Consider the following 72,089-nt stretch of genomic DNA (forward strand, 5'->3'; position numbering starts at 1 on the left):
TTAATCGTAAGTTGAGCGAGAGGTGCTCAGTAGTTTTTGAGTTAGACAAAAAAAGTATTAGGGGGGCCTTTCTTTTTTTGTTGAGTGTATATCATATCTGCAGAATTGTCATGATCCATGTGTTATCGATGGCTTCTTCTACCGCCTCTTCTACATGTATACTACATGTAGTATATATACTACATGTAGTATATAATACTACATGTATACCTATAGGTTGCTCTATGATAATTGTATATCGTGTGCAATCCATGGACATATTCAAAAAGCATGCATGAGTGCATATCCCTGTGAACGCCCAGATTGCATGAACGCTGTGTGACCCACTGTCCTCATTGTGTAGCTATACAGTGTAAATATTTGAGTACATTGTCAAAATCAAGCAAGGTCATATCCCAATTATTATTTACAAGGGATCTCAAAACCGTATGCGGCAGGTAGTTTCAAAATGTCTAAAAAATAGGCAGTGAACATTTACAGATAGCAACAGGAAATCACATACTATATACTGCGATATTGTATCCACAGCCCGATAGTCCAAAGATTCTTCAGTCAGAAGGGTCATTAGTCCGAAGGTTCGTTTGTCCAAATGTTCAATAGTCCGAGGTTCAATAGTCCGACGGTTCGAAAGTCCGAAGGTCCCATAAATCCGAAAACAGAAGAAGGTTAAATAATCCGAAGGTTCGAATAGACAAAAGGGTTCGATAGTCCGAATCGACAATAAGGTCCGATAGTCCGAATAGACGATAAGGTTCGATAGTCCGAATGGATAAATTGTGTGCTCTTATGTATAATTCTGAAAAAAAATACTGCTTTTGGATATTAAATCGTGTTTTGTAAAGAACACAAATATTCATAATTACGAACCAGGTCGTCGAATAAGCTTCATCTTAATAAAGTTAGAACATCCCTACACCTCTCCTTTAGAATAAAATTCGATCTTATTGCCCAATGACGTCATTTAGAATATGTAAATTGTATCATAAAAAAATTACTTCTCACTTCGTTAATGTCAATGATGATTAAAGGGCAAAATTATTACTTTAATTGGCAAATAAAATTATTAAACACACATTAAAAGTCAAGGATGGTAAATTTACTTCATGTAACTTTTTTTGTGTAACTGTATTAGCTCAGGAATTTAATGTAATAACATATATTATTTAGTATTAACATCTGCTTTGATTAATCATGAATCGTATAACTACATGTATTTTTTATGAAGGGGGCAGACTCAGTACAAGCTTCGGCTTCTTGTCTGACCTCCCCATACTAAATATTATTTCAAGTTCCGTTTAAAATGTTTACCTTATGAACAGTATTCAACTTACCTTATAGTATGGAAATAAACCTGAGACCTGAAACCTGACAATAAGGTTCGATAGTCCGAATTGACAATAGGACCTTATTGTCGAAATTTGGAATAATGAACCTTCGGACTAGTGAACCAAATTTTCGTTTGGACTATTGAACTTTCGGGCTAATGAACCTTCGGACTAATGGACCTTCGGACTAATGAACCTTCGGACTAATAAACCTTCGGACTAATGAACCTTCGGACTATCGAACCTTCGGACTATCGAACCTTCGGACTATCGGGCGGACCCCGTTTTGAACATCCTTAGTGCAGTACGTGACAATCCATAGAACCACAATTTGTAATTTAAAACGCAGCCCATAAGCTCGCTACAGCTAAAGCTCGGTTTTTGAAACGCCCAGACTAGACTAGCGGTGTGTTTATCAGAGGCCTCACCAATAACCCAACACAGATTTTTACTTACTGAGACGAGTTGTTCGCTTACCGTTAAGACCAGGAAAATAGCGAAGCGATCTTTTTTACACTGCGTTAATAAAAAATCCCCGGGCGGACGGTGCAGTACTTTTGATGCGTTTGCTGGCGCGTCGGTATTAAATAATAATAATTAATACATGTATTACCGAGGGGGCATAAACAGCAGCCAACAAGGAAATGAAACGTTTGCGGTGCGTCACGGGACTTTGCACCGTACGTAATGGCCTTGGTATTTATTCGTACCCAGTGAGAATCGACTATGATTGCCGGTATCAACCAAGTCGTAGTGTGCTGCCCTCATTTATCGTGCGTTCTCGCTTTCAGCTCTCAGGCTCTGGAACGCTTCACCGACTCATGTTCGTGATTCCAACTCACTTGATCACTTCAAAATGACTCTTAAATTATATCTTTTAAAAATTGCCTTTAGCTTTTAACTAATTCGAAGGGAGACAAAAAGGAGTGACAGCTTGGACTATTAAATTTAGACCAGGTTAATTATATACATATATTTTTTGCATTTTGACTAATTAATCTGAAATTAATCTTCTTGAAAGCCATAGTTTATTTTATTTCATAGATTGATATAAAGTTGTAACGGATTCAGATCATACATATAGAAATATACGAAGACATCTTGAAGCTGTAACTGTCGTGTTCAAGCGCTGAATCTGCATAATAAAAAGGACACGGGAACCGACGCAGTATCCGTTTTTGCAAATGGTCTACTTTGTTGTCAACCTCGTTTCCATTAGTATGCCAAAGCCTTTACACTTGTCTTGTCGCTCTATCACAGGGCGCAGGTCACCTAATATCTTTGAGTTCTCATTGGATACATTTTGTAAGGGGCGTAAACCAGGGAGGGTGAGAGATTGGGGTACGTATCCCCACCCACTTTTTGACCAAGGACGGCTCCGAAGGGGGGGAAAAACGGCGGCCATCGCCCTCCCCCCCCCCCCAAAAAAAAGAACCATTTTTTTTCTAAGTGACGTCGCAATAAAGGCAGGCACTGCGTATACCACCATCTTTTCCTCAAGAAAGTTTGGGTAAAGTGGTCAGAAATTGCCTCAGATCGCACCACAGAGCATCTAGAATCCAAATTTTTAGGGGCCCTTAAGTGGGCCCCGAACCCCAAGCCGTAAGTTTTGGAACCCATTTTTGGGGGGACCAATTTTTTTTGTCACCCTGGATCCAATTCTGGATCCGCCCTTGTTTTTTACCATGGGGCCGGATGGGCTATTGAATGATCTCTCACTTTTTCGTGGTGAGAAACAAAACGAATGAGGATTTCGAGGTATTTTTCGAACTTCCCAACAACCAAAGTGTATTCAATAACACTGAAAAATGCAGGCTGGGGAAGAGTACAAAAGCTTAAAATGCGCCGTTTTGATGTAACCGCGAGTACACATAACGATTTACATCTGTTTCAAGAACAGCGCCCCAAGTGTAATGTTGTGTTCAGTCCCCCCCCCCCCCTCCCCCCTCCCCCCTCCCTCCCCCCTTCGCTTTTTGTATTTCCACGGCCGGGCACTTTTGGATTTTGGTCATCCCCAGCCGTATCATCCCACTCTCAGTGAAAGGTTTACGCCACTACAAGTCAGTGTCCCGGGGTCAGCATTTCCATCATTTCCAAGATGGCGTATATTGTTCCATTTCCTCTACTCTTTTGTGTCCAATTTTGTGTCAAAAGGAGCCGTAACCCATTCTACATAGCTACAATTTTGTTGAAAACAAACTAATAGACAATACAAATCAATACATTGCAAATATATGAATTTAAAAAAAAGAGGCGAGCGGTTAAAAAACAAAAAGAAGAAGGCGGGGCGAGAAAGTGGTTTATATTTTTGGCCTTAGCGATTATCACCACCTTGGATGAGTCGATGGGGATGGACGACTATTTTTACTAAATGTTTTTGATTTTCACTTAAATGATAATTAATACTTAAAGCTTGGGGAGTGAGGCCTAGTGGTTAGGGTTCGTGACTCATGATAAGAGGGTTAAGGGTTCGAATCCAGTTGATGGTCATATGTTGTGTCCTTGGGCAAGCCACTTCACCCCCACTTGCCACTCTCCACCCAGAAGTATATATGGGTGCTGGCATTAGCTGGGGAGTAACCTGCGAAGGACTAGCATCCCATCCAGGGGAAACAGAAATATTCTCAGTCTAAGTTCATGCTACTGAAACCGGAAATAAATGCCGGCCTGATGGGCCACACTGGCTCGTTGGGGACGTCTCTATAGTCCGACGTCCCATTGGTCCAACGTTCCATTGGTCCGACGTCCCATTGGTCCGACGTTCCATTGGTCCGACGTCCCATTGGTCCGACGTTCCATTGGTCCGACGTCCCATTGGTCCGACGTCCCATTGGTCCGACGGCCAATTGCTCTATACGTTCCATTGGTCTAAACGTCCCATTCGTCCGACGCCCCATTGGTCCGAAGTCCCATTGGTCCGAAGTCCCATTGGTCCAAAGTCCCTTTGGTCCGAAATCACATTGGTCCGACGCCCCATAGGATTAGGGTTAGGGTAAGGATTAGGGTTAGAGGGTTAGGGTCAGTCAAACTGACACAGTATTATGTTTCGTCGGACCAATGGAACTTCGGACCAATGGGCCGTTGGACCAATGGGACTTCGGACAAATGGGCCGTCGGACCAATGGGACTTCGGACCAATGGTACTTCAGACTATCGAGACGTAACTGACATTTCAGCAGGTCAGTTGAAATGCACCCTACATAAGATATTTTGCAATTGATGCTCCAAACGAAGACAAAAGCATATAAAGCAAATTATTGAACGTACCTTTAATAAAAACACGTGAACTTAAACAAAAGGGGTGAACTTTCAGGCTCTATCGGGACGGACTACCTGAATTGCTGCGCTCTGGGGTTTTTGAACTTGCTTTTCGGGGTTTGGTTTATTCACTGCGATTAACTAATATAAGGGTTTGTTTTGTGTTTAACTATGTTTAGATTTGGTGGGTGAGCCTTGTAATATGAAATATATTTTTGGGGGGTTTGGGTTCCGCTTTGATTTTTACTCATCCTGCACTACAATGTGTTTATACATTCCCTGATGATTACATAAAATCATAGTAGGTGGCCAAGGGAAGTTCAGGGAATAGCGGGCAGAGTTGTTTTATTCATTTACAGTGTAATGTCGACAATGTAGAACCCATCCGTATGTAATAAATATTATTTATTATTTGTGTATGATAGTGCACTTTGCTCTGAAACGTGACCAAACTATTCTTGCTCTTTGTTATTACTTGGCTTAGCCTTCAAGGAATGGTGCTGCATGGAACCGTGCTTAAGCAAGGGCAACCTCATTGCTTATTTATGTATTTTTCTTAGTTCTAAGTGTTTTATAGTTAACTTTGGAAATATTGTTATCATTCATCCAACAAACAGCTCCAATCCCTACGAGTGAAGTACATGTAAATGTTAAAACGCTATGTTGATAACCTTATTAAAGACACAGCTTGATAGTTCCGAAGCACTCAGAGATATGACGACCGCGCGTGAAAAAAAATCCTTTGGATTGATTTAACCCACCAATTCAAACCCAATCCCTTCTTCCTTGAATGCCGTCGATGGAAGGCCAACAAAGCCCGATGTTTGCTTTGGGCCATACTTTAGACGGGTATTTTGAGGTGTGCTAGGCGTTCATCCCATGCGATTCCAATCATGATTAATTTGTCGGAATGATAACGTTCACTTCGGCGTAAAATGGATAAAGGCACTGAATTGGTCATTCTTGAATTCGTTGTAATATTTTTTTTTTTTTTAACTAAAGTACGGTGACAAAGTTGTGTTTATGCAGGGTGAATATTATCTGCAGCCACCTTGACTCTTTTAGTATGTTACAGCGTACACACTATACGTGAAAAAACGTGAGGGGGGGGGTGAGACCGGTTTAAAGCCAAGTAGACTGTTTATTGAACGATGTAAACCGGTTGGATGAAAGTGAACCAGTTAATTATAGTGCCAGCTTATGCACCCTGCTCTGATTTTAATCCCGTGTATGAGGTTGAAAGTTATCCCTGTGAGATTTCCCGTGAGATTTTCCCGTGGTTCTAAATAAAGAACAAAATAAGGAAGGAAATAAATGGAAATCCCTAGTGCATCCATACATGTGCGTCCTGTGTCCTAATTACATGTAATAATGAATAAAGGGGTCATGTGATCTATATGTACATGAGCATTTGCCTACATGTCTTTCGAGTTACAATAATCACATGGATAATAAGGTAAACAAATGGGTATTGGGTGTAAATAGCTTCAACACTTAATCGCTATGGAAGTAATTATAGCCTTAATTAAGACTAATAGCACTTTAACATTACTAAGTGGGTAAAACTGACCCTATAACACTGTAAACATGTACATGTATTTATCACTATACACATGTACTTAAAATGATTATCAAAACAGTTACAAATCACCCCAGAAAGGTTCCATAAAACATGAAAAATGTACTTACTATTCAAAATCACGGACAGGAATTATCTTGGATGATTATGGGATAACTAGGAATGGGATTTTAGGCAACCTGGTTCGTTATAAATGGGAAAACAGGTCAAGTTTGGATCAAACGTTGGAACGGAAGTTACGGACAAAAATGTGATTGGGGAAAATAAGGATATTATTGAGGGCGCCCTACATGCTATCAGCAGTAAGCCAAATGAATATGCAAACCACAAGAGGGCGCTAGTCAGCACAATCAATACAGCTACTACTTTCTGACACAATACGTACAATACAAGTACATGTACCCACACCCACACTGTTTGTTTACAATTTCGGTAAAAAAATGTGTCGAAAGAATTGCTTAAAATTGAGGAAGAGGTGTTTAGTCTGGAGACACTTGATTCCTTGAAGTTTGCGAAGAAGTTCGATCAGTAAGTACAAAATTCCTTCACTGATGAGTTCAATATTAAGAGCTTTACTGAATTATGAAAGTCTAGATAACTATGTTATCATGTTTCTGATTGATGAATTACTGATCATTTGAAGATAGCTGATCAAGGAAAGTTGAATTGTTCTAGACCCAGAATTAGGTGTGAGGTTTCTTCTATGCTACAATTACGAATACAGAGGACAATAATTTTAGTTGAGATTTTGGATTTTCTGAAGCCTGTGCACTAGCTTAAGGTTTTAGTTTGAAGTTAAATTGTCTTTGATTTTGCCTCACTACTGCCTTAGTTAAGAACAAAGGAATCTTGAGACAACACATGGACCAGCTAGTGCTGGGGTCCTATTGGGTCATCATTGCACAACCAGAGTTAATCCTCAATTGCTTATCTCTGCATCCTGTGTTGCATTGAGCAGTAGGGCTGTGTGATTTTGCAGTGGAATAGGTTTATGTATGGACATGTATGTCAGTGGTAAAGATATCGATTATCATAGAGTCGGTATCGATAGGGTATTTCATTGATATTTAGATGTCGATAATGAAAGTGTGTCAGGATCAATCGATATTTTAAAAGGAAGTTATCTTTTGCATTTTGTGTTTCTGTCATAACTAGAATTTGTGTTTTACCTAGGTTTTTATCCTTGTCTTTCAATTATTGTTGGATTGTTCTTCAAGCAATGACCACGCCAACATGTGTATAAAGAAAGATGTCCTGGTGTATTTCTGTATTCTTGCCTGACAACTCTTCATTATTTCTTTCAGGGTCACCAACTTGATAACTTATTATAACTCCCGTAAATACCATTCCTGGTAATTACGCGGGTGTAACACTTGTATAAACACATTATCATTTAACTCTATTATGTAACATATTTATTGGATCACACATCTATACTACAATCACGAAAATAAATGGATTAAGTAACTAAGCGCTGCCATTTTCCCGACCGATATCCCGTCCCGCCCGCGCCAGTTTGCCGCGGGGGATGCGGAACGGGGCCCGGCTATTTCCACCCTATTTCCCATGATTCCCTTGCGTGCGGGCCGCGCCATTTTGTCCTGACGTCTCAGCAAACATATGGTTGCAGACCAGTAAATAAACTTCCATAGACCCCAATGGTAAATGCTCCCACTTCAGAAATTCGGGGAAAATACTCACAACTCTCCAAGGTGTTCGAGACACATATCAAATTAAAGCTTATTTCATCATCTTTCATTTTCTGTTCAATTTTTGGGGGGTCAACTAATGACTTTTAGGAGAAATTCCATCCGAAGATGATCACCCCGGGAAAATAGTCCTGAAGCCCATCGCCATTTTGAAAAACGATGCCTACATTCCATTGCAAAATAGAGCGCTTGAAGGGCCCAAATTTCAACCTAATTGAACGGAAATAAAAGCTCACAGTCCTGTGCACGGCTTCCACCCATATTTTTACAAACCCTCAAGTTCATGGCCCACAGCATGCTCAAATACTGAAGATTTTGAGGGCATGCAAATCGTGATTTGGCCGGCGTAGGCAATTTCGGACCGATTTACTGGTCTGCAACCATATGCACATGGTCGATTCAAACTGCGCGATGGAGGTGAGTGACGTGCCACGTATACGTTGCGTACCGTAATCCCACAGCCCGCACCGACGATGCTTCAGCTAAAGCATGCTTGCTTTTTGCCGCACACTTCCTCAGCACAGCATGGTGATGGTCGTTTGATGGGCGTTTGATGCAACAATTTTCTCTTTCAACGGTAAGTCCATTTTATAATTATGACATACGGTTCTCTCCTTTTATTATAGTCATTCTTTCTAACGCCACTGACAATGACATAAATCATGAGAAACATTTTAAATGTTGCCGTTTCCACATTGTTGTTTGTGAAAATGGCTCAATCGCGTAGGCCTCCTACATTGATTTTTTTCAAATCTCAAATAAACTCACCATTCGGGCCTCGGACATCGACAGTGTCTTAGTTTTACTCAATTAAGTAAACTTTTCCAAATCACACGCATTTCATAAGGTTCTGTCTTCTGTGAATCTGTCTTCTGTGAATCTGGCATCTATATTTCTGCCCAAACTTTGCCAAAATGAATTACAAACAAACTAATGCCATTTCAAATACGGTTCTTATTTCTGTGTACATGGTTAAGAATAATGAAACTTAATCAAAGAAATGATTGCTAAAATACAATATTGAAACATGCCAAAAACAAGAAGAATCATATTATGTAGGATATCACCGCTAATCTAACTTTCTTACATAAAAGAAAATTCCAGACAAACATGTCCCAAAGATGACATAATAAGAAAATAATGTTCTTCTAGCTCACTCCTATGCATAGACCATGCACTGAGTATAACATTTTAAGCAAAAGCATCCTCCTGTAACAGGGGATTAACGCCTCATAAACTTCAGAAACTGTACGCTGTTACGCCCCAACTATCGCATCGGTCCCAACTATAGTTGGACTGTCCCAACTATAGTGCGGCAGTTGGGTCGGCCCAACTATAGTTAGGACTGGAGTTGCGCTGGACGCTCGATAGAGGGTGTTAACGTTCCGCGGCGCTGGCACCATGTATTCGTCGTGCATGCATGCCGCAGGGCTGGCCGGCCAAGTGATACTGCCTAGTCATGCTAGTTGGATGAGTTGTCCAGCTAGCTGGGTTTTATAGTCCAGCAACATTTTTTATGCAAAATTCAAAGATTGGCGTTGCCCAGCTATAGATGGGACCCACCCATAGCTAATGTCAATGGTCCCAAGTAAAGTTGGACATGTATCAGAGCTGTAGGGGATGTTTTATAGTTCAATAACATGTAGTTGTACATCAATGTAAACTATAGTTGGGACCAAAAAATAAAAAAATCGGAGTGGCCCAACTATAGATTGGCCCCATCAATAGCTAATTTCAATGGTCCTTTGTAAAGTCAGACGTGCTGTAGTGAATGGTTTATTGTTGTACATCAATCTAAACTATAGTTGGGACACTGCAAAGTAAAAAGATTGGAGTGGCCCAACTATTGATTGAATAACCAACTTCAATGACTGTCCCCTAAAATAAAAAAATAACCCTAAAGGGGCCGGGGGGGGCGGAATCCCCCCCCCCCCTCAACATTTTCCGCGATAGCCTCTAAAAAAAATTTTCGCGACCCGAGGTGTTATGACTTTTTAGCCTCAAGCTTTGCGCATCTATTGATACCAAAAACATAAAAATCGGACCATGGGTTGCCGCGTAGCGAAAAACTTTCCGGCCCTACGCGCCGTAAAAACTGAATTTTTCCCATATACGTCGTGTATATAGAGCAGAATTGCCATTCGTACATGAATAATTAATAAGCTATAATTCCAAAACCCTTTGACCTATAGTCATGGAATTTCTTGGGTATGTTAAGAGTTGCTTTATGCTTGTACTGAGATGGTAAAAATAACCCGGCCCTTTTAGGGTTAAGACTACAACAAAGTTAGAACCTCAAGCCAATGTTTGGTTGTGTGACATGTTTGGTTGGTACTACAGTAGAACATTCTGCATAAATGGGGTATTGCGACACCTGAATGTCTCTCATTTTAATATTTGTAGCTATTGTTAGCCGATTTCATTTTACAAGTTTTGTTCGCCTTAGTCGTTATTTTTTTTGTTACTCCTTTACACAGGACTCCCTGACAACCACATCACGCGACCAGCTCCAACAAGCTCCAACCGCCATGCTCCAACCAGTACCCAAAGCAAGAATCTCAACTCAAGACGAAGACGTGCCGCGCCTATTCTTTCCAGTTACAACTGCAATATTCCTGCTCCTGCTCCTCACCCGGTCAAAACACATTTCTCTTCTAGCCATAATTTCATTTATAGAAGTCATGAAATAGTGCAAAAATAATAACTCTTTCCTGACGTTATATTTCCATCCTTTTTTATTGATATATTTGTGCCCTTGCCTTAGTTGTACCCAAGAATAATTATAGCATAAGTACCAGATAAATACTGGCGAAGCAGACTGTGTCAATCTGTGAAAACTAAAATCACTGCAGTAGACCTTTATTTGATAAACATAACATGTTTTTGATTAACGAATTACATAACCACCCTTAAAATTCACAATAAAATATTCATACTCGCATACCCCTTCATCATTTCTCATCAGTATTTATCAACACTCATTAAAAAACTGTTCTCCTGTAACTTACAATGCCCCTGTCATTATTTATGTTTACAGCTTTTCACAAAAGTAACTGTGACTGCACAATAAACCTTTGGCCGTCTTGCTTGAAAGTCTTTCATGAAATATTTGTGCCTATGCAACACAACTCTGGACCGACGTCCCTTCAATCAATCAATCTAGTTTTATTTCATAACTTCATAATGAAAACATATAAAGTACGTGACTTAATAGATAAACAAAACATAAAAGTAAATGACGAAGATAAGTAACAAAGATAACTGAAAAGCAGAGAAGTGATAAGGAAGTTGTAAGAAGTTCAAGGACTTATGAAACACTCCCTTTTAAACACTTTTAACATGTGGTGATAAACACATTTAATATGTGGTGCTTCACATATGAAGTGTTCCTTTATGTCCTTTCTTTTAGCTTTACTCTCTTCTACAAATAAAAGTGTTAAAATACTTTGTGGTACAACCCCTTCACCATAATTAATACCAACCCCTATACTGACATTAACTTCTACTTATACTACATAAGAAACACCCCCTCCACGGTCCACCATCACGAAAATAAATTGTTGCCCACTTCACCGGAAATATATGTGACCATGGTTACGGGTTTCACAGAAATTGGCCACCCAAGTATCCAACCCCACCCTCACTGGCTGCCCCCTCCTCCCCTCTGTAGTAAGAACGATGGATACGAGTTTCATCTAAATTACCTCATTGTACAGTTGGTGTATCCGTGCTTTTTTTTATTTGGCACCTCAAAAAAGTCTAAATTGACTGGATAATAATTCTAGCATAACGTTATTTATGAGCTTTCTAATGAGACATCGCACGGAAACATCGGTTGGCCTGGCAATGAGTACTCAATTTCATTCAACTGTTGAATTAAGAGGGGGACGTTCCTAATCAACGCGCCATTTAAAACCACATGAAAACCGTATAGTGTATGAATAATTGTTGATTAAAGGTTCTGTATGATTTGGTGTACAAGTAAAAACAGATCTTGTGAAGCATAATCCGAAAAGCGAAGTTAAATAGCAATCTTTGTGATTCTTGGATCTTTGCTTTGATTTACATTTGATTTACTAAAGAACTAGAACAATTTTCCGGAATTTTGTCCCGAAGTTAGCCTCATTGACCCATCTAGCATTGAGCGCCATTTTAAATGGGCTGCCGCAAGCGCATAGGCCGTGGTTGGCAACATATTTTTCCCAACAAAAGCCCCCATAACGCCCTTAATACATAGGGAAAAGGCATGTTTAGGAAAAAAATTGTAGCGTTGTTGATTGACACATTTTGTATTTTGAACAATCGAATAATATTTTGTTAATCTTTATTAACTATTCTTAACACGAAAACAAAGGAATGCCTGCACTAGGTATTAATTTGTACCATAAACGCGTGTGTATCAGATTGTGCCAGATTGTAAAACCTCAAGCTGCGCCCAATATGGCGTCTACAGTCGTGACTTGAACAAGTACCTCTGTGGAGCTCGCGTCATTCCAATATCCTTCCCTTTGATTTTACCATCGACTAAGAACTCTTTACCCATTAAGCCCTGGCCCCATATGATGAGTTTGTCGATATTCGGGGTATGAACGCCGACGATTTCAGCGATACCCCGGTGTACAACCAGGCCAAATGGAACGTCCTCCCAAATGTAACGGGACGTGAAGTCGGGACTCACACCGCCACCATCATTGTTGATGACGGGGTGACGCAAGCCTTCGAACGCTTTGTTGCTCTGCATCATCCGTAGGAGTGAGCTCTTGTCTTTGATGTCTTCGGGGTAGAACTCTAACATGCTGAAAATCAACGTTAGGTTACTATTATATCTGTTATTGAGTCTTTTTCAATGTCTTATTCCACAACTTCCAGTACATTTCACATATTCGGGACTTGCCACAACCAGGCGAGATTCAGATGCACCTAGGCATTATTGTGGGATACACAGCGTATACCAACTAACCTTGATATAAATCTATAGAATCATATAATCAATAATATGGAAAAGATAAAGGACACGGTAATATAATACTTACATATCAGAGATATGTTTGACATTGGACAAGTCGATATCAGCATTCTTGGCGGAGATGGCCGTGGCAATGGCTACAATCTCACCACTGACCCTCGAGAGCAGGTCCGCGGACGCTTGGTCCATGCCCTGGTAGAAGAGGGGGGCCTCTCTCACAGGCTTACCGTCCCAGTCATGCCATCTAAACAATTAGTGGACATTACTTTGAAAAAAACATTCTAAGAAAGAATTTACAAGTTGAAATTATCAAAATAGAAAAGCGTCCCTTACACCAGTGTCTTCAACCTATGGTTTTGCCCTAACGTCCGAAGGTTCGATAGTCCGAAGGTTCTTTAGTCCGAAGGGTCATCAGTCCGAAGTTTCGATAGTCCGAAGGTTCGATAGTCCGAAGGGCCCATTAGTCCGAAAATAGGATAAGGTTAATTAATCCGAAGGCTCAATAGTTCAAATAGACGATTGGGTGCGATAGTCCGAATCGACAATAAGATTCGATAGTCCAAATATGATAAGGTTCGATAGTCCGAATATACGGTAGGGTTCGATAGTCCGAATATACGGTAGGGTTCGATAGTCCGAATTGACAATAAAGTTCGATTGTCCAAATTGAAAATAAGGTAAGATAGTCCGAATTGAATAAGGTTTGATAGTCCGAATGGCAATACGGTTCGTCAATCTGACACTTGCATGGGACTATCGGACCTTACAGTTGATTCGGACTATCGGACCTGATTGTCGATTCGTGCTATCGGACCTTATTGTCAATTCCGAATAATGAACCTTTGGATTATTGAACCTTATTTCCGTTTCGGACTATTGAACCTTCGGACTGATTAACCTTATTCTAACTTCGGATTATCGAACCTTAGGATATTAAATGAAACTTCGGATAATTGAACCTTCGGATTAACGAACCTTCGGACTATTGCATCAAATGTTCGGATTAACGAACCTTATTTCATTTTCGGACTAACGAACCCCCTCTTAAGGAAAATGTGTGCATTCGGACTATCGAACCTTCGGAATAAAAAACCTTCGGACTATCGGGCGGCCCCCCCCCCCCCCGTTTTGACACGTTCATAGCAACAGTACAACTGTGACCTTCATCACAATGATATTTTGAGTGGACGTATATAGTAACATAAGCTATGACTGTTAGATTCACCAACAAATATGTTTGCATTTGTTGCAATCTTCTAGTTTATCTACATTGAAGAAAAAAAGACATTCGGGATCTTATACATACATGTCACCAATCAACTCACCTCCCATACATGATAGCAGAATGAATAATAGCATTGGTGTGGGTTAAGGTCATTCCTAGAAGGTCACCGTAGGCTGTGCATACTGGGCGGGGGCCAAGAGATTGCTGGATGGCTTTCAATGGGTCAACCTGTATATACATAACAATAACAAAAATACATTGTGATCACTGGCTGACAAGTCGCAATAAACGCATCAAATATGATCTGACTGATGTGCAGACTACTCAGTACAAATTCCAACAGCGCGCTGTCTTACATGTAGCTCACCTTTGGTTCCATACTGCCTTTCCTGATGGCACCAACGAAATTATCCTTGAAGCCAACGATGCCAACTCTCTTCCCATACTCCTTGATACGACAGTTCCATGGAAGAGTGTTGAAGTTGAACAATGTTATCCCCTTGGCTTTGTCCCCTGCACGAACAAAAATCATCAGTTGGTATCTTCAAAACAATATCATTATAGATTAGTTACCGGTGGTGTGGTATTTAAATTTTGAGAAAATCGCAATTTTCTACATACCCAAAATATTATAAGCTTGGAACTCCCAGCCAGCTGCACCAGGCATTCCTATGGCAACCATGCCTGGCTCCATATGAGGCTTCAATGCTTCCCAGTACTGCGCATGTGCAAACGCAGGAACAACAAACACGATGATGTCACTTCCTGGAACAGCTACTTTGGGGTCGTTGGTAATCAAGCCAGGTTTTGAAACAAACTGCTTTTCTTTTCCATCCTTGTCCGTGTAGTCGATCACGAGGTCTGAGCTTTCAAGAGCTTTACTCCAGCGTTCAGCCTCGTCTTGGAATAAGCTCATAACACGAACCTCATTTTCAGGGTTGCTGGCAGCGATACCTGGAAATTAATTTCCCGTCATCAATCATCATTGTTGAAACAGTACGGTATATGTCTATGCTGCTTAACGACCTATTCGTAATTTTGAACATGTATTTGGGGCGAGATGATTGAAATACAAATTTTTGAAAAGACGCAGAAACATTGTCTTCGTCAAATTACCTTACTAATATAAAGCCCACCGCACACGAGAGCTATCTGATGAGCAAAAAGTCATTCGAGGCCGTTTGCTCAGCACGTAGCTCACAAAATATCCCCGTGTGCGGTCAATTTTTGCTGCATGTTCTGCCTCGTGGGGCTGTGAGGCAAATATCTCCCCCGTTGGGTTTTTTTTTTTTTTTTTTTTGCCTTGCGAAGCGAAAAACTCACCCGTGTGCGGGCACACTGCGCTACGTGCTGAGGTAAACAAAATTAACTTGCCACTCTGTTCACGTGATTTCAAGAAGGCGGCCCCTACGAAATATTTTAGAGGACAAGCAGGTTGATTTATTGGCCAGATTATCCGTGTTTGTGCGATGTTCGGTCACCCGATTTCAAACATCAACCAGCTTGTCCTTTGAAATATAGTCGCTGACACACTCGCTGACACTTTCGTTGGGGGCCGCCATCTTGAAATCACGTACATGTACCTAATCGTATATGCATACAATGAACTGGCTAAGGGAAAGACAACAATTTTAGAGGACAAGATGGCGGGCTTTACAGTCCAAAATGTGTAAACTATGACAACATAACAATTAAGGTAGTAGATTTGAAATATGTCTATTTATAATGTTCGCTTTTCGCCATATACGATTAGGTACATGTACGTGATTGCAATATTTATTTGAATTCATTTTAAAATTTAAATAGCATATTTGAAAATTGGTTGTTCGCCGTGTTTGTCTCGTATCTGAAATTACTCTTTAAAAACTGAAAAGAAACTAGTTTCTAACTGTGGTTTATAAATCCTATCTTTTGGGAAATACAACCCCTTCTTCATGGCAAGTTCCAACTGAGCCTTTGAATGAGGGTTATTCAATGAATACAATGTAGGGGAAGGTTGCATAAAAGACCCATAAAAGATAAATAGAACAGACATCGATATAGTATAATTACATGCAGGCATTTTGATTTCGTTAGTAAAATGCGTATAATTTTGTATTTTCCGTACACTTTATATTGAATTACCCTACTTCCAAGGCTCATTCGGCACCTGTTCCTGGAGAAGGTGGTTGTATTTATCTCCCAAAAGCTAGGATTAATAAACCACAGTTCTTCTCAGTCCAAAAAAAATGGTGTCATTTCATGTTTTAAATTGATTTCATCCATAAAATCCCATGTATGTAATCCATTCAATTTAAAAGGAATAGTGGTAAATCACAACAATTCCAGCAGTGGTCCAGTCACGAGTGTAGGAAAACAAAATGAGGGCAGCGAGGACAGATGTACCACGGCTAAATATTTGTCTTATTGGGGTTTAAACGAAGCGGATCAAAACTTTTGAATCAAAACGGCTAATTGTTCATGTTTCTACAATCAGAATCGATCCCCATCGCGAAAGAGAGAGAGAGAAGGGGGAGGAGGCGGGGGTGTTACTTACCTGCGAGCACGTGGGCACCATTTCCTCCACCAAGAATCAGCACTTTCAGAGGCATATCTAAAACAAAGAACGCAGGTATCAGCTAGGATGAGTTGTGAGCTAAACTTACACAATGCAGGATTGAAACGTTTCATTTGCTATTGGGAGATTAAATTTGGCATGTATGACAATGTCTAAGATTAAACAAGTGCAATTTATTTAATCATTAATATTCTACCTCAACATTTGAATGAATAGAATAGAACAGAAAACATTTTCCTAATCCATCAAGGAAATCCATTTGCTCACCGGTTCGGAACAATAAATAATGAGTAGTTTACAATCAAAGTTATACAATTTTACAAAACACTACAAATTACAATATTATGAATTATAAAGTTTGCGAAATCTCTTCTTGGAAGAAGTGTGGTTCTGAAAAGAACCGGTTGGTTGAGTGTAGAACTCGACGTTTCGGACAGTGTGCTCTGTCCGTCCTCAGGAGGTTGAGTGATGAGATGTGGAAGATGCTGGAGCTTTTTGGAGAAGAGATTTTTTTCCACATGGTGTTACCCGCAAAACTCACTTTATAATTTATTTCATCCGACATGCAAAGCTTCAAGTCATATATAACAATATTACGATTAAGGTTATACAATACTGAATATAATCAATATCATACATATATACATGTATTCGTGTATGATATTGATATGCCGAGTCTATATACTACCCTTGGATATGGTTCACTGTATGTGTATCACTGTTTATCTCCGATTAATTAACTTGAAATTGCATGACTTAGTTCGTAGACGTACTGTGCACTAGGTGTAACAGAAATATATTACCCATAGTGTAGAGTATATGATGCACACAGTATAGGGTGAGTCAGAATGATCTGGACCCAAGTTCACTAATTCTTTTGTGGCAAATGGAGTATATTGAGAAAAAATTGACTGTTTCATATAAATGGTCATTACCTTGTTTTCCTCAGGAATTTTGAATTTTTCAAATGAGTGGCTGTGGTGAGGATTTACGCCATTTTCATTCAAATGGCTCATTTTCCAGTTTGCACACGGAATTGGGTTTGCTTTTTTTTTTTTTTTTGACAATAACTTCAATGAGTCAGTCACCATGACTACGTTTACATTTGTTATTACACACACACATCAGCATACGATTTCAAGAAATTTGTTGAACCATGGAACCGTGGTCACTTTTTAGCGTGTGTTCATTGCTAGCGCTTTTCTTCGAAATGGTACAATGGACATACTCGAAACATTCACCAAATATGCCCAAAATACCAGCCTATAACATATCTGATTTTCACTTGTTTTGATAATTGATACATATTTTTAATATCTTCCTCGATTTGGGTCCAAACCATTGTGACTCACCCTGTACATGTATACAGGTTTGAGCTACTTGCAGGAAGCATATGATCTACATGCACATGTAGGTACTATACTAGGCCAGAATTATAGCATGCACGTTGCTCCACCAGACCTGAATCAAATTATAATGATATATAAGCCCAAACAGAACACTTGAGCCATCGAGTTTGTGTATATAATTTTTCTCCATGTGGATGAAATTCAATACTGTTTGGTATAAATATCTAAAACTAGAAACTGCATACACAAATAAAATATTTTTTTGAATTGCATACCATCTGCAAAAGTTGTGAGCAGTCAGACTTGAACCTTGAATTTGTATTGTTAATTTTTGCCATTTTGTCGAAATGTTGTCTCTGAAGACATTCGAAGTTTTCATAAAGATTAAGATGAACCAATACTTTAAATTTGTGAATTGGAACAACATGGCTGATTGATAGGGGGGAATTTAAGGGTTACATTTCCATTAATTACAGCTTTTAACCAGCTACTCTTTGTTTACATGATCCTAGGAAGTCTTTAAAACAATAGATTTGTTCAGAACATAAAAAATGCATTGTAAAACAGGTCTTTAAGGTTAATATTAAAAGAAAACTGGGAACAGATATAGGTGGAAAATGTCTCTAGCAATTAACTTATGCAGATGAATGTAATATTTTGGGCTTTTTAAGATGGCGTTTTGTTCCAGTATATCATGCAACTGTGATGTTGTGTAGAATACAGTCACTTGCATAAAATATGTTGTAACCAATTACCCCCCCCCCCCAAAAAAAAGTATATAAAATAACTGTCATTGACTGAAATACTCACATATGACACACATTTATCGTTTGGTTGTAGTATTTACCAAGTCAGAAGTACTGTGGCTGTGTAAAAGCATCACTATTCAGAGCACATTCATGAGAATTGAGCGAACATTCTGCAAAATACCAATTCAAGTGTGAACCCGCATTGCATTTTGAGATGGTATACAACTAAAAAACTATTCCTTTTGTACAGTATGCATTTGATGCCTTTTAAAGACGGTGTCTCGTGGAGCTTTTTGGTCTGTAAAGCAGTCGGAGGATTTAGCCTTGAGTAAGGACACACATGCAGACCCTACACCATAAACCACTGTTTTATCAATCAACAGTCAGATCAAATAATTGACCACACAGTCCCCAGTGGTCAGCCTGGCTACTGCCAGCCACTGGTCGTAAACTTAATGGTTCCCATATGGATGGGCTGGGAGCTGAGGTTTCTTATATATAACTTATCCATATAACAATACACGTAGTCTGGCACAGCAGAGGTATTTGTGGACGTTCTGAAATGTGATCCTATTTCTTTGTGGATCTACTTGTCGGAAAGTTTTTTGGAACACTATAAAGACGGAGAATTAGTTTTTCCTTCCTAGGGTTTACCACACTCATCCACAAACTGTCCCCGATTATGTTTTAAACAATCATGCTCAACAAGGCAAGGGCAAATTCACCGAATTTTTTGGACTGTTCAGACTGGGGGAGGGGGGCATTTTATCTGCGAATCAAAGAGTCTGGTTTATTTGGTGTGATGAATGCTATTCATATACAAGATAATTAAAAGCGTATATAGGGCCTATGTACATTTCTATTATTTTCTTGTTATAACTGTCCCGATTGATATTGAGCAACGTGCAAATGTTAATTGTCATGTAATTGTGGTACTTGATTTAATCATTGATCTTATCGGTAAGATTGAAATACGAAATCTACACCGCAGTTGGGATTTACCCACATTGAGTGATTTTGTCCATGGGGTATGATTTGACCACACTGAAATTAATTCAAGCCATATTTCTATCGACTACATTATATGTGCATTATTTTAGGCATGACCATGTTAACCGGTTGTGGATGTAAGACACCATGTGCCCACAGGCATAACCCAGGTGAAAATTCCAGTTGAAACCAGTTGAACTGGTTTCAACTGGTTTCAACTGATCCCAGTTGAACTGGGAATTGGTGACTGGTTTTAACTGGTTTTAACTGGTATTAACTGGTTCAACTGGTATGAACTGGTTTAACTGGTATGAACTGGGCAACTGGTTTAACTGGTTTCTAACTGGGCAACTGGTTGAACTGGTTTCTAACTGGTTTCAAACTGGTATGAACTGGGCAACTGGTGTAACTGGTTTCTAACTGGGCCACTGGTTGAACTGGTTTCTAACTGGTTTCAACTGGTGCCAAACCAGTTTAACTGGTATGACCTGGGCAACTGGTGTAACTGGTTTCTAACTGGGCCACTAGTTGAACTGGTTTCTAACTGGTTTCAACTGGTGCCAAACCAGTTTAACTGGTATGAACTGGGCAACTGGTGTAACTGGTTTTTCAACTGGTTAACTGGTATGAACTGGTTTAACTGGTATGAAGTTTCCAACTGGTTCAACTGGTTTCCAACTGGTTTAACTGGTGAACATGGTTTCCAACTGGTTTCCAACTGGTTCACAAATGACATGAGCTGTTGCCAACTGGTTTGGAACTGTGAAGTCGTTTTAAATTGGTCTGTAGTTGGCATCAAACTGTCGTTAGCGGGTTGAAATGGTCTTGAACAGTCGGGCTGAGGTCTGTGGGTTGCTTCAAAGGCGAATACATGTAGTTTGTTGAATATATCCAGAAACATATTTTGTAATTGATAATAAAGAGTGATTATCCGGAAACAAGTATTACAAACGAGACAAAGGGGAGCAAAATGTTTTGGCAAATACTATACGTTGTATCTATTCGACACTATTTACAAAATGTGTATAATCATAATCAATGAAATATTATAATTGGCTTTTCAAATAAATAGATGCAGAAGTCTTGAACCATGAAAAACTATCAAGATGGTGGTGGAAGTTATTTTACACTTGATTTTTACAAGATTTTTTTTTATGGCTAGATGATTTTCCACAATCCAACTTACATGTAATTGAGGATAAAAGAGGGAAGGTTTTGGTTTGAGTTTAATGCCTCTCGCTTCATAATTAGGCCACAATCCACGCTAAAACAGTAAAGCTAGCCTATTCGTTTAAATTATGAAACTCGTCTCAATCTCGGTGAGTAAATTTACAGGAAACTTCAATGGCTTGATAAATCCAGGGCAATTAACATTCAGTCTCAGATCATCATCATATTGACAAAAATGGAGAAATGTACAGACCTGGGGAAACAGGTCCTGGAAGCACAGAACTTTCATGTACTGGTCAAGTTTTATCGAATCAAAGATGAAAAACATCAAAGCTGTAACATTGAAGCCTTGCAGAAATAACGTCACTGTTTTGATATCCAGTTCGCGTGCTTCAAATCGTCGCTTTGCTCACGAAGTGACAAAAACCTCGAAAATCGATAATTATTCGATTTTGAGTTTTACTGGCCATTTTATTATAGTTGTCTCAAGGAACAATTTCACCAAGTTTCAAGGCAAAATCTTGTTAACTTTCTGAATTATTGTAAACAAACAATTGACAAAAAGCCTGAAATCGGACATTTTCATTTTTACGAAGTGTAAAAAAGTGTAAAATGTTCTCACGAAGTGACAAAAAGTCACCTCGTGAGCAGGGCCGGAGGAATTATACATTGGTTTACACGCGGCGGGATGGGAGCATACACGCGCGTGCGAACGATGTTGAAAAAGAACAGACGCGCGCGTGCTCACCCATCGTATGACGCGCAAAAGTAACAAAATGTCGTCAAAAGTACAAATAAGTAAAGCCTCCGCGATTCATGTTCCCACGAAGTGACAAAGAGTCACCTCGTGAGCAGGGCCAGGCCAGAACACAGAAATTATACAATGGTCTACACGCGGCAGGATGGGAGCATACACACGCGCGCGAACGATGTTGAAAAAGAACACACGCGCCCTCGCTCAACTGTCGTGACGCGCAAAATTAACAAGTTTGTTGCGTAGAAAAAAGTACAAAATAAGTAAAGCCTCCGCGATTCATGATCCCACGAAGTGACAAAAACTGTGTACAAAGTAATTGGTAAAATATGGTACCCAAAATATTGAAGTTCTCACGAAGTGCAAAAAAAGTTTTATTAATGAATTACTGTTTAATATCTAACTATTTCTAACAAACAACTATGAATTAACAAAGAGCAAATCATATCCTATCGGACAATGCAAAAACTGTCGAATTCTGTTACTGCAAAGTGGTCGAAAATGTCTTTTGAAAAAATGAACAACTTCAAATGCGATTATCTCAGAATGAACTTTTGTCAAATTTGGAGGTTTTTGTCACTTCGTGAGCAAAGCGACGAAATGGTTTTAACAATTACACTCCGATTCACTTAATTTGCTGCAGATTGTTCCTATATATACGCGCTTCTCCAGTGTCTCCTGAACCTTTTCCCGTCACTGTCGCGCCCGTCTCTGTTGCAAAACTGCTCTCCTCACGTGTCGATTGACTGTTCCATTGTGTCCATGGCTCCCTGACATTGAGAACAAACCGAAAACAAATTAAAAGTAAGAAAAGCAAAACCTCCAAAAAACCCTCAAGAACAAAGATGGTCTGGGCTGAATAAGACAGCTCTAGTTGTACTTTCAGAAACCACCACTTTGTCAGGATTTTGCTTTTAATAAGTTCAGTCTTAACATTATTAAAAGTAACCTGATTATAACTTCTGCAATGCCGAAGAAATTGTGATCCGCAATTAATTTGTATCCTTATACCACCGAATATTTCATTTACTTTGCTTTATGCAATACTTTCCTGATCCCTGAAATTATTAAAGGTGTGCTGTTTCTTGCATTTTATGGGAATACGACAGAATTAACCAGGAGTCCAAACTCATATATTCCTCATTGTGACTGCTTCGAGTATTATGTAGGACTAGTCGTGCTAGTAAATGTACAAAATGTATAATACTTGGATATGACTATGAGCTTAATTTTCTCACCAGCATGGCCAGCTGATCACAAACAAAGCTTATAAGCATGTTAAGCAAATAATGATATCAAACATAAAATGTAGTACAAATGTGACAGAATCTATTCTGTACAAGATACGAATAAAAAAAAGCTGGGTACAAACTTACCAGTAAGGCCTACAACAAACTGTAGGTTTGAAAGAGCAGGGCTCCAGAAACGAAAGGTTCTGTCCAAACTATCTCCCATTCGGCAAAGACCATGGTGCTGCAGGAATAACTCTGACTAATAAGCTGTATATTTTTGTGTGATGCTTTTGGACGCGGATTTGGAACTGAATACAATACAGATAATCAGTGTTTTTTTTTCGAGAAGACGATGTACATTTGTGCCTGCTCCGTCTTTAACAATTTTGAATGAGTAGTAGAACTGAACTGCATGCAGGCTAGCGCAATGTGGCCTAACGGTTTTTCTGGTTGAGGCAAGGTCTTGAATCCCGGGACATACCGTTATTTCGTTTTACCGTTTTGGATTTCCTCAAACAGTAAACGCATTGTTGACCGTTTTTTCGTTTTACAGTTTTGTAAAACGGTCGAACGGTATTAGGTCACAAAAAAACAATGACCTTTTTGTTGTTTTTCTTAATTGTAAAAAGCGATAAACGGTTAGTTGCTTTATTTCAGAGTGTTGTTTTACAAGAACATGACAATGAAAAAACGGTCAGAAGTCCTGTCGACCATTTTTTAGGTTTGTCAATCAAGCAATATAGTACCTTGGAATTTTAACGTGTCCTTGGGATGGAGTCACTGCCTGGGAATTCCGAAAAGTGGGGCAACCATGTCACAAGGAGTCTGGCTTGCCAGAATACTATCGTCATTTGACCGTTGACAACCAGTGGCCCTCCTTACATTTATGTCGCTCTCACAACAAAATTTCCGTATATTGGCTATTGAAGAGCCGCGCCTAACTCCAATTTCCTATAACTTATCTGAAACTTCTTTAACGTCTTTCCCTGCTGTATTCACTCCGAAATTTCCCTCTTGAAATTTTCAAGCGCCATTTTTGCTTGCAATACAAGTTTTAAGCCCCACCAACTAATAAAAATCGAAGTAGATGTGGGACAGGGTCACGCCAAGAATCACACCACGCACTGATATTATACCGATAACTACCGTAACACGTGCACGCGGTAGTCGGTATGGTCCCGGTCCCCCAGTCCTCCACCTCCCTTGCCCACCGCCACAAAATGCGCCACTGACTGTTAACTATATACTGATGATCGTGGGACTGCATAGGAAATAAGGGTTTTTTTACTTGTTTGCGTTATCCCCGCATTTTCCACTGCATGGGGATTTTCTAAGTTTTATTTCAAAAAAATTTTATACGATTTTGGATAAATTTTGATGTGTTTTGTTAAATTTTAACTTATATTCAAACTGTATCATCATTGTGTGGAAAATGCAAATAAATCAAATCAAATCAAATTAAATCATGTGTATGTATATGCATAATGGTGATGTAGTTATGCAATGAGGGTCCCAAATATTCGGAGTAGGGTCAAGGTTTGAACTTGGTGGTACCATAATGGTTCAGCCATGTTAATCACCGTGGAAGACGCGTCAACATGTACCCCTGCACATAAAATTCATCCTGGAATAGGACTATTTTCTGAAAAGTTAGACTCGGAAAGTGTGTATAGAACAGTGTAGCAACGTTTGCGTAATGATGCACTGTAATAAGAAAACATCTTTTTTTGGTTTGTTCATTGTTCTGAAAACCTGCAGCACTTGATGATGAATCAAACTCCGATTGGGTACCAACTCAAAAGATGGGTCACAATCGTCAAGATTTTGTTTTGTTTTCCAGAGCAATAATAACCTCACACATTAAAGAAACTGTGCCATAACTTTCATGTTCACTTCTTTTCAGTTCTATATTTGTATTTAAGTCATTCCATGTTGTGAGAAACTTTCATTTGTAAGGGTTTCTTTCTTATTGGAAATTGTGAGTGGTTCAAGTATTGTAGTGTTTCAGTTTACCTCAGCATGTTTGTAATACTAAATGCAGCATTTGTTTTAGGTTCATGTCCATTAAAAATTTCCCATAGAGTCAAGAAAAATATAGCCAAAAACGACTTTTTACCCAACCACCCCTCCCCATAAATCCCCATAATGGCTTAGAAATAGGTATTGCATTGACAGTATAAACCCTTAGTAGGAAACCCCTCCCCCACCCCCACCCCCTCTCCCAAAAAGGACGCCTGATTTGTGACGAAGTCTTTTGATAATGTGTTTACACTTGAAACATACTTCGAAAACTCCCTGTTTCGAAAAGACAGTACAGGTAACCAGTTAATTATGTAGTCAGGCACCTTTACTCCGCCTTTACTTAGTACATTATATTGCCCGTGTGGAGCAGGGTACTTGACATACGAAACTGCCCGTGTGCTGAGTGTTGCGGCGCGTGATTAGTCAAAATGCGAGGTCGTTTGGGGATTTGACTAATGAGGACTGCGTACGCATGACATCGTATGTCATACACGTGCTTTCCAGCGGTGTCATTTTCGTGAGCTGGGCACCCGGAATAAACATCATTTTTGTGTGCTCCGACTACCTCGGATATTCAAGAGAACCATAGTTATAAAATAAAGGCAACTTAATAATGTAGCTTTTCATCAAATTGTCAACACATTCTGCCCAACTTCGTTTAGTATATGGGAAAAAAGGACAATTTTCACCGACCATAAATTCACTACAACAACGGTCATATTTCCTTCCCCATATTTCACAAAATAGTCGCTTAAAAACTTAATTAATATCATTTAAACAATTGGGCTATACCAGTTAAAAATTTTATTTCATATAAAATTTTACTTTTAAGGACACGTTAAGCGGAAAATGAATTTCATAAATTGATCTCAAGTGTGTTCGTGCATATACGCTGCAAATAAACGAAAACACCGTAGGGCATGCTGCGCGCTGGCTGAATACCCATCTGAAATTCAAGTATTTGTCAGTACCCAGTTCTTTGTACACAAGATGAGAGTTCACAAGGCAGCCATCCGTAAGAAGAGTTTCTTGTACCATCTGATGGACCTCCTGACCGAGCGGTGAGATGAGGCAAGTTGGTCTTCATTCCTCCGTCGTAGTCGATGATGCTATGGGGTCTCTCTATGGGCTTGTCGTTCGGATCACGCAGCAGCTTCCCCGAGTCCCCCATTGCAGCCGTACGTCTGGGGCGATAATTAACGCACTCGACTATCTGTTGAGTTCGTCGGGGAAGACATGATCGCAGTACATCGGATAACTGCGCCTTTACGTACATTGTACTTCGGGGCCAGTTTCGCAGAACCAGTTTAAGCACCTCCAATTTTCTGCTAAACACAGCAATTATTTACTTAGCACTAACCATAATGTCACGGAAAGAATGTTGCTCCATCGGCTGTGTGAAGCAATTAGCTTACCATATTATATGTGAGATGGGAAGATATCGACTCAAAAAGGGACACACAATAGAGACAGGTTGGAATAGTAAATTTAGACCAAGCTATTTATTTGTTCATGTTCTGTTTGCATTTTGACAATCGCTTGAAATTAATCTAAATGAAAGCCATAGTTTATTTATTTCCATAGATTGATTTGAATTTGTAAAAAATAAACAACGAAAAAACACGTAACATGTTAATTTCCGGTGACCTATTCCCAAAATTCTTTGCGACGCATGTGTTTCCTTTAGGCCTATAAGGGATAAGCCGACCGAGTAAAAAAAAATAGCTTCTCGTCCGGGATTTTCGAAATAATGAAGGAGGCGGGCGCTGCTTCCCGAGATGGCGGATTTTCCAAGATGGCTTCTTCCTTTTTCTCTACTCTTTTGTGTCCAAAGGAGATGTAACTCATTCTACATAGCTACCATTTTGTTGAAAACAAATAGAAGACAATATAAATGTATTTGTAAAATATATTGCAAATAATTATATGAATTTAAAAAAAACAAGGCGGGCAGGAAAAAAGGAACAGGGCGGGGACGAGAAACTGGTTTATTTTTTTACTTGGCCTTAGTAATAACCAGCACGTGATGATGTGGATGGGCGACTCTTTCTACTAAATTTGGTTGATTTCCACTTGAACGATAACTAATATATTACTCAAATCGTGGGCAGTGTGGCCTATAGTGTTTAGGGTTCGTGACTCTGACTCATGATCAGAGGCTCAGGGGTTCGAATCCAGCTGCTGGTCATATGCTGTGTCCTTGGGCAAGCCACCTCACCCCTCTTGCCTCTCTCCACCCAGGAGTATAAATGGGTACCGGCATTAGCTGGGAAGTAACCTTCGATGGACTAGCATCCCATCCATAGAAATATTCTCATTCGTTTCATGCCAAGGAAACCGGAGATGAACGCCGGCCTGATGGGTCACATTGGCTCGACGGTGACAGATGTCACTCTTACTTACATAAAGCACTCTTTAAAAACAAAGACAGCGTTCTTTTTTTGTAGGTTTTTAAGCATCTAAAGCTGATATTCTATAGCTGCTGTGTCTTATCTTAACCCGACCAGGCGTTGACGGGGCATTCCCGCCTTGGGTTCCTCCGTTTCACCACTTTGTATGTACACGCGTCCTCGTCTAGTGTCCTGACGCACTTTTTGTGGTTATAACCGACTGGGATTGGGACGCTGAAAGAACAAACAAAAATCAGTCAAAGGTAACACAGAAAAGATTCACCGCCTTGCAGTATGAAAGATTAAGAAATGTCATCCCCGTTGATTGACAAACGGACCAACAGACCAATAAAACATTTTGGCGGCCGGGCTTTCTCATCCCGACATGAGCCAATCACGTTGCAACCTGATGCTCAGGTCAAACATTTGTTTGTTATTCTTCATTAATTCAGACAGCACAATGTTTTCATATATTATTCAATTCAATTTGAATTTAACATCCATACTCATGGCCGTTACATGGTTCTGATCCCCGTAAAAACAAAGTATTATAGAAAACAAAATCAACCACACGTAAAAGTCCTATACCTGGCGGCTCGGAGTTGCCAATGACCTTTATACGCGAGGCTTGCACGGTCTAATAGCCATGTACAGAACTGTGTATAGCTTTCCATGAAAAAGCTAGATGGTAAAAAGAAAAATCATTTGATTCCAAAAGAAATCTTACTTGAAGCAGCAGCTGACTGATTTACCACTGCTCATGCAAGTGCAGTCGTAACACTTTGTCGAAGCACCAGGAATCTCGCCATAAAATGGGCCTGGTTCGCACTTCACTGAAAATAAGAACATAAAGATGACATTTTGACCCTCAAGGTGTCGATGAGTGAAAATGTAGTTCAAGTGAAGACTAGATTTTAAGTGACTTGCACAACGCCGCGCAGACTAGCTTAAGTATATAAATAAACTCTTGGTGGCAGCACAAGATGTATTTTCCATTGCGCATGCTCACGATGTAAGCATTTGTTTCCGTTTTGGTCCAAAAATATAATTTGATGATGCATTATAATTATCTTCATTAATCAATGTTCATAAACCATAAAGTTGTCCACAGCGTTCTAAATAATGTAGTGATTTACTTTTAGCGAAGTAGCACGACGCATTGGCTCCTGCCACGAGAAGCATGGTGCACACGATGACCACACCTAGCTTCGCCATTACACCTGAAACAAACAGATACAAAAACATGACACCAATTCAGTTTATCGTGAAGAATCGTACTATCTAAAAAAGTACGGCTCCCACTTCGCTTTGCAGGCCAGAGAGGGTCAGGCTAGACCATTTTCTACCTGTTTTCAAGGGCGGATCCAGAACCAAAACTGGGGGGCATTGTTTTAAGAAGGGGAAGGGGATAAAGAATTAGGTATCGTGCGAAATTCCACCTTGTAATATTGAAACTAAAAGGTATGTGTGGCTCATGGCTTGTGAGGGAGATAGGCAACGTTTTAATTTAAATTTATAAATACCTACGACAGTTAACCCATTCCTATTCGTCGAGAACCCGTTACGTGGCCGGTTTTAAACGGTTGTAAAAGACCGGCTGGCAGGTCTTAAAACTTTTCCAGTGTCACATGAAATTTGCACTCCTATGAATATTATATTATGAATATATTTTGGCTTTACCATAATATAGCTAGAGGGGTGTTTCGAAAATCATGAAGTAAAATTGTTGAACAAAATCGTTGGAAATATATAATTTTCACTTGTTTGACTTCTGGACCGAAAAGGTTAGATTTTTCGGCTCGAGTAATTATCAGCATCCAGACTCCAACCGGTCTTAAACAGAGTGTTTAAAACCGGCCAAGCCTTTGTTCCCTTATTAAAAATCGTTTGGGGGATGGCCGTCCACACACCACACAAATATTGGAATTTGTATCCTTGTGAAGTCATGTCTTTGTTCTCCTGTACTAAAATTTTAAAGTTTGAAAGGGTAGTTACAAAATGCTCCTAAAATTTCCTGTGCTGAATTTCGGACTTAATATCCCTTAGGCCAAAAAAAGTCTCCGGTTTCTGGTATGCGCGTGCGTCGCCTTAGCCATGCGCGTCGGCAATTTTTTTTTTTTTTTCCAATGTAAGGTGATGTCTCAAAACCGCCAAACTCTCTGTTTTGACTGGAATCCTGCTGCTGCACAATTTTGACGTGTTTTTAGAGGGGGGTTACGATCGAGTATAAGCTTAATGTGGCCTCTCTGGATTCCCATATATTTTGCACTAAATTTAGTTGGGCACCATTTGCAGACTGTGTTGTAATGTTGTAATTTTGTAATTTTGCGTCTGGAAGCCAGACTGACGGAGCGATGGTTGTGTATCTGGAACCTGTAAACACTTTTAATTAGCTCAATATGCTTCTCAAGCCTTATGACCTTACTGAGGTCACCTCAAGCTGCACTCTGATGATATTTTGAGAGTTTTAAAGGGGATCGACTCGTCAGCTGCAACATCAGCCGAAATTTGAAGAGAAAAAAGTCAATCCCGGGATTTTATAGGACTTGAAATTCAAAAACTATCAAGTGAGGAAACGGGATAAAATTGATGTTTTCTGGGAAAGTAATTACATTGGGGAGTTCTTTCATTAAGGGGAGGAATTTCGGGGATTCAGTAATGCAATTTTTATGAGCATATAGCGAGGAACATGTGGCGTCGGTTTACACCTGACCGAGTTCGCCCACTAAAGCCGGCGATGCGCAAAACAAATTAAACACAGTTCATTGATTTAAATGGTTATGTTGGAATTCATTATTACACCGGTTGTTCACATAATATCAACATCCTCTGAACCTTCATTTTCAGGACGTGAACGGCACTTCACTTCAGCAATTATTTGAGATGATTTTGATTAATTTTTTTAAAATGGTTAAGAAATATGTGTGAATAATTGTCTCTTATATAAACAGAGCTGGAGACCTACCCTCATATTACAAAGACGGTAAATGATCTCCTCGACTTGTTGTTTCATTGGTCGCTAGGTACAGTTATATGATTCATATGTGAAAATAATTCCTGCTTATGTAGCAGAAAATTCCGTGCTTACGGTTAGCGTTTTTCACGGGTTAGCGATGAATTTTGGCTTATGCACATAGCCCTTTGCGTATCCCGTAACTGAGGATTCTTTACTTACATGGTTAGCATAGAATTTACAGAGATCAGTGCTGAGTGGTGCTAAATGTAACAGAATTCTGCCCCTACGGTCACATTAAATACTAGCAGCGCTAAGAACTGTTTTTTTTTCGCTAACCCAGTAAGCACAGAATCCTTTAGTTACAAGACGTAACGTCTAAAATGGGGGGAAAGGTATCGTACTCAGTAGCCTTTGTACAATAATTAAAGTACGACGTTCTTACTATTTTTTTCTAAGTTTTAGACATTAAAATACATATAGGCAAACCCCCGCAAACCTTGCATTTGGATTCTTTGTCTCGACAATTAGGCCTATACTTCCAATCTTAAAAATATCCTACAATTTCTTTTAAAAATCAAATGCAAAGCAAAAGAAAATTTGCTTCTTAAAAAAAAAAAATTGGTAGTTTTTTTTATACACAACAGAACAGATTTATTGCAATCACTATCATGTACCAGTGCCTTACCTTTTGTTGAAATCAGATGATGTCCAAATATATCAGCCAAAAAAAAAGCTCGGCAGCTATGTTTCAGTTCGTCCTCCTTGTCCGCTTCCTACTCTATCTGTTCATGCATAAACCACCAACGACACCTTTATATATGACACATCCGTCACATGATCAAATTTGTTAATCTTTTTTTTTATATTAATGAAACCAAAGTTCGGTGTCACAATTAAGGCAACATTGCAGTCTGGTCCCACGGGATTAAACAGTCACGCCAGGGCGCCCTCGCGTGAACTCGTGTATCCCAGCGATGCAGACGTAAACTCAACGACAGATGTTGCTCTATGCTCTCACAAGATTTTTCATTAATCACAAACGAACAGTCATTTATCTTACACACCCATCTTAATTGGGTTCGTCTGCCTGTGGCTTTGGCCGCCTCAATAAAAACGTCAAAGTCGATTGTCATTCCTGTACCTTCACAGCCACCTATTTTATTTCAATTAGACAGATGCTGCTGTTTATTAGCCTGAATTAATAACATTTCACTCCATGGATGGTGGGTTATGTTGGCTTCTAAATGCCAAATGATGCAAAATTGAGTGCTGCATTTTGTGGAATGTGGTAAAAGTAAATTGAGAAGAAATTGGAAAAAGTCTAGCTGTCTACATATAATTTCAAACACCTGTGAAATCAATCATAAACAACTGGGAACAAGATTATGTTTAAAGCATAATGTACAAAATGTACAGTCATTGTGGAAACATCATGCAAAACTATTTAAAGTATTGGCCGCATTAGCATAAATGTAGGCCTACTGGGACGAAGTATTCAGTGGCGTAGCCACGGGGGTCGTGGGGGGCGACAGCCCCCCCCCCCATGAAACCTTGAAACCCCCCAGTCGCCCCCCCCCCTGAGATTTTGAGTTTCTAAAAAAAATTATCATTGATCAACATGACGCCCCCCCCCCCCCATTCAATGTTACAGCCCCCCCCCCCCCCCCCCCCCCCCCCACTGAAAAATTCCTGGCTACGCCACAGTAACTGGAAGTATTCAAATATGAATGTTTAGTTGGCGTGACTAGTTGCTTTTGGCCGTGTTCGAATAGCTTGGCTGGGGTCGTAAGTGAGACCAGTGGGGGGGGGGGGGTGCAGAGTGGCAGAATTCGACGGGAAAAGCAGATTTTCATAGTAGACTCGGGACTCTGATAGAAGCAAAATCTGGACTGCGAAAATGGATTTTGAATGCAAAATCGGAAAAATCGTTAAAATCGTCATGCCGTCGGCAAAATCGTGGATGGAGAGCGCCACTGATTGTTCGATAGTGAGCATAATCATCCGCTTTGAACAGCGCCCATATTTGAAGATGGTGTCTAGACTGCCCCCGCCCCACCTTTACGGGGGCCGGGTTACCTGTCCACCTTTTGGCATCAATGCTCTGTCAGCAAATTGGTTGCCCCCCCCCAAGCGGCCAGCCGGCCCGCCCCATTCAAAGTGGTCTCAGCGGCATTCGATCCTAATACTGGACTTTTGCAATATACCCAGTTACACGACTGAATGACACCTTTTTTTTCTAGCCACAGGGTGAGAGAGAAAAAAATAAACCCAAACCAAAGAACATATTTTTTTTTAAAGAAAATGTGGCACTGAAAATAATTTTGTAAGCCAATTAAAATAATAAATAAAAAAAGGAACTTCAATTGCTCAATCCGTTCAAAATATTTATACCACTAATTAAACAAAATGACCCTTAAATCTGTTTCGTGCAATGTGATTTCAAGAATTGTCGTTACAATCGTCTTCAAACATCACCAGCGATAAAACCCTCAGTTTAAAATTTAAAAACATTCAACAGAGTCCTTTTGAAGTCCCGTCTTTAAAGAATAGTATTTTTTTTTTCATCTGAAAATAGTTTAGTACATGACCGGTAATAATTATTGTGCTACATTTCTTTAAATATGACTCCGTACGTAGGGAGGTAAGGGAGGTAAGGGAGTCCACTGTGCTTGATTAAGATAAATATTTTGTTTTCCTAAAAAAAATGAGTTTTTAGGAATAAGTGGGATATATGGAAGTGAAGCCAGCAATGTCAGTGTTCCCTTCAAGGTGATAAATAGGGAGCTGCATTTTTTTCTTATTCACAACCATTGATTTGCTCTTTATGCAAATATATTCACGGTCAGTATTCATGGCAAAAAGAAAGCGGCGAATATTCCTTTTGAAAAAAATGTAGCCCGGTAGATTATATGGTGAGTTTTATTGGAAACTTATTTTGATTATATATTTTTTCGGTATAACTTTGAAAAACTCACATAATGGAAAATTTGGAGATTTTATGCCACCATAGCGCTAGAATAATATGTTTGTAAAATGTCGCCAACATGCGAAGATTAGTGGGTGTGTCACACTGCGCATGTGCAGCAAGTAAGCCCGTAAGTGTCTACACAGGCAATAGGCTATGAACATGCAGATTGTATTTGTTGGTGTTAATCAAGGACACACTCGACGGGCACCCACCACTTGGTGGCCAAATCTTGCTTACAAGTCATGCATGATTCATGGTGACTTATTAGCAAGATTTATTGATGGATGACATTTGCGCTTAGAAATACATGCAAACCCTTCGGGGATGAATCACTGATAGTTTCACGTCTTGAAGACGAGCTTTCGGGTCTTATTCAACCGAAACAGGTAGAAACTATTGTTACAGTTGCTCTACAGCTTCAAGGTAACCAATCTTGTTTTCATCTTCCACTGTGAAGAATTCCCAGTTGGTGTCACAACAAAATCCTTTTTTTCCCTCTTGTTTTGCACGCACCTCGGTACTTGGAAAGTAGACCATCCCTTCTAATAAACATAGTCGAGTGGTAAAGTTTCAAACCAATGAGAAACCGGTATTGTTCCCGCCCGTAAAAGCGCGCCACTAAATTAAAGAGCGTTTGGCGTTTGGTGCATGCACATAACATTGTATACACAGGGACATGTTCTTGCATACCTTTCCCTTTTATTTATTTATTTATTATCGGGCAAACAAGATAGAAATATTAAAAACAAACAGGCCCGAGGATTTCCCAAAAGCGAAACAAATCACTATTTAAAGGGATTTCCAGACAACAGATAAAATACAAACAGTAAACAAATATACTCACATATACATAAATAGACAAAAAAAACATTGACATAGGACAATTAAAGTAACTACGTTCGAGCACAGTGGCGTTTCCATTAAACAGAGCTTGCTGGCTTGTGGAGTCTCAATTATGCGCCGCAGCACCTTGTAAACCCTTATAAGTTGCAACATAATGGGTCTCATAATGTTCATATACTTCATTTACCTGGCTTGGTTGCATTCTCCCCCAGCGCTTTGTATCCTCTGGCAAAAAGCGCTATATAAACACAGTTATTATTATTATTATTATTATTATTATTATGTTTATTACTACTATTACTGTAATAGGGCGACAGGTTTGCGAACTCCGTCCACAATAGGGGGATACACCTTATTGAGGCGACAAAATAACTGTCGCCCTTTTATGAAAACGACCCTTAGGACAAGGAATTTTGCTGTCGCTAACCATCTAGATCGATTCCTCATGGTCCAATTAGTATAAATACTAAATTTCGTGGAAAAAACATAAGGTAAACTTGGGTTAGGTGACAGTTTAGGTTTGAGCCATCAATAATGAGTCCATTATCAGACCCACTTGGTGGGGAATAGCGGTACCGCACAAAAAACAGCGGTATCGCTATTATCACCGGCGATTTAAAAATGAGACTCTCCCTAAAAGCTACATTGAGTGGGCGCTTATTGTGGGGCGTCTAAAATATTTATGCTATATATTCAAGGTCAAACAACTAAACTAAGGCCTGTATGATATCTTACGCCTTTCCAAAAACATATCGGAGCTGTCTACACAAGCAAAACTAAAACAAAAACAAACAACAAATGTGAAAGTTATTGCTGTATTTTTTTGACAGAAATGTATTTTACAGTCAGTGAGCAATATAGTAATATGTTCCACCGAAGGACCTCGCGTCTTATCTTGGCCGTACTCTTTCATATCGCGTTGGATATGGCAATCTTTTTACTGCCTGTACGAGGAGAGATGTGTAGCGCCATGATCGAGGCTGCAGCCGGTGATGATCTTACCACGCTCCGTGACAAGACATTCGCGGCGTTCAGAAACGAATGTCGGCTGAACAAAGACCAGCTCGATGAGAATGATTGTAAGTATTTAATCCCTCAAATTTTTTTATCTACAAAGTTGGTCTTAACTTAAGTAAGTATGGTGCATTACAAATTGCTAGACTAGTGACTTTCCAGAAAAAGTGAAAACGTATGAACGATTATTGGAGTCTAGTCGCTAATGACGAGAATGTAAAAAATGTCCCCTTAGTACCCTTAAAAAAAATAATTTTCATTTTTTTTCTTCCAAACGATACTGGAATAATTAAGCCGGAAAATGTTCACATGGTAGTTGGTACCGGTACCATACATCTTTACGTTGAACACGTTTGTTTTCTTCTTCATTAAATTGATACGGTGGTTTCCGGGTATTGTGCTAAATGCTGACAATCACTTCAAACTTATTCAATAACAAATTTGCATGTCAGATATATTGATTAGAATTGGGTGCCGTTTCAATTTCGACGTACACAGCTTGCTCAGTCATCACCGAGGGGCATTCGAGTCACTTGAAATTCAATATCAAGCCACTCAACATGCCTTTCCGGCTGGACTTAGCCTTGTTCAATGCGGTCTCTCGGCTTTTTGTCGAAGGGAGATAATCGGGCCCTAGCACCCACAATCAACGCGGCTATGTGCGTGTACCGCCGACCCTTGTCCGTACGAACGGTTCGGTACTAACAGTGTTCATTCGTTTTGAACGTACGCAGGACGGGCATTTACGTCTCAGCCAATGAAAAGCTTTGCTTGCCACGCTCCACCCACAGTTACCGCCCACCATGACCGTCTACGCCTTACTTGTATTATTCAAATTGTTTGCTGCTTGTATTAACCATGATAACAGTACAAGAGGATTCCAAGTCGTTGAGCGGTACAAATATCAACATAACAAAACAACATTCTAAGTGGCAGGATCGGGAACAATAAAGTTGTATAGTGTTGTACCTATAGGCGACATATGACGTGTGAAGTAATGCACTGGAAATGTTGTACATGTACGTGTATACGTGTATAAAACCCTGTAGTGCACAACTCAAACTCATGTTGAAATCTTTCGACAAAGTTTGTCAACCATTTTCCTGTCAATAAAAGTAAACACAAACAAATGTCTGTTTCTTTGAAGCTCTATCGTATAATCTCCGATAAATAAAAACTGAAATTAACAAAATAAAAGACTTGTTATCAATAATATCACATGTATTATAAATAAATAATTATAAATAAAAATTGGAAGGACCTGCCGAAACTTGGGTCAGCTAAATTTGTTGATTAGTAGTTTCAGGGCATTGTACTCTTTAAACAGTTTGCATACAAATATTTCTTTCTATTGGAGATTCAGTTAAGGTTAATTTTAAACGTAATGACCCAAACTTTTTTCTCAGCGTCGTTAAACATTGGTGATTTACTCTATAAACTTATGATTTACTCCATAAACCTCTTCTTTGTTTATACATTTATGGCGATATGCATTTAAAACTAGTGCCCTCTCCTCATCATTGATATTCACACGTGCACATTTGTCGAACGTTCCCCATTTCGTGCCTCACTTTCGTCTCGCTTTCAGAGTGACAGTACCCGACGGTGGCCTTTAGCTTTTACAGGCATACAATGTATATGTCTTGTTAATCTGAATACTGACTGTACCCTGAGTTAGCATTTATAATCCTACGTACCGTTTTTATTGTTCTTCTAAGTAGTGCTCGTACCCTGCCTTAGCCTTATTATTTCCTTGCGTTCCGAGTGTATTGTTAATCTGAATACTGACTGTTCCCTACGTAAGCCTTTTGAATCCTACATAGTTTCTATTGTAGCGCTCGTACCCTGCCTTAGCCTTATTCTTTCCTTACGTTCCAAGTGTATTGTTAATTTGAATACTGACTGTACCCTACCTAAGCCTTTATAATAGTGTCTATCGTAGCGCTCGTACCCTGCCTTAGCCTTATTCTTTCCTTCCGTTCCAAGTGTATTGTTAATCTGAATACTGACTGTATGCTGTACCCTACGTAAGCCTTCATAATAGTTTATATTGTAGCGCAATCTTGGCAAAGGTGCAGGCAAACAAAATATGCCCGTGCAGATAAAACCCATAAACAGCGTGTTGAAATAATTCCAAAGAAAAGACAGCTCTTCGTCGAGAAAAAAAAACTCAAAAGGGGGTACAATTATGAATAACAGAAGTCAGAAAGTAATAACATACAGAAAGGAACATGATTGTGGCCACGGGATCCATGACTAAAGGCAGTATGTACAGTAGGCTTAAATGCTGAGAGGACTCCCTGCAGTTTGAATTCATATACCTGCACTAAACTAACTACGTGCGTAATTCTGTTAGCTTTACCGACTAGATTTTGTTTAAAACACATCATGTACAATGTACATGTACTTGCCAAATTGCTTCGATAGAGAGATTCAGCAGGCATTGTGCCAGACAGCTTTATTTGTAAGAGATCCTCTTTTGTTATATATATTTTTGTACCGCTCAACGAGTTGGAATCCTCTTGCACTGTTATCATGATTAATACAAGCAGCAAAATGTTTTGAATAATAAGAGTAAGGCTGTGGACGGTCACGGTGGGCGGTAACTGTGGGTGGAGCGTGGCAAGCAAAGCTTTTCATTGGCTGAAACGTAAATGCCCGTCTTGCGTACGTTCAAAACGAATGAACACTAACACAACCAGCAAGCACACACACGTGAGTACGGACTGTACGCATGGTGTAAGGCAGTAAATGTAGGCCTACTGCGAGTACGTGTGTGTACGTGCGTACGTACAAGCATAGCCTCTCGCTGTACAAGTTACTTTCTCACTAGCAGCGTACGGACATCGATATGTGCACGCAATTATGCCTTGCCAAGTTGATTAGGGATTTTATAGGCGATTTTTTTTTTATCGGCGAATCGATAAGCCCAACGCCTTGGTCAAGGCTAGGCTGGACTTTGAGTTGAAGACTCAGCATGGTGCGATAATCGCCCTGGCAGAAAACAAGACTGAAGCCTCAATCTTTGCAGATATGAGTAAGTGTGAGGTCAACGATTACACTTTCCTATCATTCATTTGGCAAAATGGCGCAGCTACACCAATAGTAATAATAACAATAATGATAATTACAGATAATTTGGTATTAGGGAGACATTCCCATAGACTTGTGCACATTTTTTTCCCAACTTCAATGACCCCTAACCTAAATGTTACCTTATTCTTCACCCACGAATGTCGTTATTTCTACTAATTCGACTACGAGCAATCAATCTAGCCTATTTGTGACATAACATTTTGCCTCTAAGTAGGGGATGTGGAATCGGGAGACATTGAAATCTCTCCCTAATTCGACGTGTCTCCCAAAGGTATAACTTATGACGCTAAAGTGTCTCTCAAAGGGTATACTATTATTATAATTACTAATGTTGTATTAGGGCGACTTTCCCATAGACTTGTGCACAAACTTAAACTGTCACCTTACCCAAGTTTACCCAATCCTTTTCCCACGCAACTCGGTATTTATGCTAATTAAACCACGAGGAATCGATCTGGATGGGTCGCGACATTTAAACTCTTTGTCCTAACAATTAGGCGACACCAAATTGTCGCCCCAATGAGGCGTGTCGCCCTAATCCAGACGACACTTGAGAAATTGTCGCGCCCTAATGCGGAAATTCTAAATTTAAATGTATTTATAAAGCACACTCACAAGATAGAGCTTCAGATCTAAATTTGGGGTCTGATCTGCTAAAATTAAAGGGTTCATGAGTTACATTTTTCTTAGGCCAAAAAAAAAGTCTCCGGTTTCTGGTATGCGTGCGCGTCGCCGTAGCCATGCGCGTCGGAAAATGAAAAAGGATTTTTTTTTTCAATAAACGATGATGTATCAAGACCGCCAAACTCACTGGTTTGACTGGAATCCTGCTGCACAATTTTAACGTGTTTTAAGATAGGGTTATGATCGAGAATAAGCTTTATGAGGCCTCTCTGAACTCCCATATCTTTGCACTAAGTTTAGTCGGGCACCATTTGCAGTCATCAGCCGACATTTGAAGCAAAAACAACAGTTAAAAAAAAAAGCCGGTCGCCGCACCACTTTTTGGGCAAGCTCCATACCAGAAGCCGGAGACTTTTTTTGGCCTTAGTGACATATTTTGTGCAACTTTCTACTCCTCTAAAATGTATGAAAGTATTTCACTATCCTTTTTTGTAAATTTCATTGAAAATAACTTTCTTGAAACATTCACATTTGTCCACTTTTTTCTGGGCAACTATTAGCCCTTAAAGGGCGCTGCGCTATTGCTGTGATGTCATTTCAGGAAGACACTGTTAAGTTTAAGGGGTTTTGTTTATATTGTGAACCCAAACCTTTGCCAATTGAAAACATTTTGCTCATTGGCTCCTATATATGTACTGACACAACAACGAATCACCAAAGAAGAGAATATTTACGACGACGAAATATCTAAAAATTCTTACAACTGTTAATGCTGTAACATTGCTGTTTCTGCCTGAAATGACACCACGGTTTGGCTCATAAATACGGAAATTTGCAAATCAACATAAACAAACATACATCAAAATGCCTTTGAAAATGGCAAAACGAAAATTTAAAATAGGGTTTAAAAAGGACGCAGAGGTTGAATTGTTCGTGGATTGCATTAAGAAATACATTGCATGGGTCCTTTAAGCACTCCTCGATCTAAACAAACTGTACTTTGAAAGACATGTGTGACGATTTTTATAAATGTTTTTAGCAGTGGCCTTTCCATAAGCTGTGAAGAAATATACCATGTTGACAAGTAGATTTACTGACATATGTAATTTATTTATTTTTATTTTTTTGGTGACGTCGCAATAAAGGCAGGTACGGAGCTTTTAAAGGGACATAGAGGGGAAAAAAATGAAAACATCTTCGTTAGAAAGAAAAAAATCTTCGTTCGAACGAACAAAATCTGCGTTCGAACGAAAAAAATCTGCGTTCGAACGAAAAAACTCTGCGTTCGAGCGAAAAAAATCTGCGTTCGAACGAAAAAAATCTGAGTTCGAACGAAAAAAATCTTCGTTCGAACGATCAACAAAACTTTTCGTATTCTGATTCGATACGGCAATTATATTTCAAACGCAGTGGCGTAGCCACCGGGGGGGACATGGGGGGGCGACCGCCCCCCCCCCCCATGAAACCTTGTCGCCCCCAACCAGTCGCCCCCCCCCCCCCCCCCCGCCCACTGAGATTTTGAGTTTTTAAAAAAATTATCATTGATCTACATGACGCCATGGGCGTCAATCCTGGGGGGACAGGGGACATGTCCCCCCCCCCACTTTTTGAAGGGTGGAGCCACAGTATCAAATGCCCCCCCCCCCCCCCGATTTTTGAACTCGTGTCTCATTCACAGGGCCCTATTATGTACTACAATGTATCTTTTGCTTAGAAAATATAAAGTGGTCTGAAATTGCCTCAGATAGCACCACAGAGCATTTAGAATCCAAAATTTTTCGGGGCCCTTAAGCGGGCCCCAAACCCCACGCCTAAAGCTCAGAATTCTGGTAGCTGATTCAATGACTCCAACCTCGAAAACGATGTCCAAATAATTATCTTTTGCTAAGAAAATATTAGTTAAAGCATGGAGGAAAGTGGTAAGAAATTGCTTCAGATCACACCACAGAACATCTAGAATCAATTTAAGAACATCTAGAATCAATCGTAAGGGCTTCGCGCTTCGCGCTCGCATCAGTTCTGATCAAGGTATGTCCGCCCCCCCCCCACTTTTGAGAAGCAATTGACGCCCCTGCATGACGCCCCCCATGAAATGTTCCAGCCCCCCCCCCCCCCCAGCGCCCCCCACTGAAAAATTCCTGGCTATGCCACTGTTCAAACGGGTATAATTTTCATTGCGATTTACACTTCTCAAACAACCTGCTTAATTATTAAACTGCAAATCCATTCGTCGAGTCGTGTGATCTGAAAACACGATTTTTCAAGGATAATTATCATTAGGGAAAAGTCTGACATAGTCTTGGGTAGAGACTGGATACAAGCAATTCGAGAGGGCGTTATCACGACGTAGAACACAACAACGTCTTTTCGCTCGTACCCCCGCCCTGCAAACAGGACGCAGGGACAGGCTGATGAGCGTCACAGAATCTGGTCAAGGAAGTGGGGTGACATTATTAAAGACATCTGGCTGCAGCTGTTTAAGACCGCAATGAGCCAATGCGCGCAAATGCTATCCGAAAACTTTCTCGTAAAAAAATGCATACATTCCACACTTTAACGAAATCCCATGCCGATTCCGCCAGCACAATTTGAGTTTGAAGAAAAATATTAACTAAAAATCTGAGACGAAAAAATGGCCTTGTCGCACCAACTTTTAAGCGACTGCTTTGACCTTTTTATTTTGAGCACACACATTAATTTAAATATTTATAAGAAAAGCAATAAATGACAATACGGATGACAATATGGATGAAAAATAAGCGAACTAGATTAATTACAGAGCCAGTTGCTTCTTGCTCATGCACGGGATGCAACGAGCCTGTATGTTTCTGTACATGTTGGCCTATTTCTAGCCCCGTAAATGTGGCCAATTTACTGGACTACCTCTGTAAATAAAGGCCACACTTCCACCATGTACAAAAACATGTCAGACTTTGTCAAATTTTGATTTTCACATTTAGGCTTAGTTTGTAGTTTATTTTTGCTTTAGAAGCATACTCACCCTCTTTATAGGCTAATAAGAAAGTGCTGCCTTTTTCAGATGTCTAATTTTCGTGAAATTTCATGTTGAAATTTTGATACGCATATGTGTGCAAACGAATCTGGAAATTTCACTAAAAATAGACATCTGAAAAAGGCAGTACTTTCTGATTAGCCTATAAAGAGGGTGAGTATGCTTCTAAAGCAAAAATAAACTACATACTGAGCCTATATACCCCGGCCACATGCACAAGAACATACAACTCACATTAAGAAGGAATATCGGCTGGAACGGAAACCCAAGTACAAATAAATGCAAAGTTGCATACAGAACGAAACAAATAAGAACATCCCACATCTCTGGATGTTCTCTGGTGTATCCCAGTCAGTCCCTGGTGAAATTCCTTACACCAAAGTTTTATGGGACTTGTTGGAGTAATGAGTGGAATGAGGTTGAAGAGCAGCTGATATGCAAAGCCAGAAGAACCTTAATACAACAAAAGACTATTGTATGAAGCCCGGAAAGGGACAGGGTGGAATTTTTTTTGGAATTTCCTAATTTGTTCGCACGAATTACTAATTCGTTCGCACGAATTCCTAATTCGTTCGCACGAATTCCTATTTCGTTCGCACGAATTCCTAATTCGTTCGCACGAATTAGTAATTCGTTCGCACGAATTAGTAATTCGTTCGAACGAATTACTAATTCGTGCGAACGAATTAGGCCTAGTAATTCGTTCCCACGAATTAGGAATTCGTGCGAACGAAATAGGAATTCGTGCGAACGAAATAGGAATTCGTGCGAACGAATTAAGAAATTCCAAAAAAAAATCCCACCCTGTCCCTTCCCGGGCTTCATAGGAAAACGCTCTTCTGGGGTAAGAAAACAAATGGCATCAAAATAGATTTGGGTTTTATAGTGTTTCATTAATAATCCCTGAAATTGTCAAAGATTGAACCTGAAATTGCATATGGGAGATGCTTTTGGATCATAAGCCAATTGACAATTATATAGGAACGTTGCTAATTACCAGGAGATGAACCTACCGATTTAATTTGAAAAAAAAAAAAACGTGCTCAAAGTGAAGATAGGGATGGCACAAGATGCCCTGTCATTTATTCCGCCTGAAACGGTATCGTTCGGAAGAAAACAATCATTGAATTTTTTTTTATTAGGCCGCGGGAACATTTTACATGATTTCGCAACGAAATCCAGTCACGTGACACAAAAAAAAATCGTGCTTACTTTTTGTTTTCTGTTTTCTCAAAATGTAGTGTATCCACTTACGGAAACTTAAACAAGTTTAATGCACCCTTCTTAAGCTAATCAGCAATTTTGTAGCTTCAAACCAAAAAAGACAGAGAGATTCTAAAAAAAACCAACTGATTAAGACAAGATAAGTTTGCAAGAACAGATTACCACTTACAATAACTCTCATGGAGTTGATCTTTGTTCAGCCGACATTTTATGTGGCCGCGGGAACATTTTACATGATTTCGCAATCCAGTCACGTGACACAAAAAAAATCGTGCTTACTTTTTGTTTTCTGTTTTCTCAAAATGTAGTGTATCCACTTACGGAATCTTAAACAAGTTTAATGCACCCTTCTTAACCCTAAAGGGGCCGGGTTATTTTGACCATGCATCTCTCAGCCGGGGGGGGGGAGGGGGCGGATTCCGCCCCCCCCCCTCCTAAGATCTCGGCCATCGAGTGACGAAAATTTTTTGAAACTCAGCACATGCATAGAGCAACTCTTCCTAAACATGCCCAAGAAATTTCATGACTATAGGTCAAAGGGTTTTGGAATTATGGCTAATTAATTATTCATATGTATGAAAGGCAATTCTGCTCGGTGTACACGACGTATATGCGAAAATTCAGTTTTCACGGCGCGTAGCGCCGGAAAATTTTTCGCTACGGGCCAACCCGTGGTCCGATTTTTATGTTTTTGGTATCAAAAGATGCGCAAAGCTCGAGGCTAAAAAGTCATAACAGCTCAGGTCGCAAAAAAATTTTTTTTAGAAGCTATCGCGGAAAATGTTGAGGGGGGGCGGATTCCGCCCCCCCGGCCCCTTTAGGGTTAAGCTAATCAGCAATTTTGTAGCTTCAAACCAAAAAAACACAGAGAGATTCTAAAAAAAACCAACTGATTAAGACAAGATAAGTTTGCAAGAACAGATTACCACTTACAATAACTCTCATCGAGTTGATCTTTGTTCAGCCGACATTTATTTCTGAACGCCGCGAATGTCTTGTCACGGAGCGTGGTAAGATCATCACCGGCTGCAGCCTTGATCATGGCGCTACACATCTCTCCTCGTACAGGCAGCAAAAAGATTGCGATCTCCAACGAGATGTGAAAGAGTGCAGACACAATAATACGCGAAACCGCTCGGTGGAACATAACTATTGCTCACTGACAAGAAACAGTTATGTCTGTCAAACATATTACCATCCCTCTCACACAAGCAAATTAACAAAACAATCTCCGATGGTTTTGGGGAACGGGTGTAAGATTTATTGCTGTCAGCGGCGTTTTGTTCTGTTTCCATGGTGATATGACTCGCTTTCTGTTGACTTTACGAACGCTGACTACAGATATTAAAAAGGCCGTATATATAGAACTGGACCGATATTAATAGCAGAATAAAGAGATACACTAAAGGGAATCATAGAAAAAAAATTGGGTTGAAAGAGTTTTCACAGTTTGAGAAAAATGAGTTTTTTCACTGGTTTTTCTTAACTACACGAAAGCAATGGAAAGTCCACACTTGGTATGTAACGTAAACTTGTGTGTGTGGGTGTGTGTGTGGGGTCATCAGTAAATCAATGCTGAAATGTAGACAGTTTATTTGTTTCTGCGGGCACTTGGCTCGTACAATACTTTTAATGGGGGCGCTGTTGAAATCAACACTATTACAGAATAGTGTAGAAATACCCTCGTAACCCAGCTTGCTCCGAATTTGACTGACCGAATTTTGTGCACTGGCGGATGTTATTTTCAGTATAAATGCCATATTTTGGGGGGAATCAGAGCCGGGCGGGGGGGGGCATTTAACCTTATTTTTACACTGTTATTTCGGTTGTGTAAAAATCAAACGGTTGTGTACTATATGAACCCAGCAACCCTTGTGTAAACTGTTGTTCATTTTTTAACACAACTGGTTGCTAGGTTCATATAGTACACAACCAAAATTGTATATCTATGAAAAAGTTGAGTCAGAGCTGGGGCAATTTTAAATTAAAAAAGACAAGCCATCATTAACTACCCGGTTTGCTTTTACATAATTTATTCAGCCATTAAAGTGTTGTGTGTAAGAAAACCGTACTACACAATTTTATAACAAAGAAAACAATACACACACCAACTTGAACATCTCTCAATCAGTCGCCTAACCAGGGTATTGTTTGCCTGTTGCAAAAAAGAACATTCGTCCAGTCAGGCGAGTCACCGAGACCACTTTGCAAATATAAATTGAAATTAGAAATTCGTTTTGTTGAGTTACAAATTAAACGTAGAATGCTTGATATCGGGCAGACAACTATTTCATTGCCCATCAGTTAAGTTGTGAATAAATGTCAGAACAGAAAAAAAAGGATCAATAAATTCAGTCTCTTCTATATAGTAGAACCATCTATTTGAATTTGAAGGGAAAAAACATTTCTTTTGGACTTGATTAATGTTTATATACTTCCGACTTCGCATGACACATGCGTACATAATGCACGTGCAATTTGGATGCGGCAGTGATTAGCTTCCCACAATTTTGTCCACATGGTCCGCAATGAAAAAGAAATCACACACGGTATTGTAGCAAAAATAGACTTAATTATTGTTTTATTTATATGTTTTGTGTATGTTTGTACCCCCATACCTCAATTTAGTTTAACAGAATGTTTTTGTACAAATTGCTCACTATAGCATTTGACCTGATTCTAAATTTTGGGCTATACCATTATTTTACTAGTCATGCAACAGTCCAACTTGGCCCAGTTAAGTTTAAAGTAGATCATCAGTATACGTGCATAACCATTGATCAGTTTCCTATTCTTCACTCTGCCAGGGCCAGAGTAAATCCTAATAGTATGAAGCCCGGGAAGGGACAGGGTGGGAATTTTTTTTGGAATTTCTTAATTCGTTCGCACGAATTCCTATTTCGTTCGCACGAATTCCTATTTCGTTCGCACGAATTACTAATTCGTGGGAACGAATTACTAGGCCTAATTCGTTCGCACGAATTAGTAATTCGTTCGAACGAATTACTAATTCGTGCGAACGAATTACTAATTCGTGCGAACGAATTAGGAATTCGTGCGAACGAAATAGGAATTCGTGCGAACGAAATAGGAATTCGTGCGAACGAATTAGGAATTCGTGCGAACGAAATAGGAATTCGTGCGAACGAATTAGGAATTCGTGCGAACGAATTAGGAATTCGTGCGAACGAATTAGGAATTCGTGCGAACAAATTAGGAAATTCCAAAAAAAATTCCACCCTGTCCCTTTCCGGGCTTCATATTTTCCAGATATTGTTTGTGAGCCTTAAGTTAAAATTTACAATATTAATCTAAACTCATGTTAATTGTCTTTCTGAATTTAGCCTTGCTAGTCTAAGCAGTACATTAAAAGGCACAATTTTCAATTGTATTTTCCTTTTATGCAAGAAAAAGTACAGTGTCTTTAAAAAAAAATAGGAAAGGTAAAAAATTACAATTTTGCCCTTAAAATCAATTTTGTTTCACTAAAATTGGAAAACACAGCTGGATCGTCTACTCTTTGAAGCGAATCCGGAACATAAAAGGGAAACTTTGGGGTAGATGAAAACAACAACAACAACAATTAAGAGTGGATACAAAAGAAGAACAGAAAATTTAAAGTAAATTTACTGTGAAATTCAAATTTGAATGTCGATTTTATTGTCAAACTATTATGGCAATTTGAAATACATTTAGAGATGTAAATTGCTGATTCAAGCCCTCCCCCCCCCAAAAAAAAAACCTACATAAATTACCGGCATTTTTATGTGAAATCACTCTTTTCCTATACTTTTTGAAATTTTAGTTTTACGCCTACAAACGTGACATACCAGCAAAAATTTCATAGAAACAATTCTTAGCTTTAAGGTTTTGTTAAATTCATGTCTTAGATAAATTCGGGTTAAATTTGTTTGGGGGGGTTCATATGCAAGATGCGCCCCCTTTATGAAAAAAATTGGGACACGCCCTTAAAGGGGGGCAAAAAGTTTTTGATTTGAAATGCGAACATTCTATCTTTCCCGATCACATAACTGAATGAGGGAAAACCGCACCAAGTTACGGTTAGATTTTCTGTTAACACTATTTGCCAACCCCCACTTTTATGAAATATGGTCCCAACCGCAAAAGAGGCAGCATTTCGAAAGGATTTTATTCTCGTGATGTAGCACTTTGGTGAGCTGTCCAAATTCGAAAAAGAAAAGTAAAATTGTCTGAATCGTTTTTTGCGCGCGAAGACCCCCACTTTTTAATGTCATTGCCCTTACCTTGTAAGGGTCAGAACTTGTTGAGGTATACATGTGGAAGAATTATCTAGAAAACTAAATCGTGGCATTTTTTGGAAATAGCAGGCACCCATGCTAGATAAATTATTTGAGCCATAACAAACACGATATGGGTGGTGGATACCATCGTCAATTTAGATTCAAGGTTATTTTCAAGGTCACAAAGGTCAAATGAGGTAAAATCTGGACTTGAAAACAATTATTTGATTCAATTAGTTGACACTGGTGATTTAAAATTGAATGGCCTAATTGGTGTTCCTGTGGATTGAACAGCAGTTGTTGTTTTTGAAGAATCAAGTGCAAGAGGCAATAGAAAGACGACTTCTGTCAATATAGTGATAGTTAACTTCACATGGCTTTAGCGGATGGAAAGGCCAGGGCTCGGACCGTTGTTCAGCAAAAACAAAAAACAAAAATTGGTGATACTAAATATGCAGATGTGCTACTTAGGCTTGAGATCCGTTTGGAGGAAGACCTTTATGCACCCGTAATCACATGGCACAAAGCCAGCAACTTTATCTTCAGTTCCGGAGCAGATAAATTAAAAAAGTAACACAAGGCAACAGCAGAGGCACACTGAAAAATTGCCTGGGTTAATTTTATCCAAGCAAGGGTGAAAACTGCCACTACCCAAAATTCGGTTGATCTTTACCCAATTGTTTGGATTAGAATTTCTGTTAAATTCAACCAAAAGTTGTGGTCATACAATACCAAATTTATTTTTTATTGTAATTAATTACAATAAATTAAAGGTTTATTACAAATTATACAATAAGTGATGTAAATTCTTCCAAAACGAAAAGAAATACCCGTTTTGACTTTATTTGACCTTGGACCTTGAAAATGACCTTAAGGGTCAAAATTAAGGGTTGCATCCACTTACATTTTCTTCCCCATCCTACGAATGATTGATCTAACGTGGTTGCCTGCCATTACCAACAAATGACATCATGCAATATCCCACTTTGGCGGGTCCACTATTATGATCCAGAAAGTTAGCCCTCTGACAAGTCAGTTGACTTATGGTCAATTATCATCTCCCATTTGCAATTCAGGATACTTCCTTGAACTTGGATTAATTATTAAGAATAACTACGGACAGTAATGGTGTTGTTTTTTGCAGTAATGGGTTCATGTTTTCATAAAGTTCAATGTTACTTTGAACCTCTTTTTATGTCGAGTTGAGTTCACAATATTTTCCCCATGATGTCCCACGAAGGTTTTTACATACCATTTTTTCAAACAATTAAACTCAGTGATGCATGATCAGAGGTGGCTCATTGTCCGTAAGTTACGAGAAAATAATAACAATGGTCATTAAGGTAGTATTTTGTTCATATTATCCCCTTATCTTTTGGGTGACTCCCCGTACAGCAGCTTGCTCAGTTTCCACAGAGGGCCGAGGTGTGCACCCGGGTCCAACAAAGTTTAAACTAAATCCACTCATAATGCCTTTCCGGCTGGAGTTTGAGGTGAAGACTGAGTCTGGTGCGGCGATCGCCTTGGCAGAAGACAAGACAGACGAGTCCCTCTTTGCCGAAATAAGTAAGTCTGAGGTCTACAATTACACTTTCCTATCGTTGGTAAGTGGCGCAGCTAGTATTATAGCTCGGAATGACAAATACTTTCTCTTCTCAATCTCAAAAACTATAAGCTGATGTGAGATTCAAACTTGTGGTTTGAGCTGCTTAAAGCGATCCTCAATCTTAACAAGTAGCCTATGTACTTTGAAAGACGTGCAGTGGTTTTTCACATACAATTTATGAAATACAATGTATAAAATGTCGATGTTAGTGTATTACGAAATTATCGTTCCCACTGTATTCATACTTCAGCGATAACTTTTTCATCGTATATGACCCCCCCCCCCAAAAAAAAAAAAAAAAAAAGAAACCTGCGTTACGCGTACGACAGCTAATAGACTTTTTACACAAGAAACTGCATGTTGCAAGAAAAATCAAATGGTAATTTTCGAAATCTTTTCTATCTAGGAATCGGAGGTGACTGGAATAGAAAGGTTCTCGTAAGACCCTGCTATTACCTTACGTGTCCCCATATCCTTGCTGAACACATCGAGGCAGGTCTGGTTGACGCAAATGAATACCGCCCCTTCTGGATCGACTACAAAGGGGGCGTGGACAAGGTCGGTAAAGGAGGACAGGAGGAGGCTTTTTTGGAGTGGGACGCCGGTGCATATCATCAGCGAGTAGCAACTCAAGTGCACGTTGGTGTGGCTTCACGGGGTTACCCACACGAAGATTGGGTGTTATACCACGCTTGTGAGCAATAAATAAAAATAAGACATTAAAGCACTTTAAAGTAAGGTCGTTGTCGATCTACCACACAGTATGCGTGATGAGCTACGGATACAAAGATCCCTGGTTCTTAATCCACGTTGTCGCTGCTCATTGCCATCAACTATTTTTTTTTCTTCTGAATTTATCGTTGAGATAAGTTTATTCTAAGGGGAAAAAAGAGAACGAGAACATGAGTGTCTTGCAACGATTCAAAGGAAAACTGAATTATGCATGACATTTTGGGCAACCCACCTACGGAAAAAAATGTTTTATACAAATGCCTCATACAAATGCACGTGTCATGCTCAGACGGAAGGGTTCACCCCTGTTTAAATGTATAGTGCATAAAAAAAAATCAAATCCAAAATGCCTTTGTGCAGTATATCCTAGAGTAATGTCTGCAAGCCACAATCATAGGCAATGTCTATATCGCAGCCAAAATGTACCTTACCAGGAGACGTTCTACACAAACTGTACGTTATTCAAAAGCTTATTGGTAGACCCTACAAGCTGGCAAATGAGCAATTATTGAGACACAACAGATTTGGAGAAAATGCAAGATGTAAAACATTATGCCACTATTTACCTCTTTGTGCAGTAAATCCAATAGCAACGCCTGCAACAACAGCGATACGCCCTTTCTTTATCGCAGGCAAAAGGTTATTTCATCTCGCCGATCTTTATAAATAAATTCAATGGGATCAAATTAGGTTTTGCCCTTCATCGACGTTTTAAACACTGTATACTCAGTGTTTTACCTCCCGACTGAAAGTTGGGAAAAAACTGTATACGTACAGTCCATGCGAGCAAAGCTGTACGTTGGCACCTACACACAGAGCTTTTGCGCGTTTGGGGCCAAAACTTTTCATTATGAACAATCAAAAACCATTCTAGACTATTAATTACTGCATTTTGACGGGTTTGTGGGCAAAAAACGTATTTCTAGTATAATCTAGAAAGAATTAAATAAAACCCGTCGCTTACCGTACCAATGGACAGTGTTGTAGTACTCGTACTCAGTACTCGTACTCGAGTACTACTCGAGTACTCTTTTTAAAGTATCGTACTTGTCCTCGTAATCGAATGTCAAAGTAGTCGTACTCGAAATGACGTTTCTCGTACTCGATCATCCAAGTACCTGTACTCGAGTAACAGTACTCGAAAAAAAATGGTATAGCTTGACTTAATACAGTTTTATTAAATGTGTCGATATATGTACAGTTTGCAATGAATGATTGGCTTGCGGAGAACTCGAACATTCCTGATTTTCCACTGTGCACGTCCGGACAAACACATTTAACAGCTAGCCGTGATGAGTGGGTCTGTATATCGGATTGACTGGGCCTGGGTAATTACGCACAATGAACCATTTGCCGTATGACCAAATACGGAAATAGAAGTACTCGTACTCGTACTCGTAAGTACCAGTACTCGTACTCGGAAGTACAAGTACTTGTACTCGGAGACCTGAACTTGTACTCGGAAATACAAGTATTCGTACACGTACTCGGTATTCTAAGTACTCGGTACTTGGGGGAAAAAGTACACGACTACAACACTGCCCATGAATCACCATATACATCAGCTATTAGATAGGCGTGTATAGCATCCGTCTCACCACATTATTCAATTAAAATAATATTTCTGCGACTTAAAACAGACGACTAAAACACAACTCTGTTCAAGCATTTACAATTTAACAGAATATCATTTTAACCTTCAATCCGTATGCGGGATGTGGAAGTAGTAACAATGAAAAGAACAATGGAAAGACCAATAGTTCATTCAATTTCGTCGGACTGTTTTTGAAATAACAACAAAACCGTGAAGTCAATCTTGAAAAAAAAAATGATTGTGCAGATACTCCTTATCCTTGGCCTAAACCCCTATGAGTTTCATTTAATTTTCGTCACGCATTACTACACTATTGTCTATTTATATGTATTGGGTATCAAATTAACAATAAAATAAATTTACTAAAAACGGGGGGTGGGGATGTGTGATCAGACCCCTGGAGCCGCCACCCCCAAATCAAGTCCAGCAAAGTGAATACAATTATTTATGGTGTGATGCTGGTGCAGTAGGTTCGGGTGCGATATTATGTAATGATGTTCAAACAGCAAATAAGAACTGGACACCAGAGGAATCTGGGGCCAGTTTTATTTGGCGTGAAATAAACACTACATTTTCGGCGTTATCTTCCTTTTTGTCGATTTATTCTCTTTCAAATGTAAAGGTTCTCACAGACAGCTAGGCAGCACAAGCGGTTCTAGAGCCATTTTTTTTGGGGGGGGGGCTAGCAGGGTGGATCCTGTTTTTTTTCAGGGAAACGTGCTGAAATGTAGTTTTCAATGGGGAGCGCTGATAAAATCCTACAATCAGGCATAGTATATTAAGTGTACAAATGAACCCTTCCTCTTTCCGTTTAATGTTTAAAAATAAAATTACAACAACAAATTATCCCGTTTCTATTCTCGTTATTATAACCCAAGAACGTCTGGACATTACGTTTTTGCTCAGAACTGGCAAAATGTGAATTGCTTGCTAGTTCCACTGTTGTTTTGATACCAAGTGTATTGAGTCATATTTGTACAAGTGTACAGATGAGTAGCAGGCAAAAGGTAATTGGTCTTTCCTTGATTATACACACCGCCGCCTCTACCTGGTTTATGTGGACCTCTTTTGTTCGGAAGTCCACACACAGTGAATGTAATGCCTACCCACGCAGACCTGTTTCACATAAGTAGTGTGGACTTTCCTTTCTTTTCGTGTAGTTAAGGAACACCAGTGGAAAAACTCATTTTTCTCAAACTGTGAAAACTCTTTCAACCCAATTTTTTTTCTATGATTCCCTTTAGTGTTTCTCTTCATTCTGCTACAGATAAACCTAACCCAAAAATGCCTCTAAACCTGTTTTCCAGAAATGGGGAAACACTGTGTGGACGTGGGCAAGTCCACACAACGTCGGTGCTACCTACATTATGTGGACGTGTTTTGTTCGGAAGTCCACACTGCGTATGTAAGACAAGCTCACACGCACACACCCACACACCCATGTGAATTTTTCTGCAGTCGGGGACCCCCTATTGTCCCTCTTTTGTTTGTACTCTTTTTAGGAAGACCTCCCATATGTTTTGTACACGATCGGGAGATTAGGGACCCCATTGTCCTCTATTGTTGAACGTCCCAAATTGAATGCAGAACAAACTCACCCACACACACGCAGGGCTAGGTGCGGTGACTTCCTGTCAAATGGGGGAGGGGACCAGCAGCTTGGAAGTTCGAAAAGTTGGGGGGCGTAGACACTATCAGAATATAGGGGGCGCTGTTCAAAAATGTATCGGTCTACATTATACATATACAATAGGCGCATTTACGCCCATTATGTCCCATTTCTGTGAAAAAAACATCATTTGGGAAAAATACCGTGCAAAGTTAGGTACATTGTGTTAAAATCTGCATCACATATTTTGATAAATTATTTGGGGCACGAGTCTATGGGAAGTGACTGCAGCCGCTTCCATAGACACGTGTGTAATTTCCAGCCAGAGCCAAGTAATTCTGACACTGCCTGAAAACGCGCCCTCTCTGTCAAGCACAATGTCCATGGTTCAGCATATCACTTATTTAAAGTAGATATACAAACGAAGTCTGTGTTCAGGGGCGGCGGAACCAGGGGTCTGGGGGGGGGGGGGCATTTGGCCCCCAGATTTTCCCAAGTGGCCCTTTTGCGGCGATAAATGTGTCCCCTCGCCTCGAGCATGGATGTGCCCAAAAAAAAATGCTGAGCAAGTGCCTCTTTTTGGTAATGACCCCCCTCCCCCCCCCCCCCCCCCCCAGTTTTAAACCCGTTCCGCCGCCGCTGTCTGTGTTACATCAACCACCGTGTTCAGGCTAGTCTAGCCAAGTCATTTGATTTAACTTCATTATAAAATTCAATAATAAGGGCTACTTAATACGTGATTTTAAATCGCGGACTTGATTTGCAGTAATGCCAAATCGGAACGGTTGTAACGAAAGCGAGAGGAACAAGTCAAACGAATCCCCCCCCCCCCGGCCCCAAACCTTTCTTTCTTTCTTTTTTACCTATAATAAGTGCCCTTTTCGCGTCTATCCCCAATCAATAACCGTGCTCGCGCTGGCCTTAATTGGTTTGCTTCAATGAACACAATTAAGAATTTTACTATACGACATAGAATCCGCTTGGACTTAATTTTGCTCTGACACTTACATAAATTATCGACCCATTCGTGCATGGTAATGAATTTCTGTATTCATCATTCGTTACGTCAGCAGAAAGCATACACGGTAACCATGGAAATAAAACAAAACGAAAAAATAAAAATGCAGCGCCTTTACTCTCAAAATACCGAAGCCTGATCATTCTTGTGAAATTTGATTGCTGATTTTTGAAAGAATATTTTCGTTTTGAGTACAACATATTAAGCATGTTCCACCGAACAGCTTGGCGTCTGCTCTTGGCGGTACTCTTTCAAATCTTGTTGGAGATCGCAATCTTTTTGCTGCCTGTACGAGGAGAGATGTGTAGCGCCATGACCAAGGCTGCAGCCGGTGATGATCTTACCACGCTCCGTCACAAGACATTCGCGGCGTTCAGAAACGAATGTCGGCTGAACAAAGACCAATTCAATGAAAAAAACCGTAAGTAGTGATATTTCCCCAAATTTATTTTGTCTTTTAAAAGCTTTGCCCTCGACTCCGACCCACACAATGAAAGGTAGAATCAAATTGAATAGACGTGCATCTAAATTAAAAATTGTTTCATTGCCTGTTTGTGATTTTTAAATAAGATACAGCGTAATGAAACAAACAGTAAAACTAACCTTTAAAAATTGCAAAATAGGCACTGCAGAACTTGGATGCATTCCACGTAAAGCAAACGATAGTGGTGATGTTAGGTACAAGGGCGAACTGTCTTCCTGAGACGTTGTATAAATGTGATTAGGATGGTCGACTCGAACGGAGTCATTTTTAGCTGAAGCTTGTCGTATTCTACATCGAAAATCTCAAAAGACTTTTATATTTCAATAACGAAATATCACCCCCAATAGTGTAAGTATTTTGAGGAACTGAAAAGATGCTCTCTTCACATTGACGCTTGTAGTATGCATAGGCCTACCATTCGACGCTATTTTTGCAGCATTTATTTTTCGATAACTAGAATCGGCATGTTGGTAGAGGGCGAGCTGAGGATCTCTTTAACTTCCGCACGACTGAAATACACTCTTATATCATGTTGTTTCCAGTCAAGATAGGACAGCAAAGTGATTGAATGATTTGATTTTGATTCGGTAAAACAGCTTGCTCTTTCTCTACCGTGGCTGCAAACCCACACACGTTCAAGTTCATCCTGAAGCCACTCAGCATACCTTTCCGGTTGGACTTCACTGTGAAGACTGATAAAGATGCCGCACTGGCCCTCGCAGAGAGCACCACACGTGAGTCCATCTTTGCGGAGATGAGTAAGTGATTAGTCTGAAACTACAGTGTCTGGACAAAAATCTCATTTGTTTTTTACTTTTTTTCTCGGGAAAAGCTTCCCTTTTACCCCCTCCCCCCCCCCAAAAAAAGCCGCATTATGAATACAATTTCTCTGCACCACACCTAAATAATTAAGAGAGTATTTTAATGCTAGTTTTAGTGTTGAGATAGCTGAATGTTACTACGGCATCTATCAAAGGTTAATGATACGGTTGAGGGCAATGAAACATTATATCTAACAAGAAAGTTTTCATATTTATATTTTTGTACCAGATATCGGCGGAGGTTCGGGGAATGCTCGCACAGTGATGAGATCTTGCTACTATCTCGAGTGCCCTGATGTGGTTTCTTTACACAAAGAGGAAGGTCTGGTTAACGCCAATGAATACCGCCCCTTCTGGATCGACTACAAAGGGGGCGTGGTCAGGGTCGGTAAAGGAGGACAGGAGGAGGCTTTCTTGGAGTGGGATGCCGGTGCACATCACCAGCGAGTAGCAACTCAAGTACGTATTGGTATCGCTTCATGGGCTAGCACCAACGGAGACTGGGTGTTTTACAAATTCTGCGAATGAAAACTTATAAGGACCGTAGGTAAATTTCTTACTAGAAGACTTTAAATCATTAACGTAAGTGGAATTAAGTCACTAATCAAAACGCTTCTTGGTATAAGCCATGTCATACCAACGGACAACCGATGGGCAACCCAAACATTTAAGTATCTTATTGCATGTTGTGTTTCCCACATTAAACAGTATATTTCACCACTTCTACACCAATCGCATTTCAAGTGATACATTGCAGTGAATAAGAGAACCATTTGCTGAAAGTTGGCAACTCAGCACCACAACATCAAATTTTGTAACGTGGTCTGCAAAGCCTTGCTAAAGTGTGAACGAATTTTGTTTACTTTTGCCTATACTTCGCTACTTCCTATAAGTGTATCTAATCTCCTGATGTCATTATTGTTATGACACTGTATCTTACTTAGGCGATTGGGAAGATGGTTCATGTTACCAATTTGAATGCCATAATAATGAAGATTCATTCTTTGTACATCAGTCTACATGTACTTGCATTCGTTTTTCAGCGGCAATTTATTCTGAGCCATTTCTCTATTTTGAATATGTAAGATTTTCACTTCTTTTTATGAAGTTTATTTCTAACTGAATAAACGGTTTTATGGCTCGAACTGGTTTGGGGTACGACCAATATAGGGCTGGATAGCTCAGTTGGTAAAGCGCCTGAACGGCAATTCAGAGGTCGCAGGTTCCAACCTAGTCTGAGTATCACCCGTTATCCACGGAGCCAAGTCTCCTGTATTTCAAACCCTGCTACAGGCAGTTCATTCAACTTAAAATAAAAAAGAATAAATTTGGTTTAAATCCAAAGGGGGCTCATGAAAAAATCAATCAGTCAGCGACAGTGCATTACCTTCACTGATTTTTAAAACCAATGTCTATCCTTTTATTTCACTAAATAGACTTCTACTAAAGGCTTTGACACTGTTCCATGTGCCATTGTTTGAATTCAATCCCCGCCATGACTGCAGGCGCTTTTATTCATTTTTAAAGCCCAATATTTAAAAGAAATAACCATCATTTAATAATTTTTAACTTCACGGAATAAGATGAAATCAGAGAAAAACATCTTTAGGCTTAATTTCACTTTTTCTGAAATCACATGTGTCACATACTCAACTTTATCAGTGAAATACAGGTAGGCCTATGACCCCTGAAGGTTACGATTTTGCATAAGCCTACCCTTTGACCAGGAATATAGCTCATATTTTCACAGATTATATTTAACGAAACCGTGGATGGCAGAAGTAACGAGCCTACTTGAAAAGAACACTTATAGGATTTCAATTAAAAAGGCATATTTTTGTGGACGTCATTGTAACCATGAAAACTCTGTATTATTATTACGACGTAGAAAATTCAAAGATGGCGGCTTGAACGTATTAACCATTGATGCGACAAGCAAATTTATTTTAATCATTGATTGTCGACCATTTTCATTCTGATTTTCGGAGCAGCGGCTTCACCACAAGCTGCATATTCTGATCTTGTAGTTCAGTCTTATTCTGCTGACTGACTTCGAGGAATAAGTCCTTTAAGTTTCACTCTTTTCTTAGCATTTGGTTTGGGCGTCATCTTCTCTGTGCTGCCTGTACGAGGAAAGATGTGTAGCGCCATGAACAAGGCTGCCTAGCTTAGTGCAATTACGTTTGTTATCAAGTTAAACAAGGTTCTGTAGATAAGGCCAAAAAAAAATCGATTGTAATCATGCGCGTCGATCTTTTTTTTTTCTAAAATGTTCCGCGGTAGCTCCAACAGCGCCCTCTATTTCCGCATCTCCTCAATTTTTTTTTAACAAAGAGCACCAAGGAATGGGAAATTGCACCAAGGCAAATGATAGAAAGCACCAAGGCAAATTATGGAGGACACCAATGTATATGAGGACACCAAAAAAGCTAAATAGTACCCCACCTTGTCTGTACAATCCAAGCTTGCAGAAAAAAAAAAAAAGCCGCGTGGCCGCGTCAATTCCGGAACTTTGGTCTGACCAGAGACAGAATATTTTTTTTTTGGCCTAAGGCAAAAAAAAATATTCGGTGACGCGGGGTTTTTTTTGGGGGGAGGGGCCTTTCTTTTCAAGCTTGGATTGTACAGACAAGGTGGGTACTATTTTGCTTTTGTTGTGTCCTCATTGGGGTCCTCCATAATTTGCCTTGATGCCCTCCATCATTTGACGTGGTGCAATTTCCCCATTCCTTGGTACAAAATTTTGAGGAGGTGCGGCAATAGAGGGTGCTGCTGTAGCTACCACGGACAATTTGAAGAAAAAAAGAAGGTTGACGCGCACGATTAAAATCGACGCGCGAGCTGACCAGAGACCGACAAATATTTTTTTTTTGCCTAAAATGATCTTTTGTGTTGATTAAATTCTAAATGCAAATCAATAACTTTGCATTTCTGTCAAAGTTTTGTGCTAGGTTCAGAACGATGTCTAAAATTTGAGAGTTGAGCAATTGATTGCGGTCTGCTCATACCAAGAGGCAATAGAGCAACACATTTATTATAAGATCCTAAAACTCGACAATTACACAGAAACATCTCAACTACGTCTCCAAATTTGACAATTCAGGGAACAAATACAATGCATTGCCAGAAACCGCAAATTTCAAAACTAAGTACAAAAATGAGGATAATGAAACTCTTGGCGACAACTGGGTGTAAATTCCGGATATTAGAATGAAACAATTATTGGCGTTCAATAGACCTAAGACCTAATGACGCAATGCCTTTATTTACAAATGCGTTTTCCTATGGGAGCAGAGTCGGGACACCAGACGAAGTAGGGACCGTCTACCACAAAGGAAAGCGCAAATGAAAGCAAAGCGTGACGCCATTTGGTCTCAGGCCTATTGAATGATGCTGATACATGTATTTGTTGTACAGGTACATGAATTTTCTACGTATGCATTTCTGCATGGTTTCATGTCGCTTAGAATAATACTCTATACAAATTTACAGTTTGTGAAATAAAACCTTTGAAGTTAGTTGATGGTGAAATAGTTAACATTTTGTGAATGGATATATTAAAAGCGGAATAAAAGGAATAAAATCAGGTTGTATGCTTGTCACTTGTTCATTCAGCGTCAAAATGTAAATTCATTCAAATTTCAAATTCAAAATCTGTTATTTGTAACAGAGTGTGCCGATTGTTGTGTTGAAGGGCTCAGAGGTACCCTTCGTTAGACGAGGTTCAAGTGACTTATCACCCAGCAGGAGTCAAATGATGTGCAGTTCTGACTCGTCGATGAACGTATGAAGGACTTCCACCAGTTGGTCACTTCTGATTGCTATCGATGAGCTACCAATGGCCCTCTGAATTGAAACGTAATGCGTATGCCTTGCGCTGTGAGCATATAAATATCCGTCTGAAATCATTCCGATCAAGTCGCTAATCAAGTCGAAACCGAGCATTGAATAATTAACAAAATAAACAGCGCAGCAGTAGTAGATATTAGCAGCCGAAGTACATAACACGACTGAAGTTTGTCATTGATGTATTTTTCATCGTGTTTTTGGCCAATGACCGGAACTCGGAATTCCGGATTAATTGCTCACCAGCTTCGTGTAACCTTGTAACCTCTGTAATTTTAAGACATAGATAATTCATTAATACGGACTTGACCGTAACCATGCAAACGTGAAATAGAGAAAAGCTAGTTCATTTTAAGCACTGCAGCGACTTCAGGCAGCCAAATAGCAGATGGAATAGTTGAAATTAAAGTAGGAAGCATAGAAGTTGAATTGCGAAATATTGCCATGGCCATTTGCAATTTAAGTCGACATAAATTCTTCAACATCTGATTCATATAGATGTAGAATGGTTACCTCGAAATCCAAACGATCAAGCAGATTTCGTAAGTCGACTGGTTGATCTCGATGACTGATGCTGTCCTCAAAATTCTTTAGTGAACGATCGTTGGGACCCCCTTTCTGTTGACTGTTTTTTTACAAAACACTAATTAGCCCGTTTCTATTCTCGTTATTGGAACCCATGAACTTCTAGAAATGACGTTTTTGCTCAGAACTGGTCAAATGAAAATTACTTGCTTGTTCCACCCGTTGTTTTGATACCAAGTGTATTGTCATTTGTACAGGTGTAAGGCAAAAGTTGCGTTAGTGTTTCCTTGGTTATTTCTGGCCAGCGATTATGGTCTGAATTCCCTGCCAGAAAGTACAACTCAATCTTACAGAGTGTTTTTCGCCTGATTGAGAGAGCGTAAAATTCCTGTCCAATTTCCAATTTCCACTAAGATTATTGCTTGCTTTTTGTCTGATAAAGGTCAAATATCGGAATTGACTACTGTTTTCATTGTAATTTCTTGAAGTCTTCGTTAGAATGAAACTGTTTTGATGCGTAAGAGCGAAGCGAAGCAGCAGGAAATCTGGCAATTACAGACCCGTACAAGATCAATGTTATTTCTACGCGAGTTCACGATTTTCCTGTCAAGTGTGCAGTGCATCCTTTTCAGAGTGCCCCTAAATAAGATTTTTTTATCTCCTAGAAATAAATCGTGCTGTATAAGATCTCCAGAAAAAAACATCATGCTGTATAAGATCTCCTGAAAAAAAACATCATGCTGTATAGTGGTTTATCGTAATTAGTCAAATTCATAGAAATCCCCGATGGTTCATTTGGGGAACTCTTGGATCTGTTAAAGAGACATGACTTATAGCTAGAATATGGATTGATGTTTCGGGGGAATTCGAGCTATCTATCCGTCCACTTATAAAGCTTTCAATCTGCCGTAACTTTGCGAGAGTCACTCGTTCACCGCATACATTATTTACACCGCCAAGTTTGTTTGTACTGTTGCGTTGCATGCCACGTTTAGACTTTCAAAATGGCGTATCCTTAGAACGGTATATTGGCAGCCGAAGTACATAACACGACTGAAGTCTGTTACTGATGTATTTTCATCTGCATTTTGTCAATGACTGGAACTCGGAATTCAGAGTTAATTGCTTTACGGAAATCCAATTAGCAAAACAGAAGGTCAATTATTCTTGGCATTGTTCGTTCAAAAACCTCTGAAATATCACGGTTGGTTGTCGACTATTGTCAGTCTAATGTTCGTAGCAGCATCTTCATAACAAGCTGCAGATTCTAATATGGTAGTTCAGTCTAATTCTGCTGACTGACTTCGAGGAATGCGTCCTTTAAGATTCGCTGTTTTCTTACCATTTGGTTTGGGCGTCATCTTCTCTGTGCTGCCTGTACGAGGAGAGATGTGTAGCGCCATGATCGAGGCTGCAGCCGGTGATGATCTTACCACGCTCCGTGACAAGACATTCGCGGCGTTCAGAAATAAATGTCGACTGAACAAAGACCAACTCGATGAGAGCAAATGTAAGTAATACTACTTCCCAAAACTAATTTGTCTTTAAGGTGAAGAACCTTTGCTAAAGGCTCATCAAAATATATGGTTTTCAAAGTCGAGAACAAAAATTTGTGTTTCAAAGAAATTTATTTTGTTTCCCTCTCTGTTTTTAAAAGGACACATCGTGTTTTTAAAAAGTATACATCGTAATGCCAAAAAGTGAAAATAGACTCAGGCAACATAGTAAAATGAACACTAATTGCAGACTTCAGCAAAAGTCTTCAGCAAACAATACTGGTAAAAGTTAGAAGCAAGGGAAAATTGACTTCCTGAGTCAAGTTGTTCTGCTGAAATTTGCAAATTTTACATCAAATATCAACGCTATACAACAAAGAAAAATTCGTGCTTGTGTGTAAGTTTGCGTTCACGAGTTGCTCACGAGTCGCTCGATCGCGACGCGGGCGACAGGCGTCCGCCTCTCGACTGCAAAGCGTCCCTCTCATAGTTGACGAGGCGAAACCTCGTCTTATATAACTTCATATTTTACCTCCGAAGGTATTACGGTGGGGTTTTTTTTTGAGGATCGAAAAGCTGCTATCCTCGTAGTGACTCTTGTTGTTGTTGAACTATTAGCTGCCATTTTGGCAACAGTTTATGATGACTTGGCTTGGCACGTATAAGGGCCATGCTAAAGGCGTCCGTGCCAGTGGGACGCACCACTGTTTCGTTTGTACTAAAAATGTCATCGTTAGAAGTGCTACGACAGCAAAATGATTGAATGATTTGATTTTGATTTGTACAACAGCTTGCTTTTTCTCCACCATGGCTGCAAGACAACACACGTTCAAGTTCATCCTGAAGCCTCTCAGCATGCCTTTCCGGTTGAACTTCGCTGTGAAGATCAAGCAAGGTGCTGCAATAGCCCTGGCAGAGAACACCACACATGGTTCCATCTTTGCCGAGATGAGTAAGTAATTTGTCTGAAACACCAAAGTCTTAACAAATTTTTATTTGTTTCTTAAAATACGGTAGATGTACATGTATCGCGCTCCCTTCTTTAGCATTTTTTTCACGGTCGAAGATTTGCGGTACTTTCTTTTCATGAATAACCTTCCCCTATTAAAAAATTAAATACCAAATTAACACCACCCCACCACTACCACCACAATTCGCATTATGAATACATTTTCTCCGAAGGACACCAAAATATTATTGATAATTTTAAGATTATGGTTGACTATCGAGATAGTGGAATATTACTATTGCCTTTATTTAAGGTTGGTTCAGCTGTGGGCATTTTACATTTACTTTATTTCTCGGGATGGACAGTGAAACCAAGACAAACAAACACTTAAAAGACAGCAACATAAAACAAAAAGAACATTACATCTCCAGACGGATCGTCTTAAAGAGTTAAACCATGAAAATGATTATTGTTAAATCATTGGCAATAGAACAAGGAGTATCATAATAAGGGTCATCATGCACAATCTCATTTAACAGGATAGGAATCTCTCTTAGCTTTCACAAATGATCAGAAACGCTTTGGGTTAGACTTACAATCGATTTCAAGACTCTTCGTATAAATCATTAACGCATTTCTTGTCATGCGCCAAAGGTTTGCACTGTTTTTTTTTGTGAGAGACAGCTTGCCTGTGCCTGTATATTCTGTTCTTCTTTCGTATAGTATGATGTCAGGGGTTATCCAAGGTGATCGGCGCTCACTTCTCGATATGGCAATGGAGATGGTGTCCTTACCAGGTTTCAGTCACACAAGCAATATTGATGCAGTCTGTTGTAAGCTTTGTCTGAAAGTCAAGCAGTTTTTGCCCAAACTTCAGGCGTTGAGCAAGACAGCATGAAGAGATTTATTTTGCGCATGATTGCTACCGCCTTGTTGAAAACCGGCAGAAGACCTGGGCCCTGAGTTCGGTGAATGTCGCCACAACAAACATGAAAGCATGAATGCAACGATACATATTTCAAGAAAGTTGAAAGAATGTTTTTTCTTTTTTTAATACCAGACATCGGAAGTTTGGAGAATATTCGCGCACTGATGAGATCCTGCTATTTTGTCGAGTGTCCTGACTTGGTTGCTACTCACCATGAGGCAGGTCTGGTTAACGCCACTGAATACCGCCCCTTCTGGATCGACTACAAAGGGGGCGTGATCAGGGTCGGTAAAGGAGGACAGGAGGAGGCTTTCTTGGAGTGGGACGCCGGTGCATATCACCAGCGAGTAGCAACTCAAGTACGTATTGGTATCGCTTCACGGTCTTACGCCAACGGAGACTGGGTGTTTTACAAATTCTGCGAGTGAGAATTTATTAGGACCGTTGGTAAATTTCTTCTTTGAATATTTGAAATTATTGACGTAAGTGGAATTGAGTCGCTAATCAAAACGCACTGTGAACTGGAAAACTAGAATTAAATTAGTTCGCACGGTCTATAAACCCTTGTCGAAAATGTGAACGAATTTTGATTTCTTTGCGCGTCCTTCGCACTTGTTGCCAATAATCTATTAAAGGCCTTCGAAAAGTGACCCCTTCGTCACATATTTATTGTCAAATGTATTTTGATTTTCTGATTACGTGAATTGGGAGAAAATTCGTGTTCACAATCTGACTGTCGTATGAAGGTTCATTCCTGTCGTACTACTTGCAATTGTGTTTACGTTTGTCCATAGTAGTAGTTTGCAGATCAAAAGCAATTTATTCCGAGCCGTTGCTTCGTGAACATATATCAGATGTGTAGTTCTTTTTGTTTGGTTTATTTCTAACTGAATAAACTGGACAACGGCTTCTGGCTAGCGCCCCTTGAACAAAGACATTGATAAATTGGGGAACCGCCAACATAGGGCTGAATAGCTCAGTTGGTAGAGCACCGAAACGGCAATCCGGATGTCGCAAGTTCAAAGCCCGCTCCAGTCTTTATCTTTGTTTAACTTTTGTTTAAATGAAAATCCTTTGTTTAAAAAAAAAACAAGGGCTTATAAAAATCAATTAACAACATCGCATAATGCTCTGCTTCTTTGCAACCAATATCTCTCCTTGTAAGTTAACTAAATAGTCTTCTGCTAAAGGCTTTAGCATTGTTCCATGTTCCATTGTTCGAATTAAATCCGTAGCGGTGAAAAGAAATAGCTTTCATATATTCATTGGTAAATCCTCCAAAAAATGAATTTGGAGAAAAAAACTTAATGGTTTAATTTCACTCGTTCTTAAGTCAAATGTCTCACATACTAAACTTTATTAGTAAATTGTAGGTAGGCCTATATTACTAAGTTTTTACCAGCCTACCCTTTGACCGGATATACAGCTCACATTGTCACGGATTATTTTGACAGAAAACGTGAAGTGAGAAAGTAGAGAGCCCACTTGAAAAGAACAATTTGAATTTGAAATAGAAGGTCCATTATTTTGGAAGTATAGTTTGTGAAAAATATAGAAAAGCTAATTCATTTTAATTACCGATTTTCGGCCCTTTTCACTCTGATTTTCGGAGCAGTGTATTCATAACAAGCTGCAGATTCTGATCTGGTGGTTCAGTCTTATTCTGCTGACTGACTTCGAGAAATGCGTCCTTTCAGTATTGTTGCTTTGTTCTTACCATTTGGTTTGGGCGTCATCTTCTCTGTGCTGCCTGTACGAGGATAGATGTGTAGCGCCATGATCAAGGCTGCCTAGCTCAGTGCAATTAAGTTTGATGTCAAGTTAAACAAGTATATGTCGATAAACTGATTTATTATGTTGATTAAAGTTTAAATGCCACTTGCTAGCTTGGTATTCCAGTCAGAAATTTAAACGATATCTAAAATGTAACAGTTTGATCGCTTGATGGCGGTTGACTGCTTTGTCTGCGGGACACGATATAATTCTAATATTCGACAAGTAGAAAAAATACACTCTAACTTATATCACCAAATTTGACAGTTTAAGGAGCTAATAAATAGCAGAAACCACAAGGTTCAAAACGCACTACAAAAATGAATTCAATGAAATCCATCCCGACAACCATGTGAAAATTCCGGATATTAGAGAATGGAATAATTATTTGCATTCATGTGAATGATGTTAATTCGTGTTTTGGTACTATACGTGTTTATCCTATTTATGTATTTCTGGTTTCATGTGCCTTTTAATGTACTCTCTATAACTTTACAGTTTATGAAATAAAAGCTCTTTATTTTAGTTGTTGCTGAAACATCTTTTTTTAATGGAGTTATTTTTTGGTAGTTCCACTACACTTGTAAAATGTTATTTCTGTACGCGATTTAACGATTTTCCTATAAAGTGCGCAGCGCCTCAATACGACTTTTCTCTTGAGAAACATTGTGCTGCGTAGTCATAATTATGGTTCATCATTTTCCAAATAACAAGAAATCTCGATAAGTTAATTTGGGATATTTTATAAGAAAAACTATTTAAAAAAAAACTTTAGGCATTTTGTTCTCTTTTTGCGGACACCGCCTTTAGTTTAGGACGGCAATGCCAATTTCATTTTAATTCTCCACTAGTTTTCCACAAGTTCAATATTTAACTGGAGTAATGTGAGGCTGAACTGGGAGGGTGAGTCTTTTGTGTTGTGTGGAACCTCCCTCACTCTTTAAGCCCAGGTCCACCCCCCTACCCCACCCCACCCCCCCCCCCCCCCCCCACCCCCCGCTTTTCCCAGGCCAACAAAAGTGCCCCTCTCAAGGTTATAAATGTGCCCCATCGAAATGAAAACAAAACTGCCCCTCAAATGCACACGTATGAAAACATGTTCCCCCCCCCCCCCATTTTGAAAAGCGTTCCACCCCTCCTGTGTCATAAATGTCTCCACTATACTCACTTCGTGAGTAACTTTCACTTGCACGCGTAAGCTAAACGAACGCGCAATATTTGGCACATTTGAATCACACAATTCCAGGGGTGAAGATCGCGCAAGGAATGATAGGAAACAACATTGCGCAGCAAGATCGTACGCATGGAAACGAGGTTGAGTCAACCTCAATAGCGATGGTGAAAAACTTTTGCAACAAATGCGAGGGCGCCCTTTGATGAACACTACAATTGACCGTTTTTCAGCGTATGAGGGCGCTGTAACAACCGCGATTCAGGGGTACAGTATACAAATATTGAGTGGCTCAGAGTGGAATGGGAGGGATATTGTCGCAAGGTAAAATCTGGATTTTTCTATTTAAAGAGGCGAAGCGGGTTGTTCACATCATGTTGGGGTGGGGGAGAGTAATTGAAGCACTGTGCACGACCATTAAAGGGAATATACAACATTTGCAAACATCAAAAAACAAAACTACAAAGTTTGTACGAAATACCTTGCTAGGATGTTGGTAAATGACAGTCTAAACCATCCTGTAAAATTATGGCACCTGGTGTGAAGTAATTTTCAAGAAAAGGGGTATTTTTGTATAAAATTTCCAACGGTGGTCGGCCGACCACCGTTGGAAAAACCTAACTATTTTTCAACTACTGCTGCAAATGTACCCTTTTTCTGTCCAAATTTTGTTTGCTATTGGTTACATGTTCATGAACGGGTGCAGGCAGTCCAGCTAGACTGGTTTCCTTACCTTACAATTTTCTGGCATCTATAAATTGATCCATTTTATCTTTAGTGGAGTCAGGGAACCAGACTATTTAAACATTTAGTTTTTCTTGGTTTTTCCAGCATTTTCGAACACAAAACTTCAAACATGTTAGTTTAACAATATTTCATCTATTATGCTAACACCTCAAATAGTTCATTTCTGAAAATTACAGCAAAAGCCAATGATGTACATTCCCTTTAATCCGCAAATAAATAACATCGTTTGTGAGGGGTTGTCCAATCCATCCGAATTCTAGCACCGGCCTTGAGATTATTTTTTTAATATAAAAAACCAACAATTTGGATGACTGGACAAATCTAACATTCATACTATAAAGCCAGCCTCAATCGATAAGCGTTCAATGACAAATATATCCTTACTTGTATGAGTTTACAACAGCCCTTTATGGTATTGATTATTATACACAGTTGCGTATCCACGGGGGGGGGGCCGTGGGGGGGCGACAGTTTGTCCCCCCCAGTCGCCCCCCCCCCCCCCCCCCCCACTGAGATTTTGAGTTTCTAAAAAAATTATCATTGATCTACATGACGCCCCCCATGAAATGTTCCAGCCCCCCCCCCCCCCCCCCCAGCGCCCCCCCCCCCCCCCACTGAAAAATTCCTGGCTACGCCCCTGATTATACAGAGTTCGAGTCTTAGTTTGAAGTCAAAGGCAGTGGCGTAGCCAGGAATTTTTCAGTGGGGGGGCGCTGGGGGGGGCTGGACCATTTCATGGGGGGGCGTCATGAAGGGGCGTCAATCGCTTCTCAAAAGTGGGGGGGGGGACATACCTTGATCAGAACTGATGCGGGCGCGAAGCGCGAAGCCCTTACGGCGTGGGGGTTCGGGGCCCGCTTAAGGGCCCCGAAAAAAAATTGGATTTCAGATGTTCTGTGGTGTGATCTGAAGCAATTTCTTACCACCTTCCTCCATGCTTTAACTAATATTTTCTTAGCAAAAGATAATTATTTGAACTTCGTTTTCGAGGTTGGAGTCACTGAATCAGCTATCTGTATTCTGAGCTATAGGCGTGGGGTTCGGGGCCCGCTTAAGGGCCCCGAAAAAAAATGGATTCTCGATGCTCTGTGGTGTGATCTGAGGCAATTTCTTACCACTTTAACCAATAATTATCTTAGCACAAAAGATAATAATTTAAACATAATTTTCGAGGTTTTCTTAGCTAAAGGTATAAGAAAATTTTTTGAACATTGTTTTCGAGGTTGGAGTCATTGAATCAGCTACCAGAATTCTGAGCTATAGGCGTGGGGTTCGGGGCCCGCTTAAGGGCCCCGAAAAAATTTGGATTCTAAATGCTCTGTGGTGCTATCTGAGGCAAATTCTGACCACTTTAACCAATATTTTCTAAGCAAAAGATACATTGTAGTACATAATAGGGCCCTGTAAATGAGACACGAGTTCAAAAATCTGGGGGGGGGACATTTGATATTGTGTCCCCCACCCTTCAAAAAGTGTGGGGGGGGGGACCCAGTCCCCCTGTCCCCCCAGGATTGACGCCCATTGCGTCATGTAGATCAATGATAATTTTTTTAGAAACTCAAAATCTCAGTGGGGGGGGGCGACTGGGGGGCGACAAGGTTTCATGGGGGGGCTGTCGCCCCCACGGCCCCCCCCCCCTGGCTACGCCACTGATTTTAAGGAATTTTAATTGGTCTATTATTATTATTTAGCTTATATGAATGGAGGAAAAAGTTTGTGCGTGGCCGATTCGCGTGATACCGCTGACTGAAACTGTGTGACCCACGGACCACCTGTCTATAATACGTGTTCCGTGGTGTGAGCGAGCAGTGCAGTGGGTGTTAATACGCATTTTAGATTATCATTATGCGCTATGTCACGCCGGTTGTCAGCTTACTGGTCCGCGGTCGCCGGTCGAAGGGTCGTTTCTCAGTGGTCATCATGTGGATCATTCGCGACTATTTAGATTTAGATCAATGATAATTTTTTTTTAGAAACTCAAAATCTCAGTGGGGGCGGGGGCGACTGGGGGGGGGGCGACAAGGTTTCATGGGGGGGCGGTCGCCTCCCCCCCCCACGCCCCCCCGGTGGCTACGCCACTGGTCAAAGGTCACATCACTTTCAATTCAATCGCTATCACGTAAGCACAGTAGCCCCGATTACAATCTTAAATGAGCCGTTTATCCTTTGCTCAAGTGCTCGCTTACACCCACTACTTCCTGCTTTTTATTGGTGTCCTTCGGGAAATATAGATCACGGATTTCCTCCTAGCCCTGTGAGAAGTAAACGTGATGTCTCAAGTCAGAATTTTGCATTGAATTATCCAAGGGTGGTTGGGTAGTATGATAACACCCCCCCCCCCTTGACTGACCGTAATGGGAAACAAAATCTCAAATGTTCTCAGAAAGTGAATTTTACTCAAGTCTATAATTGCAAATTTTGATTCATTGCTTTAAACGTCTTTGTATGCGTTGATTGTTATGCCTCATTTCCCCTTCAAAAATCTTGGACTACAACACCACACCCATTTTGGACAATCCTGGATTCGCCACTATAGTGGCGAATCCAGGATTACCCCCTCCACCGCCCCGCCCACCCTTCATGCCCTGTTCCCATATCTTGCATTCAGGCATTACGGTCCAAATGATAAGACATTGGTTTATGAGCCGTGATATATTCCGCCGGGGTCGCTTGATTTCCAAATTGCATTCAAACTCAACGTGCTAAGAAAGTGACGTAAAATTATGTCTGTAGATATGCACCAAGCATACGCTCCTTAAATTTATAGCAAGAAACAAAATGTGTCGTCTTCATCCTAGTATTTTTCACATCGACAAATGAAATCAGTTCACACGTTTATAAAGGCATATAGGATCATTTTCATTTAGGCCGAACGTAGTCCACCGAATTATTATAAAAAAGCTTAATTGGATTAAAAATCTAACTGATTGAACAGCCCGTAAAATGATTCTGTCTGGCTTGCTGTCATTTAGAAGAAATCAACAATATAGGTCATCATAAAAATGACTGATTTTTTTTTAAAAATAAAGACTATTGAATAAAGTGCTGTTGATCAAAATCGTGATGCGTGATCAGCGGGTTGCGCATGGTTTTTAACGGCTTTCTCGAAAAGTGTAATATCCACTGAGCTGAAACTTCAACAGGTTAGGTCTTGAAAATTCAGTCTTTGGATTGTGAGTGTTGTTATTATTGGAAAAGAACAAAACAAATGAAACACAAATGATCCTGTATGCCTTGAAAGGTAAAAACACATGCTTCACGGGACACCAAATTATAGCATTCAAATGAAGCAAAGGATTTAAGTGAGACTCAAAACAAACAAATAGTTGACCTGACTTTACGCTTGAAAACCTCCTTTCGATTCGATGGAGAACAAGACTTTCACCGGATTTTTTTTTACCAAGGTCTTGAAACTTCCGCTTACTAAGGTCACAAAAGTGTGCCGGGGAAAATAGAATTTAACATCAGTTTAACATAGCAGGCCATATTCAAGTTGCCGATGCACACATTTAAAAGCACGTAGGGACATTTGAAATCCGAAAACGTACCATCCAATTTAACGAAAGAAATCTTTGCTAAAAGTTAAGATATAAGACTGTGAAATAATTCCGCCTGAAATGGAATTTTCAGAAGAAAACAATCATTGGAAAGTAGTCTTTGAAACTGTGCCCGAGGGAACAGATTTGTTCGTGCGTTATCAACGGAACCCTGTAGACCCCGATCTCTGTTTTCTCATAATGTATAGTTTCCACTGAGCTGAAACTTCAACCAGTTTGTTGTTATGCAACCTTCTTAAGATTTTGAGCAGTTTCGGGGGGTTTTTTTAATGAAAAAAAAGAAAATCCCAAAAATAAATATTCTCATGTGCCTTTCAGTTAGCTTGACTTCCTTATCCTGATGCTCAACGAGGAAATTGGACCGGCGCGCCCCAAGACGGGAAATGAAGGACGCCGCTATACCACGGGGTAAACAGCGCCCCTCGATGAACTTTGCCTGAGCGTTGCTATATCCAATCAACGGATAGCTGGGTCTAAGGCAAAGCATGGCACAGCTGAACTGAAGTAAATGGCAGCAAGTTGAGGGTTTGCAGGTTCGGCAGTTTTACATCACAGCGTATAGCCCAGCTCAGTTAGAAGTTGAGAATAAATGAACTATTAACATCCACGATGATGACATCTTTCAAAATGAGGCTTGTATTAAGTGTGTGCTTCGTGAGCTTTTTGTGTGTCGCGACTGCTACTGCTCAAGCACCAGAGAGACGTGGGGAAGGTTTCTCGGACACGATTGGATCTGGCGTCCACCCTGAGACGGAGGTCCATGATCTTGAATATGACCAGTTTGTCTACAGCCCGCACATCATCATCAATCCGCCACGGTTCAGCACCACAGGGGTAGCCAAAGCCTGTTGCAACTGCTCCTCAATCCAAGACATCGTCTCCACTGAGACAACGAGACTTGAGGCAGCGTACCGACGTCTTCGGGATGAGACAAGGGAGCACCTCAAACAGCTGCAAGCTGCGATGTCGGATCTTGCCGAGATGCTTAGAAACTTACCAGGTAGAGTTTAGATATCTTTCTTAATGGTGTTATGGATGTGTGTACAAGAGATTAACTAGCAGGTGTAGAGACATAATTTAATTAGTGGAATATGACCCATTTAATACTTTGTATTCCGTTGCTCGCACACCAAGGCTAGACATAGGGGAGGAAGTAGTGCATTTGCACTGTACAGAATGTCCCCCCAAAAAGTGTGTCTGACTATTTTTAAATTTACTACAAAACCTACAAAACCATGAAGTCAATTTTAAAAAGTTTTTAATCGTGCAGATACTCCTTATCCTTGGCCTAAACCCCTATGGGTTTCATTTAATTTCGGTCAGACATCACTACGAAATTATCGATTTATCACAACGACTATTTTGGACACTGTGACCTTAATGAATTTCAGTGTTGTGTTATGTAAGCTGTGTAAAATCCTACATGTTGTGAAAAGGGTTGCGGTTGGGATTGGAATCATTTACCTGACTATCAGTCATCATGGCAAGACCTCAGTTTAATGCTCAAGGGCAAATGATTCCAATCCCAAACCACATTAGCCTTGTTCACAACATGCAGGATTTCACACAGCTTACATGGCACAGCACTGAAATCCATTAAGGCAAGGAATTTGGTTGCAGTGTCCAAAAAATGTGATTAAGATCAACTGACGATTGTGTAGTGAAGCGTGAGGGGAATTCAAATGGAAAAAAGGTAAAATTTATTTCATGGTTTTGTAGTTATTTCAAAAATAGTCAGACGGACACTTTTTGGGGACATATTGTAAAGTGTGGACTTTCCACAACTGCAAATTAAGGAAGTGCCTAATATAATTTCCAGTAAATTAAAAAAAAAAATCCATTTAAAAAATCGAATTCCGTTATTCTGCAGAGTAAACTTTTCGAAATTTAAAAGGTTTTTTTTTTTGCTCTCAGATCCCGCAGTAACACTGCCATCAAATCCGGAGAAGCTGACGCCC

At 39.9% G+C, this 72,089-nt stretch overlaps 5 protein-coding genes across 7 annotated transcripts in view; 3 read left to right on the forward strand and 2 right to left on the reverse strand.

Annotated features, from left to right (window-relative positions):
- Positions 1 to 12,145: 12,145 nt before the first annotated feature.
- On the reverse strand, positions 12,146 to 16,654 carry LOC119738479 (tauropine dehydrogenase-like). The gene is made up of 6 exons (XM_038213384.1): positions 16,599 to 16,654; positions 14,684 to 15,016; positions 14,430 to 14,575; positions 14,163 to 14,290; positions 12,905 to 13,081; positions 12,146 to 12,667 (listed from the first exon to the last, which is right to left on the reverse strand). The coding sequence occupies exons 1-6, from the start codon at positions 16,651 to 16,653 to the stop codon at positions 12,319 to 12,321; spliced, it is 1,188 nt and encodes a 395-aa protein (XP_038069312.1). The 5' UTR covers position 16,654; the 3' UTR covers positions 12,146 to 12,318.
- Positions 16,655 to 27,176: 10,522 nt separating this feature from the next.
- On the reverse strand, positions 27,177 to 31,002 carry LOC119738681 (beta-microseminoprotein-like). The gene is made up of 4 exons (XM_038213599.1): positions 30,917 to 31,002; positions 28,412 to 28,495; positions 28,003 to 28,108; positions 27,177 to 27,509 (listed from the first exon to the last, which is right to left on the reverse strand). Exons 2-4 carry the CDS (start codon positions 28,488 to 28,490, stop codon positions 27,380 to 27,382), a joined length of 315 nt encoding a protein of 104 aa, XP_038069527.1. The 5' UTR covers positions 28,491 to 28,495; positions 30,917 to 31,002; the 3' UTR covers positions 27,177 to 27,379.
- A 17,742-nt stretch (positions 31,003 to 48,744) lies between these two features.
- LOC119736853 lies at positions 48,745 to 55,667 on the forward strand. The gene is made up of 4 exons (XM_038210863.1): positions 48,745 to 48,841; positions 49,288 to 49,524; positions 54,915 to 55,076; positions 55,369 to 55,667. Exons 1-4 carry the CDS (start codon positions 48,745 to 48,747, stop codon positions 55,665 to 55,667), a joined length of 795 nt encoding a protein of 264 aa, XP_038066791.1.
- Positions 55,668 to 60,843: 5,176 nt separating this feature from the next.
- Positions 60,844 to 65,181, forward strand: LOC119737179 (C3 and PZP-like alpha-2-macroglobulin domain-containing protein 8). Its single transcript, XM_038211353.1, has 3 exons — positions 60,844 to 61,020; positions 61,797 to 61,958; positions 63,016 to 65,181. The coding sequence occupies exons 1-3, from the start codon at positions 60,900 to 60,902 to the stop codon at positions 63,309 to 63,311; spliced, it is 579 nt and encodes a 192-aa protein (XP_038067281.1). The 5' UTR covers positions 60,844 to 60,899; the 3' UTR covers positions 63,312 to 65,181.
- A 5,371-nt stretch (positions 65,182 to 70,552) lies between these two features.
- LOC119738531 (ficolin-2-like) overlaps positions 70,553 to 72,089 on the forward strand; it is an 8,833-nt gene continuing 7,296 nt past the window's right edge. For all 3 annotated transcript variants that reach the window (XM_038213433.1, XM_038213435.1, XM_038213434.1), the window contains exons 1-2: positions 70,553 to 71,131; positions 72,046 to 72,089. The exon at positions 72,046 to 72,089 is cut by the window's right edge and continues 7 nt beyond it. In XM_038213433.1, the coding sequence (XP_038069361.1) occupies positions 70,741 to 71,131; positions 72,046 to 72,089 (435 nt within the window). In that variant the 5' untranslated portion in view covers positions 70,553 to 70,740. The remainder of the gene's footprint in view (positions 71,132 to 72,045) is intronic.

Source organism: Patiria miniata, unplaced genomic scaffold (genome assembly GCF_015706575.1).
Source record: "Patiria miniata isolate m_02_andy unplaced genomic scaffold, ASM1570657v1 HiC_scaffold_3, whole genome shotgun sequence".
Classification (NCBI taxonomy): domain Eukaryota; kingdom Metazoa; phylum Echinodermata; class Asteroidea; order Valvatida; family Asterinidae; genus Patiria; species Patiria miniata.

Excerpts from the sequence above, each read along its gene's own strand:
- LOC119738479 (XM_038213384.1), bottom strand. The coding sequence starts at position 16,653 with ATGCCTCTGAAAGTGCTGATTCTTGGTGGAGGAAATGGTGCCCACGTG. Across the intron at positions 14,576-14,683 it reads CCAAGCTTATAATATTTTGG|GGGACAAAGCCAAGGGGATA; the intron begins GTATGTAGAAAA and ends TTGTTCGTGCAG. Across the intron at positions 12,668-12,904 it reads GTCAAACATATCTCTGATAT|CATGTTAGAGTTCTACCCCG; the intron begins GTAAGTATTATA and ends GTTGATTTTCAG.
- LOC119738681 (XM_038213599.1), bottom strand. The coding sequence starts at position 28,490 with ATGGCGAAGCTAGGTGTGGTCATCGTGTGCACCATGCTTCTCGTGGCA. Across the intron at positions 28,109-28,411 it reads GTCGTGCTACTTCGCTAAAA|TGAAGTGCGAACCAGGCCCA; the intron begins GTAAATCACTAC and ends TCTTATTTTCAG. Across the intron at positions 27,510-28,002 it reads TCAGTCAGCTGCTGCTTCAA|CGTCCCAATCCCAGTCGGTT; the intron begins GTAAGATTTCTT and ends TTGTTCTTTCAG.
- LOC119736853 (XM_038210863.1), top strand. The coding sequence starts at position 48,745 with ATGCCTTTCCGGCTGGAGTTTGAGGTGAAGACTGAGTCTGGTGCGGCG. Across the intron at positions 48,842-49,287 it reads GTCCCTCTTTGCCGAAATAA|GAATCGGAGGTGACTGGAAT; the intron begins GTAAGTCTGAGG and ends TTTTCTATCTAG. Across the intron at positions 55,077-55,368 it reads GTCCATCTTTGCGGAGATGA|ATATCGGCGGAGGTTCGGGG; the intron begins GTAAGTGATTAG and ends TTTTTGTACCAG.
- LOC119737179 (XM_038211353.1), top strand. The coding sequence starts at position 60,900 with ATGTGTAGCGCCATGATCGAGGCTGCAGCCGGTGATGATCTTACCACG. Across the intron at positions 61,021-61,796 it reads CCAACTCGATGAGAGCAAAT|CTTGCTTTTTCTCCACCATG; the intron begins GTAAGTAATACT and ends TTTGTACAACAG. Across the intron at positions 61,959-63,015 it reads TTCCATCTTTGCCGAGATGA|ACATCGGAAGTTTGGAGAAT; the intron begins GTAAGTAATTTG and ends TTTTAATACCAG.